The sequence below is a fragment of the Sorex fumeus genome, unplaced genomic scaffold, assembly GCF_029834395.1.
Source record: "Sorex fumeus unplaced genomic scaffold, SorFum_2.1 ptg000086l, whole genome shotgun sequence".
NCBI classification, from domain to species: Eukaryota; Metazoa; Chordata; class Mammalia; order Eulipotyphla; family Soricidae; genus Sorex; species Sorex fumeus.
Window position 1 is genome coordinate 16,701,563 of NW_026606143.1, and position 72,089 is coordinate 16,773,651.

Consider the following 72,089-nt stretch of genomic DNA (forward strand, 5'->3'; position numbering starts at 1 on the left):
AGGCCTTTGATTGTTGAGATGAAAGCGGTCATTGAAGGCCTAGCCAATCAGGGCATTCAAATTCAATACATCAGGATCCTCCATGAGCTGTATTACGGATTCACTACTAGGTTCTCACCATTCTACAAAGAAGTAATCATCGATGTCAAGAGAGGGGTTTGGCAGGGTGATACCATTTCACTGAAACTCTTCAGTGCCACCCTCGAGAACATCATGCGACAACTGGAATGAAAATAGATGGTTGGCAACTACACCACCTACGCTTTGCTGGTGACATTGTTTTAATAACACCAAACATTAGCCAAGCATTGAAATATTATTCATGTATAAAAAGGCACCTCTTGGCCATCCTCCTGAAGATGAAAGAAAGGAGGGATTTTGCAAAGTAAGTCAGAAGAGTAAAAAGACAAGTACTGAATAATTTCACCCATGTGTATGATATATTGTTATGAAGTTCATCAGTTACAACAAAATAAAAAGGCCAATACATATTCAGAGTAGACTTAAGGTTACTTGATTAGAAGAGATTAGAAAGGGGAGTAATTACTTGAGTAAAAAGGGGACACAGGTCCAGAGAGATAGATGGTACAGCACATAGGGCGTTTGCCTTGCACACGAATGACCCAGGTTTGATCTCCGGCATCCCATATGGTCCCCCAAGCACCGAAGGGAGTAATTTCTGAGTGCAGAACCAGGAGTAACCCCTGAGCATCGCTGAATGTGATCCAAAAAGACAAAAAAAAAGCTACAGGATATGGGATGGGGGCTTCACCAAAACAACAACTCCACTTATAATTTACTAAGGCAACTCAGACTGGTGCATTTATACTAATTTTGCAAATGACAGACTATGGGATGTATCATGAAAACAACCTGGCCAGATGTACCAGTTAGGGATCAGCTCTTTGAAGTCTCTCCTTGTCTGTTATAGTACATTGCTTTCCAGTAGCAATTTCCAGAAGAGAAAGTTCTTAAGATTAAAAATACTAATGGTGAAGGATGGAAAACTGCCCTGAAGACGCTTATTTCTTCCTTTTTTATTTTGTATCACCATGGCCAGTTAACTTCCAGCTGCTTTTTCCTGTTATTTTTGTTCCATACCAGGCACAGTTCTGTGATTTCCTTTCTCTCTCTTGAGGCAATCATCCTCTCTTGATTCCTGACTTCCAAAGTGTGCAGCTAAATAGCATACCATTTGGCTGTAAATCAAGTTAAATTTTCCTCCACTGGAAACCTTCCAATAGATATTAAAAGTTATTTTTGTATTTATTAATAAAAAGGATAGATTGTGGACATATACTAGTTTATGGCTTCTTAATCTGAATAAATATAGAACAAGAGAATATTGTCTAATATTAACAATAATGAAACACTGCTTTCAGATGCTTTCACTCAAGTTTTTAAAATAGGATCTGGTAAGAAACATTTTAAAAAGTCTTTATCTGAGGCTGGAGTGATAGTACAGTATGCAGGGCTATTGTTTGCATGTGGCTGACCCAGGTTTGATCCTTAGCACCCCATATGGTTGGTTTCCTGAACCCTGTCAGGAGTAAGTCTTGAGAACTGCCAGGTGTGGCCCACAAAACAAAACAAACAGTGAAATATATAAATCTTTTTAATGGATCAAATCAGTGTCCCAGTTATAATCACAGTTATTATTACAGTAATCAATTTCACAATTAAGTTTAACTTATTTCATAGTTTGGGAAGACGTAATTTCACTTCTTTCTTGTTTGCAGCATTTAAAGTTAGTTTAGAAATGTTTTTGATTTGTATTATTTGACCTTTTGCCACTAAAGTAATTAGCATCTTTTTTTAAACACAACTACTATAAGTTCATATTTAACAGTACAAAGTATTCTTACTGACTGTCCTTACATGCTTCATGTGGTGCTTATATTTTCATAAAATTAAGCATTCAAGAATAAAATTACTTAAAGCAATTTTTCATCTCACTTATTAATCAGCTAAATTCTGATTGAGAGATTTTAAGAAATACAGGAATTAGAACTGATGTATGAGTTGATAAAAATTCATGAGAGTTATGTATAGGCAAATCTAAAAGAGAAAGTATAAGCTAAAATTGAATGAAAGCCACATTCCAGGTGATGAGTAATTAAAAAAATTTGAATGTCATGAACAGTTCATGGTGGGTAAGCCCCAGGATATCAACATATGAACACTGAGCAAATGTGTTCTATTTGCTTGCCACTTTTACTTATAATGGATTTTTCTAAGTGCATCCTGAAGGCTTCCACTGAAGAACAAACTCAAAGAAACTTAAAATTTGTGATTGCTTGAGCAGAATAAAAAAAATCACATTGTAACTTCTGAAATGGAAGGTTAAGTAAATTTAAAGTGAGATCACTGCTTTATGCCGTGGGTCTGAACATGATTTGGGGGGATTGGAAATAAGTGAAGCCTAAGGCTGATTTAGATGAATGAATCTTTGGAAGCTGAGCCTGAAGAAGTCGAATGAAATACCTAAGCAATAAAACTATAAAACAGCCCTGTGAAGTTATTTTCTCTCCCTTCTAAACTATCAAATACTAAGAGAAAAAATATCTACTCAAGGTGCAGGGGATATAGTGTGCCTCTATAGGAAGTATATATAAATACATTGTCTCAGGGGCCTGAATGATAGTACAGCAGTAGGGTGCTTCCTTGTATGTGACTGACCCAGGTTCAGTTACCAGCAACCCACAAGGTCCCACGAGACCAGCAAGGAGTGATCCCTGAGTACAGAGCCAGTAGAAGAAACCCTGAGCACCACTGGTTGTACCCCAAAAACCTACACACACACACACACACACACACACACACACCACACAGAGTATCAAATCAACTTAGTTCTGAATGTATGAGACAATACATTTTCAGAATATTTCAAAACATCTTTATGCATTTGAGTATAAGGCTCAGCATTTTATAATATTTTAAAATAACATTTCAGGTATTTCTTGAAGTAATTTGTCTAGATAAAATATACCTTCGTGAGACTCAGCTGCAGTCCAACCTTTCCACATTCACGGTCAAAGTCAGGCAGCATTTGTGCTGCTTGGCTAATGTTTGGTGTTATTAGAACGATGTCATCAGCAAAGTGGAGGTGGTTTAGTTGCCGACCATCTATCCTCACTCCCATTCCTTCCCATTCCAGTCGTTGCATGACATTCTCGAGGGTGGCACTGAAGAGTTTTAGTGACATGGTATCACCCTGTTGAACCCTTCTCTTTTTTTCTTTAATTTTAATTTTATTGAATCACCATGAGATAGTTATAAGCTTTCATGTTTGGGTTACAATCACACAATGATCAAACACCCATCCCTCCACCAGTGCACATTCCCCACCACCAATATTCTTAGTATAACCCCCCTTTCCCACCATCCCTCTGCCTCCATGGAAGATATGATTCCCCATAATCTCTCTCCACTTTTGGGCATTATGGTTTTCAATACAGACCCTGAGAGGTTATCATATTTTGTCCTTTATCTAATTTCTCCACACATCTCCCATCCCGACCGATTCCTCCGGCCATCTTTTTCTTAGTGATCCATTATCTATTCCAGCTGCCTTCTCCCCTTTGCTCATGAGGCAGGCATCCAGCTATGGAGCAATCTATCTGTCCCATGTATCTACTTTCCTTAGGTGTCAGACTCAGGTTATATTGTTTTATACTTCACAAATGAGTGCAGTTCTTCTATGTCTGTTCCTCTCTTTCTGACTCATTTCACTTAGCATGATACTCTCCGTGTCTATCCATTGATAAGCAAATTTCATGACTTCATCTCTCCTGACAGCTGCATAGTATTCCATTGTGTAGATGTACCAGTTTCTTTAACCAGTCATCTATTCTAGGGCACTTGGGTTGTTTCCAGATTTTGGCTATTGTGAACAGTGCTACAATGAACATATAGGTACAGATATCATTTCTACTGTGCTTTTTTGCATCCTCAGGATATATTCCCAGAAGTGATATTGAGGGTCATATGGAAGCTCAATTTCTAGTTTTTGAAGGACTGTCCATATTGTTTTTCAAAAAGGCTGGACTAGTAGGCATTAACATCAACAGTGAAAGAGTGTCCCTTTTTCCCTACATCCATGCCAGCACTTGTTGCTTTTGTTCTTTCAATGTGTGCAGTCTCTGTGGTGTGAGATGATATCTCATTGTTGCTTTGATTTGCATCTCCTTGATGGCTAGCGTTTACATAATACCCATTTGATAAAGGATTAATATCCAGGATATACAAGACACTAGAATTGTACAAGAAAAAAACCTCCAACCCCATCAAAAAATGGGGAGAAGAAATGAACAGAAATTTCCTCAAAAAATAAAATGACCAAAAGGCATATGAAAAAATGAACCCTTCTCTTGATGTGATGATCACTTCCTTGTAGGATGGTGAGATCCTGGTAGTGAATCCATAATACAACTCACGGAGGATCCTGATGTATTGAGTTAGAACACCCTGTTTTACTAGGGCTTCAATGACCACTTCAGTCTCAACCATAACAAAGGCCTTTAAAGCAATGAACGTTAGACAGAGCGTCATCGTGTACTCCCGAGAAAACCTCAATGAGCTTGGTTATCGTGTGGATATGGTCAATCATACTGAATCCTTTTTGGAACCCGGCTTCCTCGCATGGTTGTCCTTCATCTAGTGTTCTGCCAATCCTATTCAGGATGACTCGATTGAACAGCTTGTAGACAACAGACAATAGGCAGATGGGGAAATGGTTGCCAATGTTGTGGATGTCTCCCTCATTATACGTAGAACGGTCCTGCTGGTTTTCCATTGGGATGGAACCTTGCATTTAGAAAGGTAGTGTGTGAAGAACTGAGCCAGTGTATTGATGAGTACTGACAGCAGATTCTTCAGGTGTTTGGATCTGACCTTGCGTGGGCCAGGTGCTCTTTGCTTCTTTACCTACAAAATGGTGTGTTGGATTTCGGAAGGAAGAACATTGGGAACGACATATCCATCCTGCAGAATTTGGTATGTGGGCAGGTGGATTTGGCTATCGAAGAGATCCAAGTAGAAGTCATGCATAAACTTTTCCATTTCCCTTCTGAAAGATGTGATAGATCCATCAGGACATCGGAGGGCAGTCATCTTGGTCTTGTAGTTGGTGAAGGACAGGCAGGCGTTGTGAATGCTTTTCCTGGCTTCTGCCACATTGGCCAGCACTGCTACTCTTTTCTCTTTGACATCTTCCTTTATTGCTTCTCTGCACTGCTTTGAGAACCAGGACATTCACTCATGAAAACAATGTTTATGAGAAACGGACTCATTTCTGACTGTCCATTTATTCTCAATGGAAAGAACATCTCTGAATGCAACAGTTGTGTGTACCTATATTGAGAAGTCAATATGACAAATGACATGGCACCTGAATTGTGCAGGAGGAAGAGAGCAGGTTGGAACTCCTTTAAGAGGGTCAAGGAAATAGCTAAGAGGACGAAGAACCTCCAGCTCTGGGCACTTCTCTTTGATTCTACTGTTCTTCCTGCGTTAACATATGCCTCAGAGATTTGGGCCCTACAAAAACAGTATGAGAATTCTCTTTGGTTATCCCAAAGAGGAATTGAAAGTGCTTTGCTTGGAGTATCTCACTTCACTCAAGTGAGAGAAAGAATCTGAAGTTCCAACCTCCATTGACGATCAAGAGCAGGGACGCTGTCTCATTTGCCAAGGCATCAAAAATCAGAAGGGCTGGACACTAATGTGATTTGGAAACGACTGCTGGACTAGAGCTGTTACCAACTGGATTCCACGGGACATCAAAAGATTGTGTGGCCACGCAACTATTATTGTCAAGACCCTAAATGGCTTCTCCTCTCTGGAAAGAAAGATGGCGGCCGCATAGGAGCCTGGTGGAGAGCAGGTCTGAGCCGGGGGTGGGGCGCGACTGAAACCTCATGGGACGGGGGATGCTCTGGCCCGTCCTTCACGCCCGACCGAGGTCACCAGTTGCCCCCCACGAGCGGCTCTCTGGCATGGCCATGGCCCCAGAAGCACAAAGACTTAATACAGAAATCCAGCAGCTTGGAGCAGAAAAGCGAATGGACTATGCATTAATCTGCACCATCTTGCCTGCCCGGATTGGAAAGGGTGTTGCTCCCTTCCGCCTTCTCCTCTCTGGAAAGAAAGATGGCGGCCGCATGGGAGCCTGGTGGAGAGCAGGTCTGAGCCGGGGGTGGGGCGCGACTGAAACCTCATGGGACGGGGGGGGGGGGGGGGTGGCGCTCCGGCCCGTCCTTCACGCCTGACCGAGGTCACCAGTTGCCCCTCATGAGCGGCTCTCTGGCATGGTCACAGCCCCAGAAGCACAGAGACCAATCTCTTAATTATCCAACTCTCAGTAGAAATACTTGCAGGGTTAATAAATAAAATAGCAGAAATCCAAAACCATGCGGCCACGCGACATCATTTAATTCTTGAACCCAGCAGTAGAAAGCAGATCATTCCACAATGCTTTTTCAGCATGGCTGAGTTTGGGGAGGGGGGTAAATTCTAAATAATAATGGTGCAACTTTTATCAAAACAATGAAGCTAGTCAAAGTAGACAGAGTGTTAACTAGAATTCATCTATCCCACAGACATTGGGGGGCGGTTAGGAGGTGGGGGTTTATTGGGGTTCTTCGTGGTGAAAAATAAGTATTGGTAAAGGGAATTGTGATTGATATTTGCATGACTGAGACCTAAACTTGAAAGCTTTGTAATTTTTCCCACAGCGATTCAATAAATAAATAAATAAATAAATAAAGACTCTGAATAATCTGTTTGAGGCTCTTTATTTTCCTGGAGTGAGAAGACGCCATTAGGCTACCCTAGTACGTGACAGGGATGAATGGAAACAATACTGTTGCCCTCTTGAGAAAACCGATGAGTAGTGGGATGTCGAGTGATCAAGTGAAAATGTACCTTAAAAATATTTTCAGACACCCTACCGAGGCCAGGAGTTGACCCCCTTGAGCGGCTCTCTGCACGGCCATGGCACCAGAGGCACACGAACCTAATCCAGAGCCCTGCAGCTTGCGGCAAAATGTGAATGGACTATGCGTTAAACTACAGTGCCATGCCCCCCGGGAGGGAAAGGGTGTTCGTCTCTTCCGCCTTTTTCTCCCCTGGCAGCATGGTGGCTACAGCCTCAGAGCTTATTGGAAAGTCAGGTATGAGCCGGTGGTGACAGGGCAACTGCAGCATCATGGGATGGGAGTGGCACCGGCTCATCCTTCACCACTTACCAAGGCTACGAGTTGCCCCCAACAAGCGGCTCTCCGGCATGGCCATGGCACCAGACGCACAGAAACCAATCTTGTAATTATCAGGTTCTTGGCAGAAATCCCTCCAGACTTAATTAGTAAAATATCAGAAATCCAAAATCGTGGCCACACGACATCATATGGTTTTCATAACCAGCAATAGAAAACAAATTATTTCACAATGACTTTTCAGCAGTTCTGATTTTTGGGGGAAAATTCCAAAAATAATGGTGCATCTTTTGTCGAAATAATGAATGTAATCAAAGTAGAGAGAGTTAAGTAGAAATAATCTGCCTCACAGGCATTAGGAGGGATGGGAAGGGGGGTATATTGGGGTTCTTGGTGGTGAAAAATAATTACTGGTGAAGGGAAGGGTATTTGATCATTGTATGTCCGAGACTTAAACCTGAAAGCTTTGTAACTTTTCTCATGGTGATTCAACAAATAAATTTAACCAAAAAAAATTTCAAACAAAAAAAAGATTTTCCTTTTTAGGATACACCACTTGTTTTTAGTGAAATAAAATAGTTTTTACTGAAAGTTACTTAGATGTAAGTAAGAAAGAGAGAAAGTATGTATTTAAGGGAGAATACATGTTTGAAGAGCAAGCCCTTTTCTAGAACTAGTAAGTTATACATAAAATTTTAAATTTTGCACATATAAAATGCATATTCCATATGTTTTCAATTAGTATAACCACAGGTCTGTTGGTCAGATACTAGTATGCTTCTTGTTTTAGTCATGCTAGATAACCAAGTTTTACACTCTTTAAGTAACAAAACCAAGATTACAGTCTAAACTTGCAAAGTTTGGGTGTGCTCCTCTTAAATGCTTTTGATGTCAAACTAGTGAGGATAGTTGAAGAAGATCAAAATTCATAACACAGGATGACAATTGAAAGTCTGGGTCTAATAAATGTAACTTTTAAATATGTTCTCATCAGTAGCAAAGAGTGAAAATAAATTTACCAAGCATTGACATTGAGTTTAGCAGGAAATTAGGTCTTTTCCATAAGTTTGCCTTTTCGTTAATTCAAAGGCAATTCAAGTTTACATTATACTCACTCACAGCTTCTCAAACACCATCTTATTCCTGCCTCACACAGACTAGTAAATGTGACTGCACTCTGCAGTGACTTCACATCTTGAGGATTACCCCATAAATTCCAGTTCTGTGCCCCTGCATTAAGGCCAGTCTTAACACTTAGATTCTAACCACAGTATTGAAACCTTAGCCTAGCCAAAACACAAGGATGAGACCCCTATCAAGCCTCTCATGCAGCATACCACCTTATCCCACAAATGCCTACCCTTTGTCACTAGAGCATCACTCTGTCAATTTTCTACAGTGTATGTAATTAATTATGCTAGAACTTAGTTATGTTCAGACGAAAGAGGCCCAGAACAATAACATCAGGACACATTGATGTCATGATTTTGTTCTATACATATAATATTCTGAAAAGTATATGGATTGAGGCATTTTTTTGCTTCTCTGTGTGTTTGGGGGCCATGGGACCATATGCAATGGTATTCAGGGTCTTCTCCCAGATCTATGCATGGGAGTCCCTTCTGGTAGTTCTCTGGAATTAATGTTTGCACTACAGTGAATTAAGCTATCTCTGGGCTATATGGTTCAGGTATTTTACATGGAATTACACAAAACAGAAAGGTGCAGGAGAAGCAGTGAGCAAATTTCCCTAGTGGGTCTCCACATCAAAGACGGTTCAGATATCCTGCACTGTATCTTGCAGTAAATCTCTTCTTAACAGCCATCACTGGCCTTTTTTACATTTGGGGATGGAAAATTAGTATCTTCACTAACAGATGCATTTAACTAAATTCCCTTCTCATTTATGGAAGGAGGATTATGGTCCTAATTCAGTTATTTTGTGGGTCTACCCAAGTCACATGGCAGAAAAGTTAAGTCAAAAGGCTTGAAAGTGAGAACCAGTCATTGGTATTTTTAAAGATTTCAAGGTTGTACGATTGTCTAGAAAAGTTTGTTAGCCATGGTCTTTATCACTCTTCCCCTAGTTTATGCATATAAAAATTTGTGAGTTCAGATGCTAACGATGTTTACTTATGTCTGACAATGAAATCTCCTGTCACTTTCTGTTATCTATGACATGTGTAAGATGGTCCTTTATTTTAACTATCAATAATGTTGAAGTGTTGTGTTTTGGGAAAATACTCTATTCAATTCATAAAGAACTGAAAGAACCCCTGAAGGAAATTCAACCTATTTATAATATCATTAAAGATTTCCTAAAGAAGATAGCAAGTCAGCTGATATTTGAACATGTCTGAGATTTTAATTTGATTAAATAAGTGAAGTTTATTTAATTTGGTTTACTTTTTGTTTATAGAATAATGTTTACATTAACATTTTACATATAGTTTCATAATCTAACTATTAGTGGAATAGATGCTAACAGATCTGCTAATATCCCATTTTTATAGGGCTAAGGATTCACTTTAAAATTGATGAATGCGCTGTGAAATGATATCTCATTGTTGTTTTGATCTGCATCACATTGATGATTAGTGATCAAGAGCAATTTTTCATGTGCCTTTTGACCATTTGAATTTCTTCTTTGAAAAAGTTTCAGTTCATTTCATCTCATCATTTTCTGATGGGATTGGATGTTTTCTTCTTGTAGAGTTCAACCAGTGCCTTGTATATCTTTGATATTAACCCCTTATCAGAAGAGTATTGGGTGAATATTCTTTCCTATTCTGTAGATTGTCTTTATATACTTTTTTTATATATAGAAGTACTACTATTTATTCAGCCATTGAGTAACTGATTGAATTGGGCATGAACTCCGCCTTACTTTTTTTTCATAATTTTGTTTATTTATTTACTTTTATCTTCTTATATTTATTTATTGAATCACTGTGGGAAAAGTTACAAAGCTTTCAGGTTTAAGTCTCAGTCATACAATGACCAAACACCTTTCCCTTCACCAGTACTCATTTTTCACCACCAAGAGCCCCAATATACCTCCCTCCCACCCCTCCCAATGCCTGTGAGTCAGATGATTTCTTTTATTCTTCTCTACATTGATTATTCACTTTAATCACTTAATCCCAGTTATTCATCGATTTACTCGAGTGGGTGCCAGTAACGTCTCCATTCATCCCGGTTGTGTGCTAGCGTAGCCCAATGGTATATGTTCGTTCTAGGAACATGCAGAGCCTCAAACCGATCATTCAGGGTCTTGACAAAGAAGTCTGACCATCTTGTAGGTGGGCGTCCACGTAATCTTTTGATGTCCCGTGGAATCCAGTCAGTAATGGCTCTAGTCCAGTGGTTGTCTGTAAACCTCATTACGTGTCCAGCCCATTTGATTTTTGATGTCTTGGCAAATGAGACAGCGTCCCTGATTCTTGAGCGTTGACAAAGATCAGAACTCCGGATTCTATCTCTCATTTGAGTGAATTGTGATATTCCAAGCATAGCTCTTTCGATTCCTCTTTGAGAGACCCGAATAGCGTTCTCATCCTGTTTTCGTAGGGTCCAGGTCTCTGAGGCATATGTTAATGCAGGAAGAACAGTGGAATCAAAGAGATGTGCTCGTAGCTGGAGGTTCTTTGTCCTTTTAGTTATGTCTTCAACATTCTTGAAGGCATTCCAAGCCGCTCTCTTCCTCCTGCGCAACTCAGGTGCCAGGTCATTCATAATGTTGATTTCTCGACATTGATTACATTCATTATTTCAACAAAGGATGCACCATTTTTGTTTAGAATTTTACCCCCAACAATCAGAACTGCTGAAAAGGCATTGTGAAATACTTTGTTTTCTATAGCTGGTTATGAGAATCATATAATGATTTTGGATTTCTGCCAAGAGCCAGATAATTACGAGTTTGGTTTCTGTGCTTCTGGTGTTATGGCTGTGCTAGAGAACCACTCGTGGGGGGCAACTTGTGACCTCAGTAGGGCGTGAAGGATGAGCCAGTTCCGCCCCCCTTCCCGTGAGACTGCAGTTGCCCTGTCACCGACAGCTCATACCTGGCTTTCCTATAAGCTCTGAGGCGATGGCCACCTTGATGCTGGGTTTGAAAAAGGCGGAATGGAGCAACACCCTTTTCCTCCTGGGGAGGCATGGTGCCATAGTTTAACACATGGTCCATTCACTTTTCTGCCACAAGCTGCTGGACTCTGGAGCCATGGCCATACCAGAACACTGCTCGTGGGGGGCAACTCGTGACCTTGGTAAGGTGTGAAGGACAAGCCGGTACTGTTCCCCTTCCCGTGAGACTGCAGTTGCCCTGTCACCGCTGGGTCATACCTGGCTTTCCAATAAGCTCTGAGGCAGCAGCCACCTTCTATGCATTTCTGCCAAAAGTCGCTCGGTTTCGAGATTTGTTTCTGAGTCTCTGGGATCATGGCCATTAAGCAGGTTGATCAGGAGCCAGAGAGGCCATTTGTAGGTGGTAACTCGGGGTCTCGTTGGGATTGGGAGGAAGGGGCCAGTTCCACCCCCATCTAGTGAGGACCCATGTGTCTCGTCACTGTAGGCCCAAACCTGACTGTCTTGTGGCCTCTGGAGGATGGCGGTCACCAGGCCAAGGCATGAAACCTATTCCCATCTGGAGTGGCCAAGCGCTAGTATCCTACTGCAGGAACAGGACACATTTCTTTCAAAAGCCTTTGGATTCCGAGATTCGTTTATGAGTCTCTGGGATCATGGCAATTAAGTAGTTTGATCAGGAACCAGAGAGGTCATGCCTCCAATTATATAGCTGAGCCCGAGGTGGTTTGTGGGTGTGTCTCCCTCATACCTAACTTTGGCCGTTTACTTTCTTGGTAAACTTTGCCCCAAGTTTTTGGGGTCTGGCCAAAGGCACAGCAGCAATTTTGGAGTATCTGATAGTCTGATGGTGCCATCAGGCTGCTAATGCACTCGCCTCACATGTATAGATTGACCTGCTGGTGGCACCATACCCCCATGTCTTTGTATTCTGGTTACTGTTTGTTTTGAGCTGCTCGCTAGGGATGGGAGATGCTTGCTGAAATTATACTATAGGCAAAACATGATGGCCACTTACTACCTATATCGCAAACCACAACACCCAAAATGAGAGAGTGAGGGAGAGAGAAAGAGAGAGAGAGAAAAAGAGAGAGAGAAAGAGAGAGAGATAGTAAAAAGTAAAAAGAAATGTGCCTGCCACAGGGGTGGCGGGGTGGGGTCGGAGTGGTGGGAGGGATACTTGGAACAATTGGTAGTGGAGAATGAGCACTGGTGTAGGGATGGGTACTTGATCATTGTGTGACTGAAATGTAATCACGAAAGTTTGTAAGTCTGTAACTGTATCTCAAAGTGATTCATTAAATATATATATAAAAACATTAAAAATAAATTGATAAATGCACACAAGCCCCCAGGTTCTCAAGTCAGCATAAAGGAGTATCTGCTTTAGGAGTTCATCTGGGAACAGGTGACCACAATAAATCGGGGGCAAAAGTTTTTCCTTCCAGAGAAGCAGTTATAACAAGAGCAAAATCAACATAGCCCAGCTTCCTCTTGAAACAGCAAACAGAAAATACACTATACCTATGGAAAATTCTATAGGTCAGATGGAAGATGCTTCATGGAATTTTCTAAGTAAATACATCTTTCTAAGGCACAAGATCAGTGTTCTTTTACCAACATATAGGTCATTGCCTTCTGTTACTTAACACGCAGTCAATAAATATTTGTTGATTTAAATGGAAATTCTCATAGAGATTTTCAGCAAGAGAAAAGGGGAGATGAATAGAGCAAAGAGTAGGAATGAGAGTAGGCACAGAGAAAGTTTTAGATAATATTTCTTTTTGGTACCCTTTCCTAGGTAAATTGAGGCAGTCACTGCCATTACTTGGTTCCCTGCCTCTAGCATAGTATCTGAAACAAAAAGTAGTAAAGAAATGCTTTTAGGAGAACAGACATTTCAATGATACTCTAATTCATGATTCATTAAACTATCATTGTCTACTCCTAAGAACATAGCACATATAAAGAATAACTTCATGAATGTCAAAAGCTTCAGGAATTTTAAAAATATTGTTGAAACAGTGGACAAAACCACAGGGTTCTCAGTTATATTAGTAGTTCACCTTTACCCTACCCAAGCCCTTACAAATTATTTTCTGTAGTAGAGGTTCTGTGTGTATAGATAAAATACTTGAAACTTTATTAAGGTCTTATATCTAGACATGTGTTAACATTTTATCAGTATTTCGTTGACCTGTGAAAAGTTTGCTTGAAAATTTTCTTTGAATTTAAGTTAATTTTGACTTAAACTAAAGCTGTTTAAATGACCTCATGGTCTCCATGAATTACCACCTGCCTACCTCAGATTTCCATACCTATGGAAAATTCTGTAGGTCAGATGTAAGACACCTCATGAAATTTTATGAGTAAATATAACTCTAAGGCACAAGACCAGTGTTCTATTTCCAACGTATAGGTCATTGCCACTGTTTTTTGAATGTCCTTGGGATTAAACACTTTTGAAAGAAGCAAGAAAATAAGATTTAACCAAGAGGAAAATTAAGTTCAAAAATATGCATGACAATTTAGCCTCTCCCATGGGAAAATTTACCCACCAGATTTGTCTTGTACTGAGCACAGATGACTTTTATAACCTTATGTTAACCTGTCATCAGAGATGGGGCCACCTTGGGAAGGTGCCACACTAGGTGAGACAGTTATCAGGGTGAGACAGACATCCAGAAGGAACTAAGGAATGAAGACTATCTTCTTGATGAAATCTTGCTTTTTTAAAACAAGAATTTTTGGGGTTTCTATTCAGTTTCTGTCTAAGGATTATTACTTTATATTGTATCACCCTTAACAGTTTAATCACAAATCTTATAGCAAACTTAAATCACTCTTTCATTCTTTGGCTATTTTATTTATTTGTTTATTTACCACATTACCTGGGTTCCATGGGACTTCACTCATGTGTGAGGCTTGGTCTGAGCATGTGGAAAGCAGCCTGAAGCACAGTGGTGGGTGGGTAGTGGAGGTCAGCTGCCAGGGCTGGGTCCCTGCCTGCTTCCCCCAGCTCTGGCGACCCAGGGGTCACACTCATAAGCCACTTCCTACCGGCACCAGATAATCTCCTCATCAGCCATCTTCCAGAAATCACGGCACCTTCTCCTGGAATGGAGAATAAAATGAGGGCCCCATAACCATGCCACCAGATTCTGCGCTCTGGGGTGCCCCAGAGGGAGACAGGTGAGAGCCCTCCTGGCCCCAAGGGACCCATCCCCATAGCCAACCTCCACTACCCAACCACCGCCATGCTCCAGGCTGCTTTCCACACGCTTGGACCAAGCCTCACATATGAGTGAACATATTTCTGGACACATCATAAGACACTCCCTACCTGTTTTCCATAATTACCACACTGTATTTGATTTTGATGGGGTTCAGACAGTAGGCAACAACTCATTATATATATATATATATATATATATATATATATATCAGAGATCCTGGGAAGCTACCGAGAGTATCCTGCTCACAAGGCAGAGCCTGATAAGCTACATGGCATATTCAATATGCCAAAAACAGTAACAATAATGGGTCTCATTCCCCTGACCCTGAAAGAGCCTCTAATGTGGCAGCATTGGGAAAGACGACTAAGGAGAAGCTGCTCAAATCTCAGGGCTGGGATGAATGGAGACGTTACTGGCACCTGCTCAAGTAAATTGATGAACAACGGGATGACAGTGATATAGTGATAGAGTGATTTGTTTGTGTTGAGGACATACCTGGCAATGCTAAGGGGATATTCCTGGCTCTGCCCTCAGGAATTACTCCTGGTGGTCCTAGGGAAATCACAAGGGATGCTGGGGATTGAACCTGGGTTGGCTGTATGCAAGGCAAATGCCCTACCCACTGCACTATTGCTCCAGCCCTTCCTTGATTATTTTCTGTCTTCATAATTTGAATTTATGCTTCATGAAGGCACTAATCTTGTTCATTTTAGCCACTGACTTTTCTCCAATTCTTCATAGTAGACAATATATTTAATTGAATGGCTGAATTGACATTCTTTTTGCATTCATATCTTTTCTAACATTTACATTCATAATCTTTTATATCTTTAAAATTTATAAACTTGATAAATTAAATTTTTGAGGAATATAATGAATGCTAAAACCACAATGGAGATTCATTGTTTCCTTGTGTATTTCACAAAATATCTTGTGTCCCATAAATGTTTATAACTATATCAGGTCCAGAGAGAGATAGCTCAACAGTCAGGGATGTACGATTCACATAGCAAGGACCCAAGTTCAAACCATGGCACCACATAGATCACCAAGCTCTGCAAAGCCCAGGCAGCTCCGCATCCTTAGGCCCTAATGTTGAACCATCTGTCCCACTTGGCCAAGTATCACTGGAAGAAGCACCTGAATGCTGCCTGGGAATCCCCAGAAAGTCTGTTACTATGACATGCAATTTGCATGGCATCTTTTAATGTTGCCAAGATAACTTTTTTGTCACATTTGTTAAATGTTTGTACTTGGGGTCGGTGGAAGAAAGAGATATTTTAATTGATATACCATTGATTTACAATATTATTGAATTTTAGGAGCATAGCTTCAAGCCTCAGTATGTGTCCGAGATTCACTATACCCACCATCAAACTTCAACCACTATACCATCTCCAAAAAGACTGCTTGTGTCATTCCTTTCATCTCCTTCCCCTTTCCCTCTAGTAATCACAATCACAAATCACAAATCATCCTGTTAATCGTCGATTGCCTCGAGCAGGCCCCAGTAATGTCTCCTTCATCCTAGCCCTGAGATTATATTCAAGGCTCTTTAGGAGAATGAGACCCATCATTGTTACTGGTATTTGGCATATTGGGTACGGCACAGGGAGTTTGCCAGACTCTGCCGTGTGGGCAGGCTACATTCGCGCGACATCCTATTATGACATCTTATTATCTCATCCCCTCTAGTAAACACCACACATTTCAAGTTTTAAGTACTCTTGTTATTTTGCTATTTCATTTGCTTTAGTCACTTAAATTACACATATGAATGAAGCCATCTGGTAATTGTCTTTTATTTTCTTACTTATTTCATTTAGCACAGTCACCTCAATTTGTCTTTGATTGTTAATTTTAGATTCTGGTCTCAGATTGTTGTAGCCATGTTCCTTTTAGGATTTTGTAATAACCTAGTCTATAGGAAAATTTTTAAGATTTATCTCAACTTCAGATTTGTGGAGTAACTAGAATTGGAAAACTTAAGTTTGCTTCAGTTTGAGAACACTTTTGTTATTTTAATCCTTTATACTTTTGACATATGCATTTTCAGCTATAAGAATGTTGATAGAAACACACATACAGACTTAGAGCAAATATTATGATCCATAAATTCTATAGTTATATAGATTGTCTTATTTACAAAAAAAAAACCTCAGATGTAGTTGTTTAGGAAGGAAATCATTTGTTTCTTTCCTGGCATAATTTCCCAAAGCCTTATCAGTTATCCAAATTAGAATTCTAAGGGAGAATGCAGGAATAGAAATACATAGCATTAAAGAAATGATGGGGCTGGCATTCTTGACATTACTAACAAAATTAAGAAGTTTATCACATTTTAGTAGAGAAGGTTGATATAATCACAAAAACAGTTTTTAAAATGAAAAGATATATTTTGTGACAGCAGTAAAAGTATAGGTTTGTGAGCTGCTCAGAGATCTTGGTTATTTGCTTATTGTCACTTGGATTGTGTGTGAACACATTCTCCCAATCAATTAAATGTGCTTTTCCATGACAGTTTATTTCACTTACAGAGAAGTTTTAGTTTGATGAAATTCTATTTGTTGATTTTTGCTTTTGCTTCTCATCTCACTCAAGTCAAGTCCCTAAACATATACAAAAGCCCATATCATTGAGCGTTTGGTCTTTGTATCTTATGGTCTGGTCTGATATAAAAATTTAATGACATGAAAGCTTATCTAACATCTATTTTTAATATATTTCTTGAGTTAACTTTCATGTATGCTGTAAAAAAGTGATCCTTTTTATCCCCTATGCAAGAGGCTCCTGTTTTCCCAGTGCCAGAGCAAATAGCCACGTGCTTCAGTTTCTTGTAGATGGCATAGGAGTCTTACAGATACCACCAGGGCCTTCTGTTTTACAACTCTTTATTTGAAATTCTCAAGTTAGTACATGCAAGGCAGGCAGCAAGGTCAGAAGAAGGGAGAGCAAAAGGTGGAAAAGTGAGCTTTTCTCGGAAGTGGTGATGCGGGGGGCTCCACCAGACCAATCCTCCGGCCTGCGGAGGTGGCCCTAGGGTTCGTAGGTGCAAGGAGGGACCAACCGAATGAACACAAGACACAAGAGACAGAGTGCAGTTTAGAAACAGAAAGAAAAAAGGACAGACTGTATTGAGGGCTACAGGCTGTTATGTAGGGTCCGGGGCGGCCCAGTCACGAGCAGAAGCAATTTAATCATATATGCTAAGGTCAGCAACAAGAACTTTACATAGCATTCAAGGTAAACATCTGTACATCAAAGGGTCCTATGGCAGCAGCTGCAACCTGGGGATATCTATAGATAAGTCCAGTTTTACGCAAGTATCTGCCTGCCTGTTCATGGTCACTGGACAAACATCTGTCAGGGTCAAAGGGTCCTGGGAGGCCTCTAAGGTGGAAGCTCTCAGGGTCTGTGTGGGCCCCGCAAAGGGGGCTCAGTAATTCAAGGTCTCACAGAGCAGTCTTGGCTCCTGACATGGTGATATAGTGGATTGGGCATTTGCATTGCATGTGGCCGACCCAGATTTGATCCCTGGCACTCCATATGGTCCTTTGATCACTGCCAGGAGTGATCGCTGAGCACAAAGCCAGGGGTAAGGCTTGAGCATCATTGAGTGTGGCTCCATAACAGATCAATAAAAGGAGCAGGTCTTTTCTATATTGTGATTTAAGTTTATATATGCTCGAGCGGGCCCAGTAACGTCTCCATTGGAGACTTTGTTGTTACTGTGTCTGGCATACTGAATACTCTCGGTAGCTTGCCGGGCTCTCCGAGAGGGGCGGAGGAATCGAACTCGGGTCGACCATGTTGGCTGCATGCAAGGCAGAAGCCCTACCCGCTGTGCTATTGCTCCCTCCCCTTAGATGTTGCTTCTGTCTGATTGTTCATACTTTATGAGATCATCATTGGCACACTAATCTTTTTTTATATGTAAGTGACGATGTGGGGTGATTGTGGGACAACAGTCAGACCTTACATGCCCTTGTATGGACATATAGGGTAATACCAAGTACCCTTATGCAGCAGAGGTCTGGAGGAAGATTAATTGGATCACCTATGTAAATGAGGTTAATGCCATGTACCAAAGGTCTGACTCTTCTTTTAAACAAATGTATTATATTTTTTGGTCTTTGGGCCACACCCAACATTTCTCCAGGTGTATTCTTGTTTCTGTGTTCAGGGATTACTCCTGGTGATGCACAGGGGACCACATGAGGTACCAGGCATCAAACCTGAGTTGACTGCATGCAAGATGTGCAGCACTATATCTCCAGCCCTCTGTCCTCCTTTTACTCTCTCTCTCTCTCTCTCTCTCTCTCTCTCTCTCTCTCTCTCTGCTCACTCAGATCCTCTGTAACACCAGTACTGCTTCTTTTTTTTAAGTTTTTTTTTTATTAAATGTATTTATTTATTTTGAATACCCATCCCTCCACCAGTAACCATTTCCCACCACCACGGATCCCAGTAACCCTCCCACGTCCCATTCCATCCCTATCCCACCCTGCCTCTGTGGCAGGGCATTCCCTTTTGTTCTCTCTTTCCTAGTCAGTGTTGTGGTTTGTAAAAGAGTTAAGCCTGATTTTCAGGGAGAAACGTTGGAGAATTTACTTTCCATTGACCACTTTATATATAAGAAGATGTCGCGCGGCCGTGTAAGCGACTGCGCGGCTTGGAGTAAGAGTCCTGGTTCCTGCATGAGCGAGCTATGCTTGTAGAGGCTCATGGTCACTGGGGTTCCCTCTGGAGGAGGTGGGATGAGGCACCTACCCCATCTGGGACTTCCCGGTGATCTCGGCTCTCTTCGGGACCGGGAGCATTCTCGGTAGCTGTGGAGGCCCCCTGCGGCCTTTCTTCTCTGTCAGTACTGCTTCTTTTTTTTTTTCTTGTTTTCTTCTTCTTGTAGGGTGAGGCCCACCTGATAGTGCTTAGAGCTATTCTCATTTTGGGGTTTGTGGGTTTCTCTTGGAGGTCCTCAAGAGACATGCAGTGAGACAGATCAAACCCACATTTCCTGTATGCAAAGCATGCAGTCCAGTGCATTGAGCTATCTCTGCGTCTTCTCTCAGCACTATTTCTGGAAGAAACTTTCCTGCCTCAATTTTCAGGTACTTGGCTCCATTGTTGCAAGTTAACTGTCCATATAAGTGAAAATATAGTTATTTCTTGGTTCTATTCCATTATCTGTATATCTACTTATATTTTAGTGGCAGGGCTGGAGCAATAGCACAGCAGGTAGAGCATTTGCCTTGCACGAGGCCAAACCGAGTTTGCTTCCTCCACCCCTCTCAGAGCCCGGCAAGGTACCGAGAGTATCTTGCCCACACGGCAAAGCCTGACAAGCTACCTGTGATGTATTCGATATGCCAAAAACAGTAACAACAAGTCTCACAATTGAGACATTACTAGGCCCGCTCAATCGATGAACAACGGGACAACAGTGCAACAATGCAGTGCTATTTTAGTAGCACACTATTTTACTTGTAATGACCTTGTAGTATAATTTGAAGTTTAGAGATACAGTTCCAGTATTTTAAATAAGCATGTCATTTTCCTAGAATATTTGGTGTCACTTTTTAATAAACTCCCGTCTGTTACTATCATGATTGTTACGATGATAGTGGGTGACACACATGCTTGTGGTGCTCACTAGGGCTCACCCATCTGGTTGTGGTGCCTATACATTCAACCATAGTCCACACCAGTGGTCCTAGATTTCAATGATAGTACTCATTCACATTTCCTTTATAGTGCTCACTGGATATAGCTGTAGTGCTCACACATGTACTCACATGGCTGCTGTGCTTGTACATCTATACTTCAACTTCAATGTCCAGTTGTTTGTAAAACAGAAGTCACTGATGACAGTTTTTCAATCTTTCTTAGCATGTTAAATATTGATCTTGCATATTCCATATATATATCCGATATTGAGTCTTGGTGCTTATTTTTCCTTTTTTATTATTTTACAATAATCTGTATTTAAATATTTGTTAATGAAATGCCAGCATTCTTAAACTATTAAATAGGATATGAAAGGCTGGGAATATAGTTCAACTGATGGAGCATATGCCTGTCATGTGCGAGATCCTGAGTTTTGACCCCTGATACCACATCATCTCAACTGTATGATCCCTATTGGAAAAACAAAAATAGAAAGTGATTACTGCTTTATGAATGCTATTCAAATTTCCTTTGATATTGTTGCAGTACATTGCTTTCTCTTTTCTAGTGTTTAACTTCATTTTTCCTTTTATTTTGAAACATATATGTGTTTTTTATAATGCATTTTGATGTTTGTTATATAAATAAGTCATAGTCTTTTTTAAAAATGTATAGGGATCTCAACCAGTCATGATTTGTTTTTATTTTTTTCTCTTTTTTCATTTATTTCTTGCCATTTTCTTTCTCTCTCCTTTTGCTCATGCATTTATTTATTGAAAACTGTATATTGGGTACTTTGAATAGTGATAAATGTATTCAAAAGTGAAAATCTGTCTATTCCTAAAACATGATAGAAAAATCTAACATACGTGATACTTCTGCCAAAACCGATTTTGTGATCATTTAACTTTGAAATATAGCCATTGAGTAATCATATAACTCTTTCCTTTAAAGATTTTGGCTCTTGGGGCCAAAGGGATATCACAGCAGGTAAGGTACATGTTTTGCATGCAGCTGACTGAGACTCAATCCTCAGTGCCCCATATGTTCCCTTGAACACCACCAAGAGTAATCCCTGAGCACTACCAGTATGACCCCCAAACAAACAACAACTAATATATATGTGTGTGTGCATATATATGCATGTTTGTATGTATATATGTTTTATCTCTTTATAATAATGTTTTAATAACATTTTCATGTATTCATATTTATAATTGCTATAATAATATTAAAGCCTGTACCATCCTCCAGATGATTTTTGAAGTTTCATGTTTCAACTGTTGGGAAAAAACTTAGATTTTCTCTTGTAGACAAAGTTCTAAAGTGTAGGGTCATAGAGATTGCACAAGGAGTAAAATTTTTAACCTTGAATAGGACCAACCTGGCTTCAATCCATGGTACAAAATTTGTTCCTTCAACACAGGTCAACACAGAGTGTTCAAAAACCCCAAAAGGATAAAAAGTATTACATTTCATCTTAGTACTAAAGGGAGGGGTTCCACAAGATGTTCAGAGCAGCCTTCTTAAGATCTGCCACTTTGTCTTGTCGACTATTTTGAATTGATGAGAATTGAGGGCTTGCAGTCTCATAAGAAACTTTTGCCTTCTCCTAACACTAGAAGAACGAAAGTTAGGGGACCTATATAGAACTGATGTATTACTAGAACTAAACTTTCTGTAAGAGAAAGCAAACATTCAGTTACAGAGCAACCAATCTACCTGATCTGAATCCCTTTTTCCTTATCATGTGACCCCCCCCTACTCACTCCATGAAACCCATGTCCCTTATTCTGTTCTCTAAATCATAATATCCACATTAATAATCCTTATCTCAGCGATTCCCCATATAATTATTTTTCCATCTAATCTGATATTAATTTTATGACAGCATGAGAAGAAACCAGGAAAAAGAAATATTCTGCTTTCTATGGAACATATTTCATCTATGCTTATAGTCCTTGGGCTGGAGCGATAGCACAGTGGGTAGGGCGTTTGCCTTGCACGCAGCCAACATGGCCAACCCAGGTTCTATTACTCCGCCCCTCTCGGAGAGCCAGGCAAGCTACCAAGAGTAGCTTGCCTGCACAGCAAAGCCTGGAAAGCTACCCATGATGTATTCGATATGCCAAATATAGTAACAACAAAGTCTCACATTGGAGACGTTACTGGGCCCGCTTGAGAAAATCGATGAGCAATGAGAGGACAGTGACAGTGAGAGTGACAGCTTATAGTCCTGTGCCACTGAAGAATGTTTTAGTTGTACATATGAATGCTAATTATAGCTTTGAGTGGGGAATCCCAAACAGTGATCAAGGGGCTAAGTACCATTGCTAGCAATTATCTGCAAACCAGGCTGTTCCTTTGAATACTGAAGATATGGTGTTATTTCAACCCTTTGGGACAAAGAAGATGATTGAGGCCACCAGAAGGATTACAACAAAGAAGACCAGTGGTGTGAGGCATGTGGTTTGAGGGATCCATCGAGGGTCAGAGTGTATCCTAACTTCAATGGCTCCTTTTAACCACAAACTGCAATGAATATTTTTTCATTGCTTAATGAATCCAGACTGAGATATTTGAGAATAAATTATTATAGAAGGAAAAGGGAGAATTTGCTCTTAGATATGATAGGGACTTTTATTTTATCTTTAAATTTCCAAAATGGCTGCACTGTGTTGATATGGCATGTGATTGAAATGCAAAATATTAAATTAGTTATATGTAGGAAGATCTGCAAGATAATCTAAGAAAAAGAATGAAAACTTAGTATGTTGCTTGATTTCTGTACGAATTATGGGGGTTAACCTCATTTTTCTAAGGTTTAATTATTTCTTGTTACAGTTGTTTTGAGTCTTGATTCCCTTGAATTTTTTTAAGAAAATCTATTGGATAACTTCAAATATTTCCCCTTGGGACTGGTATATAGTAGTCATGGCACGTACATTTTTTAAGGTTGGTTTACTGTAGCCAACCCTGGTATGAACCACAAGGTAGCCCTAATAATCATTCTCAGGCCCTTTTACTAAACCATTGGACAGTTTTGGGCTGAGCATCACTGAGAGTGGCTCCTGGACTCCCTGAGCACCAGTTGGGAGATCAGTCCCCCTCCCCCACAAAAAGATAAAAACAAAAATAAGAAAACATTCTCATCTATTAGCAAATAAAACCAACACAATGGAGCAGAAATATATTCTTCCCATATGGCTTCAGGGCAAGGGTTACTTCTATAAGATACTTGTTTCATTTTTCCAAACCTCTCATTAATGTGTCAGAGAGAGAGAATACAGGAAGTAAGTTAATTACTGCACATACTCCCAACCTCAGTTCTATCCCAGGCAAAATTGCATATGGTTTCCTGATCACTATCAGAGGTCACTCCTGAGACAGATCCAAAAATAGTCCTAGAGCACTATTGAATGTGGCCAACCACATTCATATTAATCTCTAATCCAGATACAAATTTTGATACAAACATTTCATTTTAAAATGCCCTATCCATCAAGTTATTTCAACTGAAAATAACCATTGTCAATTCTTGAGAGTATATAATACAGATTTTAGATTAAATCCTTCCTACATCCTTGCAATCCTGACTCAAGTAAAAATTCCTCTTAAAGGCTATCTCACTTGTAGGAATCTACTTTCAAAACATTTGTCACTGTCACTGCCACTGTCCTCCCATTGTTCATTGATTTGCTCGATTGGGCCCAGTAACATTGTGAGGCTTGTTACTGTATTTGGCATATCCCAGGCTTTGCCGTGCGGGTGAAATATATTTTCAAAACATAAAAATACTAAATCAGAAAAATATATGCACACCTATGCTCATTGCATCACTTAGTATAATTTTTAGGGTATGGAAACAGGCTTAATATTCAGCAAATGAGTCTTATAGATCTTTATAAGATTTTTTGGTATATATACTCAATGGAATACTAAGAAGACACAAGGAAAATTTAAAGCTATGCAATTCATGGCAACTTTGATGGAATTAGAGGCTATCATGTTGAGTGAAATAAACCCAAGAATAAATGATAAACACAGGATGATCTCATTAATCTGTAGTATATTGAGAAACTAAGTATATGGGAAATATTAATTGATAATAAATCCTCTGTCCTGGATTATATATCTGAGAATACCAGTTTGAGGGAAGTGATAGGGGGAATGTGGTTGACTGGAAGCAACATAAGAGCATCGGTGGAAAGTCAAGGTAACGCTGGTGGTGATAAATTGAGATTAAAATATACACCAGAACCATAACTATCAAACAACAAATAGTTGTAGTAGAGTCAGAGGAGAAGACCTAAACAGAAATGACATAGAGACACAGGTGGTGGTGTAAAAGCAATAACTTTTAAATCAATGCTATAAAGATAAATATTGTAACCTTATTTACTGGATCACTGGATCACTGTCATCCCATTTTGCATCAATTTCCTTGAGCAGGCACCAGTAATGTCTCCATTTGTCCTACCCCTAGATTTTAGCAAGTGCCACATTGGAGGCTCTTTCAGGGTCAGGGGAATGAGACCCATCATTATTACTCAGTTTTGGCATATTGAATATGCCACAGGGAGCTTGCCAGTCTCTTCTGTGTGGGCAGGATACTCTCGGAAGCCTGCCGGGTTCTCCGAGAGCAAGGATGAGACAATAAAAAGTCACGTGGCTGCTTGCGGTCGAGTGCTTCCAGGAGCTTGGTTTTATAGTCTCTGGGTCTTGGCAGTTGATGGGATTACATGGCGCTTGGGTCAGTTGGTGGGTGTAATGCCTAGCTACTGGAAGTTGGGGGATCTGGGTGGAGGAGGCCTAGTCCCTATCCAAACAGGCTCGGAGATCTCAGCCTGGGTCCGGCACTCCTGGGTTCCTCTGCAGGTTCCTTCATGCGTGAGGCTTGTCTGAGCATGTGGAGAATGGTCTTAAGCATGGCTGTGGCTAGTTCCGTAGGTCTTCAGCTGCCGGGGCACTGCTCGGGGTGGGGAGGGAAACTCAACCTTCCCCCCTCCAAGGGACCCCGGTGAGGACAGCCAGGCATGGGGGCAGAATACTCTGCGTTGTTCTCTTCCAGGAATTTGATTTTATAGTCTCTGGGTCTTGGCTGTTGATGGGATTACACAATGCTGAGATCTCCAAGGCTGCTCAGATTGGAACTGGGCCTCCTCCACCCAGACCCCCATCTTCCAGTAGCTAGGCGTTACACCCACCAACTGCCCCTGGTGGCGTGTAAACTTATTAGCTAAAATATAATTTTAAAAAATTACTGTTACCATCACTTGATCACTTGACATCCCATTACTCATCAATTTGCTTGAGCGGGCACCAGTAACGTCTCCATCCATCCCGTGCTAGTGTAGCCCAATGGCATTTGCTCGCTCCAGGAACACAAAGCACCTCAAACTGATCATTCAGGGTCTTGACGAAGAAGTCTGACCATCTCGTAGGTGGGCAGTCATGCGATATTTTGACATCCCATGGAATCCAGTAGGTAACAGCTCTAGTCAAGCAGTCATCACCAAATTACACTATGTGACCAGCCCATCTGATTTTTGACACCTTGGCAAATGAGACAGCATCCCTGATTCTCAATCGTTGATGGAGATCGGAACTTCAGATTCTTTCTCTCACTTGAGTGAAGCATGATACTCCAAGCATAGTTCTTTTGATTCCTCTTTGGGAGAACTGAACAGCATTCTCATCCTGTTTTTGTAGGGCCCAGGTCTCTGAGGCATAAGTTAATGTAAGAACAGTGGGATCAAAGAGATGTGTCCAGAGCCAGAGGTTCTTCATCTTCTTAGCTATTTCTTCGACACTCTTGAAGGCATTCCAAGCCACTCTCTTCCTCCTGCCCAACTCAGATGCCAGGTCATTTGTCATGTTGACCTCTCGACCTAGGTACACATAACTATTGCATTCAGAGATGTGCACTCCATTGAGAGAGAATGAAGCATCAGGAATGAGTCTGTTTCTAATAAACATTTTATTCGTGAGATTCAGCTGTAGTCCGACCTTTCCACACTCATGGTCGAAGTCGGCAGCATTTGTGCTGCTTGGCTAATGTTTGGTTTATTAGAACAATGTCATCAGCAAAGCGGAGGTGGTCTAGTTGCCAACCATCTATCTTCACTCCCATTTCTTCCCATTCCAATTGTTGCATAATGTTCTTGAGGGTGGCACTGAAGAGTTTTGGTGAAATGGTATCACCCTGCTGATCTCCTCTCTTGACATGGATGATCACTTTCTTGTAGAATGGTGAGATCCTGGTAGTAAATCCATAATACAGCTCACAGAGGATCCTGATGTATTGAGTTTGAACAACCTGTATGGCTAGGGCTTTGATGACCACTTCAGTCTCAACAGAATCAAAGGAAGGCCTTCTTTAAATCAATAAATGTTAGACAGAGCAGCATCTTGAACTCCAGAGAAACCTCAATGAGCTTGGTTACTGTGTGGATATGGTCAATAGTCCTGAATCCTTTTCGGAACCTGGTTTTCTCACATGGTTGTCCTTCATCTATTTTTCTGCTAATCCTACTCAGGTTGACTCAAGTGAACAGCTTGTAGATGACAGACAACAGGCAGATCGGGCTATAGTTGCCAATGTCATGGATGTTTCCCTTCTTGTACAGTAGAACGGTCCTGCTGGTTTTCCATTGGGACGGAAACTTGCATTCAGACAGCTACCATAAATCTTCCAAATTTCACTTTTACTTTAGCTCTCCTTTGTATAAAAATATACTCAGAATCCTGTTGGTAATTACCAGTTCCTACCCACAATCTGACTTCCTTTACTACCATGTATGTGATGAATGCAAGTGATTCCATGATAGCGCAAATATTATATTCATATAAATAACTGAATGTTTTTTCTGACTTTTATGGATGCCAAAAAACCCTCCAAAAAACCAGGAGTTGTATATATAGAGGCAGACTGATGTAATAGCTCCCTATTGTATTCTTTTATGGGGAATGGAGGAGTCGCTGTGCCAATTCTTGCCATGTTCCAGTGTTATCCTGACCTTTGCTCAGGTTTGACCCCTGAGAGTGTTGAGAGGACCATATATGGTTCCAAGAATCAGGGTCAACTGCATGCAGGACAAGCACCTTGCCTCTTGGTCAGCCTCTTTAATAAAACTGTGTTTACTTCAAAGTCCTTGATGATGCTAATGAGTGTTGCTTATAGATTATTGTGATTAGTCACTTATATTATCTTTCCCCAATATTCTTGTTTTGTCACTTGAAGTTGTAAGTATGTAAGCCATGAGCTGCTAGACATATTCTAGTTGATCAATAGTCCCTATTTCCTGTTGTTTTAAAAAGTCTGTCTTCATCAGTGATTTTTTTTTGTGTAGAACCCAAAATAAGTGTCACCTTAATTGACAAATAATAAGCTCACTTTCAGCAAAAGAATTTTATAAAAGTGTAAATATTTCAACATTATAGTATGTTTTGTTTATTTATACTCTAAAATGTTATTTTGCGTGTTTCTTTTCTTAGTCATGGTAAGTAATAGAGGGTTGCTTAAAAAGACTATAAATGAGTAAACTATTCAACTGTCTTGAATGAAGTCTATCTACTCACTTTCGACTCTTGTTTCTAATTTTCCAAGTATTAACATTGTTATTTATAGACTTTGTTACTAGGTCTGATGTTTTGAAAAAGAAATAAAAATAGTGTCATTGATTGAAACTCAAAATTAAAAAGAAATATAAAATCCTCTTGCTAATATGGGTCCCATTACTTATATGGTCTAAGTATTTTAATAACATTGTGAAAGCCTATGTTCTAAAATTTCCTCTCTATGGAAGTTGTTCTTAATACTATAATTTTATCTAAGTCTACCTTAAGTCCTTTTTGATGAAAAAGAAACTCAAGATTCTGTACCAATCTCCATGCTGAGAAAAATCAATGATACTTTCTGACTACTCAGAATTCCCATTTTCATTCTTTGAGTGAAACTAAACTTTAAATATATACTCTCCCTTATCTGCAATATTCTTTCTGCCCTATGTTTCAGAGGAAGGACAGAAAGCCTTGTAAGAAATCCCAGTGATTATAGCCAAGGACTGATGTTCATTCTTGCCAAGATAAATGGAAATCATGATTGGTGAGGCTATTTCACACTTAAGTGTTTATCCAAATGAACAAAAAATATGCATCTAGCATAGAAAATAAGCTAATTTCTAGAAGCAATGAAACAGAATTACTTACACATTAGCAGCAGATATTACAGAATGCATATTTCATCAGTGATTCTTTATAATAATATCAGATTATTACCAACCATACTTAACCATTGCTTCATGCAATGTTTGCATTTTTTTCTATGTCTACAAATTCTAGAAGCCAGTACAATGCAAGAGGCACATCTAATGTTTTGACGTGGAAATATGTTCCTTCTATTGGAAATATGTTCTTTTTCACTTTTAGTTTGAAGGTAAAGTCAAACAACACCTATATATATGCAACAGGAGTTTTCATGATTTTTTTTAGTAAATATCCATAATCTGGAACAACCAAACTACCAACTCATATATATTATGATTATAGACGGGTAGATACATAGAAATCTAGATCTATAATTACTTAAAGGATATTTCAAGATATATATAATTAACATGTATCTAAAATTTAAATATATAATTTCTCAAAGATTTCATCATTGCACTAAATAGAATTAATATTTTTATCAGGTAGATTCTAGGAAAGCAACTAAAGCAAATGAAAGTTCAAGTGTAAATATTTAAACCTGATGGGAGAGATGAAGTACAAACAACACTGGAACCAAAGAGATAGCACAAAGGCTGCGGCACTGGCCTTGCACATGGCAGATGGAGATTCGATTCCTGGCACTGCATGGTTCCCTGAATATCATCTGAAGCCAAGAGTTGGGAGTATCTCCCAAATTCCCACCCCCAAATGATAAAATGCAACCAAAATAATAAAGTGACCCAGAGATTTTTGTTTGGGGACCACACCCAGATGTGCTCAGGGCTTGATCATGACTGTGCTCAGAGATCAGTCCTGGCAATGCCTGAGGGTCCTATTCAGTGCCAGAGATGACACCAGTGTCAGCCACATGCAAGAGAATTTTAATGTCAGGCAGTCCTTACTGTTAGAAAATAAAAGAGATTAGACACTCAAAATGAATTTAAGGACTTAAATACAAGATGTGAAAGTAAGTCACCTAAAAGAAAACACGGGAGAAATTATCCTTAACACTGGTGTTGGCACTGATTATTTTGGATAGGATACCAAAAGCACAGTTAAGAAATGCAAAAATCAATAAATGGAACTTTATCAAACTTAACAGTTTTTGCCCAGCAAAAGAAACATTCAACTGAATTAAATGGCAACTTTTTCAATTGAAGGATATATTTGCAAACCATGGATCTACTCAGGAGCTACTCAAAATATAAAAGGAGTCTATACAGCCTTACCACAAAGAGCAGATTAATCCTCAGTGTCACCTGCAGTTTTTTAGACTTTAAGCTAGATAGTTGTATAGTAAAATTCATTCATTGAATAAAGAACAATATCATTTTTTTTAAAGTCAGCTGGGATTTTTTTTATCATCAATGTTATAAGGAACATTTATGAATAAAGCAGTGTTGCTCAAAGACCTTCTATAATCTGAGTTTAAAATGAGAAATGTACCGCATAAAGTTTTTACAAAGAACGTATGTATAAATGGTTAATAGGTACAAGGAAAAGTATACACCATCACTATTAATAATCAAGTCAATGCAAGTCAAATTCACAGTTAAGATACCACCTCTTACTATGCTAGAGGTCTTTTAGATCTGTTGGAATGACTAGTACCAAAAAAAAAAAAAAAAAGACAGGAGGTAATAAGTACTGGTGAAGGCCTGTAGGGGAGCCTGTGTACATTTTTGGTGGAACTGTAAATTTTTATAAAAGGCCCTCCCGTTGATCGTCGATTTGCTCGAGCGGGCCCAGTAACGTCTCCATTGGAGACTTTGTTGTTACTGTGTTTGGCATATCGAATACTCTCGGTAGCTTGCCGGGCTCTCCGAGAGGAGCGGAGGAATCGAACTCCATGTTGGCTGCTTGTAAGGCGAACGCCCTACCCGCTGTGCTATCGCTCCAGCTCAAATTTTTATAAGCAGTGTGGAATTTCTTTTTTAAAATAAAACTAGTATGTGATTCAGTTATATAGGATTTTCCAGTTGCATAAATGATAGAAATTAATTCACACTGTTGAAGAAATATTTACATCCCACCCCTGATGTGCAAATAATATAAATGTTCATTAATATATGAATGGATGGGGCTGCAGTGATAGTACAGCAGGCAGGACGTTTGCACTGCTAGCAAATGTCAATCCGCAGCATCCCGTGTGATCCCCTGAGCCGTGGCATGAGGGATCCCTGAGCAAAGAGCCATTGTAAGCCTTAAGTAAATCTAGGTGTAGCCCAAAATGTATTTATCTATTCATGTATATATGAATAGATAAATGCAACATTCACATCTACAAATAAATAAAATATTGGATATAAATGTACATAATTATATCTGTCACTGTCACTGTCTTCCCATTGTTCATCAATTTGCTTGAGCTGGTACCAGTAACGTATCCATTGTGAGACTTCTTGTTACTGTTTTTGGCATATCGAATACATCATGGGTAGCTTGTCAGGCTTTGCCTTGCAGGCAAGATACTCTCAGTAGCCTGCTAGAGGGGCGGAGGAATCGAATCTGGGTTGGCCACGTTCAAGGCAAACATCCTACCCGCTGTGCTATCGCTCCAGCCCATTTATATATTATCATAATTAAATATCACATAAATATGATAAATATAGTCATCCTTTGCCTCTTGACATGATGATAGATGAGTTAATTACAGAAGCGATATATTTTAAGACATGTTTATGTCAAATCACTGTGTTATATACCTTGAACTTATACAATTGTATATGTCACTTATATCTTAATAAAGCTCTAATATTTTTTAAATGAAAAATCAAAGTGGATGTAAGAATTAGTGTTAAATACAGCTAGTGCTCATAGGAATGTGCTCAAACCATAAATAAAAACTAAAATTATGGAATGACTATGATGCCAAAGCAACAACTTCATAGAGCCAATGTTTAATTAGAGTAAAAATAGAAATATGCCAACTTCTTACCTCCACTTTTCCAATTTCCAACTGCTACCTCTTACTGATCAAATCAAAGTAGGGAAATATTTTGGCCTTCGTGATCAATACCTGCCAATGCAAGACAGAATAGGAGTAAGACAGGAATGCATCTGGAGATAAAGAGATTTACTTGGTTCTTAAAAAAACATGGCAAGGCAACCCTTTGACAGGAAATCTCAGGAAATTATCAATAGAACCGACAGTTAACTTGAGATCAGGTCTTATAAACTTTATAGATGTTCAATAGACTACTAAAGGCAAAAGCTTATAATCACAATTTGATTTTTAATAATTTTAATAGAGAGGGATTTTTTTGTTTTGCTTTTGCTACTGGAAATTTCTTTTATGCAAAGATGGATGAGAGAAAGAAAAGGATGCTTTGCTGATAGCTTTGCTTGGAAAAGAGGCATTTTCCTACTCAAATGGTAAGTTTTCCTGTGGAGAAAAAGAATGGCTCCTGCTGAGACTCAGAATGAAAAGCAGAGAGTGACTGAAGCTTGGGCATAATTATGGATTGGCTAGAAGATGCATGAGAAAGGGGTAAGAAGCAGTGAATTTCATTTATAAGACTTGCATCTATGTCACATATTTCTGAAGTAGTTGTAGGGGGCTTCAAGCAAAAACTAGTAAACAAGAATATAGAGAAGGGCTGAAACAATACTACAGTGGGTAGGGCTTTAGCCTTGCATGTAGCTGACCAGGCTCAATTATTGGCATCTACACTGCCAGGAAATGTACACTGATGGAAATGGTGGGTATTGAAACAATGTATGACGAACCCAATCATAAAAGCTTATCTCATGGTGTATCTCATGGTGATTCAATGTAAAAAATGACCATCCATACTTAGAATAAAAATTACCATAATGGATGCCGGGAAAGGCTCAGTGAATGAGGCTGTGAGTTGAATCCCTTGAGCTGCCTACACGTGACTAGTGCAGTTCCTGTGGCTTTTCTGTCTGGGTGTCCTAGTGTCACAACAGAGTTTGCAATCTCAGTGTACAAACTCCTTAGTTAGCTACAACACTAAAGTGTGCAACCCACACAAGCTCCATAGCTCCATAGCTGAGTGTGCAAACATACCAAGAGTGAAAACCTCAGTGAGTACATGTGTGTAAGCACTGCAACAAAGTGTGTAATTTTCTCCTTCAGGAAGCACCATAACTGAATGTGTATACAAAGCCAGGTCATCTCAACAACAAAAGGAAAGAGAATAGAAGGGAGAAAAGGAATTAGCAAACTAATCAGTTCCTATGGGTCAAGTCAAAATACTCATCTCATCATAACCAAGAAGGTATATGTAACCATGGTGGTAATGTGGTAAAACTTATTTGAATCTTAGAAAATAAAAACAACTTCTGGTTTGGAAAACTCATGAACAATAATATAAACAACAGAAATATTCCATTACACAGCAAGGAAAGGCATCCATTTCACTGTCCGTAGAGAAGATGCATATTCATGAAAATCTAGGCAATTGAGTACTACCCTAGTATTTGACATATTTTTTTCCAAAATAAATTTACTTATTGAATCACTGTGAGAACAGTTACAAATCTTTCGGGTTTAAATTTCGGTCACACAATGATGAAATACCTGTCCCTTCACCAGTGCACGTTTTCCACCACCAAAAGCGTCAGTATACACCCCATCCAAAACCTCCGCTTACCTGTGGGACAGATGATTTCCACATTACTCTCTCTCTATTTTGATTACATTCAATATTTTGACACCAGATCCACCATTATTATTTGGGATTTTACCCCAACACCCAGATCTTCTGAAAAGGCGACATTAGACAATTTGTTTTCTATTGCTGGTTATGAATGGCATATGATTTGGGAATTCTGAAATTTTAATAATTAAATCTGGAGGGATTTCTGCCAAAAACTGCTGGGTTCCGAGATTTGTTTCTGAGTCTCTGGGATCATGGCTTAAGCAGCTTGTTGAGTAGCCAGAGGGCCCACTTGTGGGCGGTGACTCAGGGTCTTGTTAGGGTGGAGGAAGATAGGGCTCGCTCTACCCCCATCCCATCACGCCCCACGTTTCTCGAGTATTTGACTTATTTCTGATTATCACATAATGATGCCATAGGAGCAATATAAGGAAAGGTTTAGAAGCTCTTTTTGTTAACTAGCAAGAACATTATTCATGATAACATGGATCATCACATTGTAATCACTGTAATTCCTGGTGACCATCAACTTGGTCACATAAATTGAACTACAACTTGAAAAACTACCCAGCTCATGGGTGCTGTAAAAATTAACTAATAGGTTTATGAGGCTCTTATTAAAATTTTTTACTAATTATATGGGAAACACTTTAATAATGTGAGGTTATTGCGCTAGCCACTGAAGTGACAGATCTTGAAATGCACATTATTAAGGACATTAGACATGAAAGTATTTAATACGTGTTGTACATTTACCTGACTCCTTTTATTTCAAATTTGCTGTTGAGTAAACGCAAAGCACATTCAACCCTATGTGCACAGTGAAATTTTCAGCAGAGCTTTAAAATAAAAACATTACTGAGTTTAACATAAATCATTAAATTATAATCTCTAGAGTAGCACCAAGATATCAGTATTTATAAAAAGTCTCCCATATGATTTTAAACAGCAGCCAGGATGGGAAACTCTGAATTAATTGTGAAGAAAATTTCACAAGGAGTATAAAATGTGAAAGCTCTATTAAAAAATAGAGATGAAAAATAGAGATGAAAAAATATAGGAGAATATATAAAACAGAGAGGAACAGTTTCAGAGATGATTCAATACAAAAGTGATTGAATAATTGAGTAAATGTAAGAGGATAATCTCTGATATTAGCATAATTTAATAGGAGTTAGGCATTGTGATACTGTACTGGAAATCTAAAGCATCTTTACAATATAATTTCAGCATAAATAATCTGCAATACCATTTATCAAATGTTGATGCATAATTCAATCAGCCAAGGAAAATCATAACCTGATGCCCAACCAAATAAAGCAGTAATTCTGAATCTACTCTCTGTCATTTTAAGGTATTAGTAATTTAAATCCCTGAAAATTATTCCACTGTTTTGTACTTATTATTTATCAAATGTGAATGTCTGACTCCCACGGAACCTTTTGAAATGAAGATTCTAGAGGTCTGAGGTAGCACTCAGATTTCACATTCTCAGTATTTCTTGTTGCTGCTGTTTCTTTAAGAAATACACTATCTTATGAATTAGAGCACTGTCTCTCAAATTTGATACATATTAGAATTACTTGAGAAACTTTTAAAACAACTGATACTTTTTGCTTAACTCTGGACAGTTTGACAGATTTTTGATTATCACTATGCTATGAGACACTCATTCATATGCCTTTGATTTCATTTTCCCTCCCTTATAATTCTTTTCTTGTGTTTATTTCAAGATAATATTTTAAATCAGTTACCTGTATATGTGTCCTAGTGTCCAAGTTGACGTTTAGAAGATCTCATGTCTGGCAGAGGCTATAGTAGAACGGGTAGAGTGCTTGCCTTACATGTGGTTAACCCGGGTTGGATCCCCAACATCCCATATGAACGCCTGAATCTGCCAGGAGAGATCCCTGAGTGCAGAGCCACCACCAGTTGTGACCCCAAAACAAACAATCAAAAAAAGAGATCTCATGCTAAGACATATTTTGTAAAACAACTTATTTTAAATAGGATAGAGATGTACTATTTTCCTCTCCTTTCTCTAAGTTCACTTTTTCCATGACAATATTTGTTATGTCTCTGCCAATCTAATGCTCTTTCAGTTTGTCAGGAAAAAAATAGGAACTGAGACATTCTACTTATTTTTCGTCACCTCGCAATATTGCCCCAATGCACTCTCAATACATTAAACGGTGATTTTTATTCTAAGTCTTGTTCTGAAAATTATTCTAAAACCCTATATGTTAGTTTTAACAATATTTCTTTGAAAGCTCTAGTTCATTCTTAATTTATCTTTGATAGAATTATTCTTGAAATTCTAGTTCCTCTAGTTTGTATTCATTCCTAATCATTGTTTTAGAGTTCATTCTCCTGATATTCTTAACTTTCCGCAAGATTAGAGAATGGGTAAATAAGGAAGGGATGTCTCTGAGTAAAGGTCAAACAATCAGGACTTATTCATCCATGTGTTTAATTATTTAATCAATATTTACTCAGTATCCACTGCATACATGAAAGTATCTAAATATTGGGAAGTAGAGCAAGAAGGCCAATAAGCATTTTGCTAATGAAAATTTAGTGACAAGAAAGAATCAAAACTATGATCATTTTATAGTGTGCAAAATACTGTGGAAGAAATATAACTAGTGAGTGTGCTAAAAATGGGAGTGTATGTTTGGAGAGCAATTTTATAGATAATGCTCAGTGAAAACTACTGTGAGCCTACCTTGGGATTTGAGTTAAATCCCAAGGATCCAGCCACTCAATTCATTGAATGCTTTAGGAAATCACATCCAGTAAGTAAATACAATGCAGTTCTAACTGCTGAGATTCTTTGATTTACAAATCCAGAGTGTTTTAGAAACTGGAAATGAGTTCCTAGATATAGGTATGAATAAGTGACTTCTGGAAAATATGAATAATCTCTGTACATTGATGTAGAAAACTGTAGAGTCAGATTCAATAAATTACAATACAAAGTTATAGATATTAATCAAATTTGTGTTTAAAGTGTATATAGGTAAAGAGATTACAATGGATTAAAAATTTTCTACTATGGTGCTTACATGTTTTTAGCCTGTTACTTATTCTTTAAAAAAACACAAACTACCAAGCTGTCAACTACTAATTCATAAGAGCAATTCCTCCCTCTTTTGAAAAACATCTTTATGTAGTTATTACAACAGGCCATTCCTGAAAATGCTAAAGCTTGGACAGGAGAGATAATATAGCAGGTAAAATGTCTACGTTCCATGCAGGTGCCCTGGGTTTGATTCTCAGCACCACAGTAGTTCCCAGATTCCCCCCATGTGTGGCCCCTGAGCACCGTTGGCTTTGGCTCCAAAACAACAATAAAACGTTGATTCTATAAAAAGCTATCCTTCTCACAACATCCCCACAAAAACTTCAACAGCAGTCCTGTTAACTTTATTCCACAGATTGTTTCTATGATATGCCTAAATAAGTGCTCTGAATAGTATAATTTAATTACATGTACATATGAATAAATTTATAGGGTGTTTGCCTTGCATGCAGCTGACCTGGCCAACCTGATTTCGATTCCTCTGCCCCTCTCGGAGAGCCAAGCAAGATATCGAGAGTATCTCACCCGCAAGGCAAAACCTGGCAAGCTACCCGTGACATATTCAATATGCCAAACACAGTAACAATAAAGTCTCAGAATGGAGACATTACTGGGCCCGCTTGAGCAAATCAATGAACAATGGGAGGACAGTGCTACAATGCTACTATTAAATGATGATACAAGTGATAATATTATAGCACAAATTTATTATCTTGCAATCTGTAGGTCAGGGTCAGATGTTCTGATTAGGTCGGCTAGTTTCTTTGCTCTGGGTTGCATAAAGCTGAAAATCAAGGCATTGTCTGCCTAGACCCTTATCAAAGCCAGAAAAATCTTATCCATTGCAATTAACTATCCTATTCTCAATTCCCCTATTGCCTCCAATCAGTGGAAGGTCTCAGACTTTTAGATCTCATGTGTAAAAAGGAAAAAGAGAGAAAAAAAGAAATTTTAAAAGTAGCTTGTGTGATTTCTTTAGGCATATGTGAATAAATGATCATCCATTCTAAAGTCCATAATATTAAAATGTTATACGCAAAATCCCTTTTGCCATGTAAAATAGCAAAGTCACACAACAGAGGAGACAAATGATGGTAGTTTACAAATAAATATACATAAATTTGATAATCTCCTAGTTATCTAAATTTATAAATACACATATTAATTGAATATTTAAATATTGCTTTTAAAGGCGGAAATCAGGCAAAGAAAAGCTGCTTTAACATTGCTGTCAATTGATTGAATATTTAACCCCAATATTTCCGTATTTGGAACAATATTTCTTATCCTGTGATTTTTGAGACAGAAAAAAAATTAGAAAGAAAGAGATTAGCTATCCAAGAAGTGAGACATAATACTAATCCAGCACATGCCTTATAAGTCTCATTGGTAAGGAATTAGGTTTTAAAAGCATTATAAGTTCTATTATGTCTTATAAAGTATAAAGACATATTATACTATCACAAACAGCATAATCATCTTGTAAAATAAATCCTGATTAATTCTTTGTAGATATCAAGAAAATTCCTCATGCTTTATGACAAGGAAAACTAGAAAAGTAATAAAAACTAGAGCTCTTGACCTATACAATCATTTCTTTTTAAATCTTAAAGATATTTATCTATTTTTAGTACTGTATAGCTCTAGATTTTTTTTATCAGGGGTAAAAGAAGTGACAAAAATCACATAGAACAAGCATCTAAACTACCTATAATATTTGTAAATTAAAGCAATAAAAATCTCTCAATTTACATTTTTGAAGAAAATGTTTCTCTACATAATAGTTCGATCATATTGGTACTGTACATTTAACCTTTCTTACTGATAAAAAATAATTTTAGTTAATTCTAAAGCTACAAATTCAGATTAATTTGAAAAATAGTAATTTTCAAGATAGAAAATGTACGTGCTTTGGACAAAGGCCTTTGAAATATTTGTAGAATAATGTTTGAGATTTAAGTGCGCAGCTGAGTTTTTGACCCTGAAATTATTTAGTAGTCTATAAAAATAAACATCAAGCCAACATACCACTGTAAAAATGTAACTAAAATAAATATTGCCTAAAATAAAGTGATTTTAAAATCAGGCATATTTTAAAGGGAAAATGTATAGTTCTGCAGTAACTGTACATTTCCTGATTAAGCCTAATTTGGAAAAAATAGTCATCACATGTTGTTAAATAATTCTAGAAAAACTAAATCAAATCATGGTTATACATTTTACTGTAGACCAAAACTGTAATTAATTTAGACCTATTTAATATCATACATAGAAATAAATTCTAGATGGACTAAATTTAAAAATAATAGTTCATAAATATTAATTCCACATATGAGAAAAACCTTACTATGGAGGCATAAATGACAATATTATCATATTTTAATATATATCTATATAAATGATCTCAATATAAATATACAATAATACAAATTTTAAATCAATTTATAAGCAAGGATGAACATCCAAAACATGAGTCCCCACAAATGTCATAAAAACCCAACAAAAATGAAGACAAAGTACAGACAGACAAGCCAGAAAGTGCAAACAGTGAATAAACTTGAGAATGTAAGAATAAGGTCATTAAAATTTCCATCAAAATAATTAGAATATTGAAAAGTATGTATGTCTTCCTAATAATAAAAATGGGTTTCATATTAGATGTTTTTGGAAATGTGGATAACTGGTACATATATATGTATATATATGTACTATATATATACACACACACTTGGATAACTGGTACATATATATATGTACATATATATACACACACGCACTTTTGTTTGGATACAATAAATTTGTTAACCAATTTGTAAGGTAATTTATGGGGGAGTGTATCAAAATGTGCTAAAAATAAATCTATCAAGGAAGTTTACTTCTGGGCCCAGGAAGATAGTACAGTGGTGGCTTTGCATATGATGACCCAGGTTTGGTTCAGGCATCATGCCAGAAGTAAGCCCTGAGGACAGCTGGGTGTGGCCCCAAACACAATAACTAAATAAATAAATAAGAAAAAAAAGGAGAAAAGAAATTTAACTTCTAAAAATGTATTTGGTAGAAACCTTATGCTTTTGTCTGGGAATCAGTGTTCAGTATATTCACTCGGGCATTGACTGAATGGCCTAAAACAAATTCGAAACAGCCATCATAGGAGAATGGATAGATAAATTAGCTTGCACTTTCTCTGTGTTATTTCTATCTAGTAATTTATAATAATGATCAATACATTGTTATAAGTAAGATATTTATAATTTCTTATACCTTTATGTGTCTGTGCATTTCTGTGTCAATTTCGCCAAACCTCAGATATTGTATGTTTGGTTACATACCACCATTAAAAAGCACATATCATAATAAACCAAATCACATGACATTTAATTTCAGTATAATAAAAATATGTCATATAAACATTAGTTTATATAGTTTTATAGTCTATAAATATATAGACTATTAGTGTATAGTTTCACTATGACTAAAAATTATGAGCATCAGCAACTCATAAACTGTGCCGGTGGAGGTTCATGCCTGGATTTTAATGCTTTGTTACTGATCAGGTTGATGGTTAATAAATATTGGCATGGCTGTGACAGTTACTAAAAATAAGCAGTAGAACACTTGTTTTTTATGTATTAAGGTCCTGGGTTCTGTCCCTAGTGCCAAAAATAGTAATAATAATCTAAAGATATTTGACACATCATTTTACTATTCCTTTTATGAAAGTTTTCTCTGTTGCATGCAGTGGTGTTTGATTGCATTTTACCCATAGTAAGAATGATTTTGAAATCACAGTCAGTACTCTCAAATCATTCCACTGCCATATCAAATCGATTTATGTAATATTCCCAGTCCTTTGTTGTCATTTCAACATTATTCATAGCAACTTCACCAGGAGACTTTCCATCCTCAAGAACAATTTTCTTTGCTCATTCCTAAGAAGTAACTCCTGGGTGAGGCACTTGCTATGCATTCAGCCACCCCAGGTTCAATCCTCTAAACCTTATATAGTGCCCCTAGCATTTCCAGGAGTGATACCTGGGCATGGAGACAGGAGTGAGCCCTGAGTTCAGTTGGATCTGGACAATAAAACAGAATAAAGCAAGCAAGCCCACATCCATTTAAGTTTCATCATAAGAGTACTGTAATTTTGTCACACACATCTTCAGGCTCCACTTATAATTCTACATTTTTTGCTATTTCTACCCTATCTTCATTTACTTTCATTGTAGTCTTTTTTATCGAATCATCATGAGATACAGTTACAAAGTTGTTCATATTTGGGTTTCAGTCATACAATCTTCCAACACCCATCTCTTCACCATTATACATTTCCCTCCACCAATGTCCCCAGTTATTCTCGTGCCTTTCCACTAGTCTGTCTCTACTGCAGATACTTTTCTTCTATCTAGTCATTTAAACACTGTAGCATTGTAACACTGTTCTCCCGTTACTCACCAATTTTCCTGAGTGGGCACCAGCAATGTCTCCATTGTGAGACTACTTGTTACTGTTTTTGGCATATCAAATATGTCACCACTAGCTTGTCAGGCTTTTACATATTTTTTAATTGAATCAGCACGAGATACACAGTTACAAAGTTGCTCATGATCAGATTTCAAGCATGCAATGTTCCAACACCCAAACTTCCACAAACGTACATTTCATACACCAATGCTCTGAATCTCTCCCACCCCACCCCTACCCCAGCCTGACTCTATGGCAGTCTATAGCAGGCTCTCTCTCTCTCTCTCTCTCCCTCTCTACTTCCTTTCACCTTCCAACCTTTTGGGCATTGTGGTTTGCAATATAGATAATGAGAGACCATCATGTTTAATCCTTCACCCACTTTCAGCACACATCTCTCATCCATAGTGATCCCTATCAACCATTGTTGTCGTAGTGGTCCCTTCATTATTCCAAATGCCCTCTTCCCCATCACTTGAAGCATGCTTACAACCTTGGAACAATCCTCCTGACCCTTGTTTCTACAGTCCTTGGGTGATAGTCTCATCACTGTGAGTTAGAATTGCTTCTTCCAAACACCTGTTAATTTTATAATTTAAAATTACTTATAATTTTATCTCCTTTCACAAATGTATCTTTATTATTATATTTTAGATAACATTATTACAATATTGCCAAAGTTTATGGTATTTATGTACAAAGTTATTGCACCCCCAAAATCATTAATTTTCTTCATGGCTTCTATAATGGTGATCCTTTCCTAAATGTCTTCAATTTACTTTGCCCACATCAGTGAGAAGAATCACAATTTGTGGCAGTTATATTTTAGGAATTGTATTTCTTAACCAATGGATCAAGGAGTAAATATGACTTCCAAGTTTGATTAGTCTTATTTGACTTGGTAATCAAATTTATTCTTTGATTTATGGGCTACAGAATGGGTGTTGTATAATTAGCAAACAACATTCATATACTTGTATACATCCATCAAAGGTCTCAGATGACCAAGTGTTTAGTCAATGATTAGTCATATTTTTGAAAGGCATATTTTTTTCTGAGCAGTAGAACATGATGTCTCAATAATGAACTAGAAATATTCAATGAATCATGTAAATAGATGTGCTGTTTCCTGGGCTTAGCTGTTTCATTGATAGAGCATTAGTGGGGTTGATTTTCCATAATCATTAAGGGATCTAGTATTTTGAGAATAATAAATGAGCACTGGTCTCAACCTAAAGTTACTAGCTGCATTAGTCCTTATCAAGAAAGTCTATCTTTCAAAGCTTTGAAACTAGGAAATGATTTCTTTCTAGCTCTGAGTGCCCTGGAGAGCATGTTCTTCCCATTGAAGACTGATATGACCATATTGCCCGATATCTAAGGTCCTTCATGAGTGGCCTTAGCTCAATCTTCTAGATAACTGGCTGCAAGTTCATCATCGCTTATTGCTTCGTCTTGTACTTTGATGTTATGTAGATGTCCACTTACCTTAAGAGCCTGCTATTCTGGAACCTCCTGCAACTTTCTCACATCTTTTCCTTTATAGAATGGAAAAAAATTGTATTAGACTATTGGGTTAAGAGAATTTTGTGGTAAGTTTGATCTTTTGGTCAGGCCACTAAAATTTTCTTCATCTCAGCAGTAAGGCTGTTTTACATTCTTATCATTTGTGTGTTCACTGGAGTAACAGTTTTCATTTCTTCCAAGATCTTTTCCTTTGCATTCACAATTTAGCTAACTGGTACAAGAGGCCTAGCTTTTCACCTGTTTTGCCTTTAACATCCTTCCTCACTAAGGATAATCTTCTCTAGTTTTGGATTAAAAATAAAAACTAAGCAATGAGTCCTTTCACTTGAACATTTAGACGTCATGGTCAATCAAGTTGACCTATTTTCAACATTAACTCAGGGAATAGACTCAAGGAGAGCGTGCAAGATGGAGAAACAGGCAGTCATTGCTAGAACAGTGAGGTAACACATATTTCTAGATTAAATTTGTTGTCTAAAGGGACAAACTGATAGCAAGGAGGTAAGGTGCTTGCCTTGCATTCAGCCATTCCCAATTTAATCCTCACCTTGCATCTGCTCCCATGAGCTCTCCCAGGGGTCGCTCCTGAGCACAGAGTACCCCAGAGAATACAACTAGGTTTAGCAAAGAAAAAATAAGACTTTCTATATTATATGAGTATGATCTGTCTACCCTGAAGCAATTACAGTAATGATAGGAGAGAAAGAACTTATCACAGATTACCATAACAGATACAGTAACAATAAAAAGGCTTAAAATATTGTAAGAATTAGGTATTGATTTTATAACCTGCAACTTTACTATACGAGTCTATTGTTTCTAGGAGTTTTTTGGTGGAAGTTATTGGGTTCTCTAAGTAGAGTATCATATCATCTGCGAATAGTGAGAGCTTGATTTCTTCCTTTCCTACCTGAATGCCCTTAATATCTTTTTCCTGCCTAATCGCTATTGCAAGTACTTCCAGTACTATATTGAACAGCAGTGGAGAGAGTGGGCATCCCTGTCTCGTCCCTGCTCTTCGAGGGAAGGCTCTCAGTTTTTCCCCATTGAGGATGATGCTTTCTGTAGGCTTGTGGTAGATGACTTTAATTATGTTGAGGAAGGTCCCCTCTATACCCATTTTGGCTAGGGTTTTCATCATAAAGGGGTGCTGGATCTTATCAAATGCTTTCTCTGCATCTATTGATATGATCATATGCTTTTTATCTTTTCTTTTGTTGATATGGTGGATTATGTTGATTGATTTCCGAATGTTAAACCATCCTTGCATCCCTGGGATGAATCCTACTTGGTCATGGTGTATGATCTTTTTGATGAGTAGTTGGATTCTATTTGCTAGTAGTTTGTTGAGGATCTTTGCATCTGTGTTAAGCCTCTTTAATAAATTGTGTTGGCATCACTGGACGGCTACATGCAAAAAAATAGGATCAGAACGCTGCCTAACACCATGTACAAAAGTAAGATCAAAATGGATTAAAGACCTCAACATCAGACCAGAAACCATAAGATACGTTGAAGATAAAATTGGCAAAACCCTCCATGATATTGAAGCTAATGGTATCTTCAAAGATGCCACGCCACTGGCCGAGCAAGTGAAAACAGAGATAGATAAATGGGACTATCTTAAACTAAGAAGCTTCTGCACCTCCAAAGAAACAGTGACCAAAATACAAAGACAGTCTACAGAATGGGAAAGGATATTCGCCGAATACACATCTGACAAGGGGTTGATATCCAGGATATACAAAATACTGGTTAAACTCCACAAGGAGAAAACATCCAACCCCATCCAAAAATGGGGCAATGAAATGAACAGAAACTTTCTCAAAGAAGAAATCCGAATGGCAATAAAGCACATGAGAAAATGCTCTACATCATTAATCATCAGGGAGATGCAGATCAAAACCACAATGAGATACCATCTCACACCTCAGAGACTGGCCCACATTCAAAAGAACAAAAGCAACCGATGCTGGCGTGGATGTGGTGAGAAAGGGACACTCCTTCACTGTTGGCGGGAATGTCCACTGGTTCAGCCCTTCTGGAAAACAGTATGGACGATTCTCAAAAAATTAGAAATTGAGCTCCCATTTGACCCAGCAATACCACTCCTGGGAATATATCCCAGAGAGGCAAAAATGTATAGTCGAAGTGACATCTGCACTTGTTTGTTCATTGCAGCACTCTTTACAATAGCCAGAAACTGGAAGAAACCTGAATGCCCAAGAACAGATGACTGGTTAAAGAAACTTTGGTACATCTACACAATGGAGTACTATGTAGCTGTTAGAAAAGATGAAGTCATGAAATTTACATACAAGTGGTACAATATGGAAAGTATCATGCTAAGCGAAATGAGTCAGAAAGAGAGGGATAGACATAGAAAGATTGCATTCATCTGGGGGATATAAAGTAACAAAGTATGAGATTAATACCCAAGAATAGCTGAGATCAGCACCAGGACGATTACTCCATAACTTAGAGGCCAGCCGGGTATCCTAGAGGAAAGGGCAGTTCAGATAGAGAAGGGAGCACCAATTAAAGGATGTTTGGAGGATCCTCCCAGGAGGGAAGATGCATGTCGAGAGTAGACTATGGACTGAACATGTTTGCCACTCAATGCCTCTTTTGCAGACCACAACTCCCAAAAGGAGAGAGAGAACACAGGGGATTGCCCTGCCACAGAGACAGGGGGGATGGGGGGATGGGGGTGGGAGGGATATTATCCATGGTGGTGGAAAATGGGCACTGGTGGAGGGATGGGTATCTGATCATTGTATAATTGAAAGCAAAGCACAAAAAATTGCAAATTTACAACTGTAAAAAAAAAATAAAATAAAGGGAAAAAAATATTGTAAGAATTAGCAAATGTGTTGTAGAAATAGGAAATTTGCACAAGTGTTTGGAAAAGATGGTGAGGATAGACTTGTGTGAAGCAGGGTTGTAACAAAGCTTCAACTATTCAAAGAATTACTATTAGAAACACACAGTAAAACAGGACTTATTGCCTCTTAATGGATGAAAGTTTAAATGAACAGATATTCACCACTCTCTGGACAAACATGTATTCTAAGCAGTAGAATATAAGAAAGAGGGTGGAGAGATTTAATATTACACTTTTTCACTTATATCATTTAGGTCTTTTATATATATGCCAGGCTGTGGGGTGGGTGAGAGCCCTCCCACCCCAAGAGACCCAGCCCTGGCAGCGAACCTCCACTGCCCAACCACCGCTACTCTCCAGGCCACTTTCCGGACGCTCAGGCTGAGCCTCAGACATGAATAAATTTCCAGGGAACCCAGATAATGTGGAACTTCGTGATCTTGGACTCTGTACTCAATGGGACCCAGAACAGATATCCTCTGCCTGCTTCCCCCAGTCTCTGGTGACTCAGGGACCACATCCGGAAGTCACATCCTGCTGGCACCAAATAATCTTCACATTGGCCACACTCCAGAACTCATGGATGCTCCTCCCATACGGGAATATAAAAGAAGGCTCCCAGAACCATGCCACTAGACTCTGCACCAGGCTATGGGGTGGGTGAGAGTCCTCCCCACCCCAAGGGACCCAGCCCTGGCAGCAGACCTCCACTGCCCAACCACCGCCACACTCCATGCTGGTTTCCAGACTGCGTGGCTGTGTGACACATTATAAGATACTTTCTACCCATTTATGCCTCTCTGAGAGCCCGGCAAGCTACCAAGAGTATCCTACCCACATGGGCAGAGCCTGGCAAGCTCCCTGTGGTGTATTTGATATGCCAAATACAGTAATGACAATATGTCTCATTCCCCTGTCCCTAAAAGAGTCTCCAATAGTTGAAAAAAGACAAGTAAGAAGAGGCTGCTAAAATCTCAGGGCTGGGAGGAATAGAGACGTTACTGGCGCCTTCTCAAGTAATTGGATGATTAATGAGATGATACAGTGATACATATATGCAAAACTGTGGAATATATGGAAGGAAGAGGAAGAAGAAAAAGAAGTGTACATCTCTGCATTATTTAATTTAGCAAAAATTTGACAGAAAGGGAGAAAATGGAGGCAACGAGAAGAGATAAAAATAAAAGAAGTCTGGGTAGTCTGTCTTACAAACATGTATATTAAATGTATTGATCCTAGTGCATTGATATATTATAAGCATTCGATCACGGTCACAGTTCTCCCGTTGTTCATTGATTTGCTCAAGCGAGCCCAGTAACACCTCCATCTTGAGACTTCTTGTTACTATGTTTGGCATATCAAATACGTCACGGGGAGCTTGCCAGGCTCTGCTGTGCGGGCGAGATACTCTCGGTAGCTTGCCGGGTTCTCTGAGATGGGTGGAGGAATCAAACTCGGATCAGCCATGTTGGCTGCGGGCAAGGCAAATGCCCTACCACTGTGCTATCGCTCAAGCCCTATAAGCTTTAAAAACTAATTTTTAAAAAACTAGTGAAAGATAAGAAAGAATTTATTTTCATGAATCATCAGTGCTTAATGTACTGGCAGAGGGACAAAGTCATGCGGGTTCCGGGGCCGAGATCTCCAAGCCTACTCGAATTTGGGCCGAGCATCCTCTACCCAGATCCTCCAAATTCCAGTAGGCGGGGGTCACACCCAACAACTGGCCCCCTGGCGCCGTGTAATCCCATCAATGACCAAGACTCAGAAACTATAAAAATCAGCTCCTGGAACCGCGCAGCCACGACATCTTATTATGACATCTTATTATCTCATTCCTACTTTGGACAAACTGGCAGGTTACCGAATGTAGCCTGCCCACACGGCAGAGTCTGGCAAACTCCCCATGGCGTACCCAATATGCTAAATACCAGTAACAATGATGGGTCTCATTCTCCTAAAGAGCCTTGAATATAATCTCAGGGCTAGGGTGAAGGAGACATTACTGGGGCCTGCTTGAGGCAATCGACAATTAACAGGATGATTTGTGATTTGTGATTGTGATCAATGCTTAAAAATAGAAAAAGTAAGGTAAAAACATCTCTTGAGTTCTTGTTTTATCTGAAACCACTTAGTGGAATATGTTTCTACTATGCACTCCTGTTGATCAAATGTTTTAGAACAAAGAAATCTAAATACTTAAAACATTGGGATCTTATAACTCAGGCATAGAAACAATTTATCAACTCAATTTGAACAGTGCTTTAATATTCAGTGTTAGACTGTATTTACCTAAGAAAACTATTTGAAAATCAGGATTCCTTCTTTTAAGTATTTATTTTCTACCAACAGTGTGGTCTAAAATCATAATGCATTTTTCTTAGTTATAATGTTTATTAAACTAATTTTCAACTAAAATATGCATAAAAGAGGTAAAATAGAATTAGTAATCAGGAAATCACAGGGCATAAAACTAAGGTAAAATAATATGTGATTCATTAAAATTTATCTTTAATACAGTAGTCCCTATTGAGTTCTCTATTTCATACATTTCTTTCCAAGATTCATATCAATAATTCTAGTAAAACTAACATTGGGCTGTCACATCTTAAATTAATCATTGTTAAATATCATTTTATTTTAAGCCTCACATATTTTGGTCTTTAATGCTGATATTTGCTTTGGGATTCTAGACAAATGATGACAAAGTTTAGCTGTCATTGAGAAGATATAATTGAAGATTTTACTTTTAATTAAGTTTCTTTTGTTTATTTGCATTCTTTTTCCTTTTCCTTTATAATTATACATTTCTTCAATGTGAAATTCTGTGATTCTAATCATATAATTAGGATGTCTAATTTTATGCATGAATTAATTAATCCCACAAATATTTATATAGTGTTTTAAGTGCCTATTACCATTTTTGGCATTAGGAATCCAGTAGGGGGAAAGTGCTGTCCATCATAAAACTTCTAGTGGGAGATGATATACTACAAGCCTAATAAATTACCAACTCACATCAGACTGTAATAATTACTACAGGATAATGATAAGATGAAGAAAGCTCAAGGTGCATGAAGTGATAGCAAATGATGAAATGCATCAAATAGATATCTAAGTACAGAAAATTGGTTTTAAAAAATGAGGCAGAAACATGTTCAGTGAGATTCCTTGCAGAGTAAGGAGACCAGTGCACTAGAGAGGAGTGTGTAGGGGCAAAGAATTGGGGCTAGGTCATGAAAAATAGGAGTGAGGTTGAGATCATTCATGTACATCCTGGAAAGCCTTTGAAAGAAATTTAGATTTTATTCTATATGAGAGAAGAAACTACCGTAGACTAACAGAGAAATGACATACATTTAAGACATGTGATGGCTTGCTTTTCAGGCCCATATTCTCTCTTGAACATATATCTTGCTTGCTTGTCTCTAGGACTCTTTGCTTTTTCCACTCTGGATAATCCCATGTTCTCTTGAAGACCTACTACACTCTTTCCCTCCCCGCACATATTTATTTTCTTTTTCACGGTTTTTTTTTTTATTGAATCACTGTGAGATAAACCTTTACAAAGCTTTTCATGATTAAGTTTCAGTCATACAGTGTTCCAACACCTATTGCTCTACCAATAAAATTTCCCAGCATCAATGTCCCAGCATTAAAATGTGAAGATGCTGTCATTCACAACATTGATGAGGAATAGGATCAACTGGTTCAGTACCTCCATGACTGTGCAAGAAATGCGAGAGAGAGATAACCACAAAAAGATGACTGTCTTCAAAAACTCTCGAGCTCATTCGCCAACGTGGTTTGGCGCAAGCCTCAGGAAACCACAAGTGAATATCTGAGCTCGCAAAGCAGTGCAGAGAAGCGATAAAGGAAGACATCAAAGAGAGAAGAGCAGCAGTGCTGGCAAATGTGGCAGAAGCTGGGAAAAGCATTCACAACGCCCGCCTGTCCTTCGCCAACTACAAGAGCAAGATGACTGCCCTCCGACATCCTGATGGATCTATCACATCTTCCAGAAGGGCAATGGAGAAGATTATCCATGACTTCTACTCTGATCTCTTTGATAGCCACATCCACCTGCCCACATACCAAATTACGCAGGATGGATATATCATTCCCAACGTTCTCCCTTCCAAAATCTGACACACCTTTTCATCGGTAAAGAAGCAAACAGCACCCGGCCCAGACAAGGTCAGACCTGAACACCTGAAGAACCTGCTTTCAGTACTCATCAATACACTGGCTCGGCTCGTCACCCACTACCTGTCTGAATGCAAGTTTCTGTCCCAATGGAAAACCAGCAGGACTGTACTACTGTACAAGAAGGGAAACATCCAGGACATTGACAACTATCACCTGCTCTGCCTATTGTCTGTCATCTACAAGTAGTTCACTTGAGTCATCCTGAATAAGATTGGCAGAACACTAGATGAAGGACAACCATGCGAGCAAGCCGGGTTCTGGAAAGGATTCAGCACTATCGACCATATCCACACGATAACCAAGCTCATTGAGGTTTCTTGGGAGTTTAAGATGCCACTCTGTCTAACGTTCATTGATTTAAAGAAGGTATTTGATTCTGTTGAGACGGAAGCAGTCATCGAGGCCCTAGCCAAACAGGGCCTTCAAAGTCAATACATCATGATCCTTCATGAGCTGTATTACAGATTCACTACCAGGATCTCACCATTCTACAGGGAGGTGATCATTGACATCGAGAGGGGTTCAGAAGGGTGATACCCTTTCACCGAAACTCTTCAGTGCCACCCTCGAGAACATCATGCGACGACTGGAATGGGAAGGAACAGGAGTGAAGATAGATGGTCGGCAACTACACCACCTCAGCTTTGCTGATGACATCATTCTTATAACACCAAACATCAGCCAAGCAGCAAAAATGCTGGTTGACTTCAACTGTGAGTGTGGAAAGGCCGGACTACAGCTGAATCTCACAAAGACAATGTTTATGAGAAATGGTCTTGTTCCTGATGTTCCATTCACTCTCAATGGGACGAACATCTCCGAATGCAAGTTATATGTCAAGGAGTCAACATAATGAATGACCTGGCACCTAAGTTGTGCAGGAGAAAGAGAGTGGCTTGGAAGACCTTCAAGAACATCGAAAAAATAGCTAAGAGGTCAAAGAACCTCCAGCTTTTGGCACATCTCTTCGATTCTACTGTCCTTCTTGCATTAACATACGCCTCAGAGACCTGGGTCCTACGAAAACAGGATGAGAATGCTATTCGGATCCCCAAAGAGGAATCGAAAGAGCTATGCTTAGAGTGTCACGCTTCACTCAAATGAGAGAAAGAATCCGGAGTTCTGACCTTTGTCGACAGTCAACAATCAGGGACACTGTCCCGTTTGCCAAGGCATCAAAAATCAGATGGGCTGGACACGTAATGAGATTTGGAGACAACCGCTGGACTCGAGCCATTACCGACTAGATTCCATGGGATGTCAAAAGAACACGTGGCCGCCCACCTACGAGATGGTGGGCGTTTAAACTTAAGAGAAACATTTAAGTTTCTCTTAAATGTAAAACATAGAAAAAGAAGGATTTTTGAAATGAGGACAGCTCATACTAGGAGTTACTTGGTTAGAGTTTTTGTTTTTATATTTTTTCAGACTTCTTTGTCAAGACCCTGAACAATCGTTTGAGACTCTTTGTGTTCCTATAACAAGCAGATGCCATTGGGCTACACTCGCATGCAACAGGGATGAATGGAGATGTTACTGGCACCTGCTCGAGCAGATCGATGAGTAACGGGACGTCAAGTGATCAAGTGATCAAGTGTCCCTAGTTTCCTTCCCATCACTCCCTACCTTCCCAGCTTCCCTCTAAGCAGACAGTTGTCTATCTCTCTCTCTCTCTCTCTGTCTCTCTCTCTTACTCTCTCTCTACATATATATATTTAGTTAGTTATTCAAAGATGAAATGCCATTCACAAAGAGGAGCAAATATAAACAAATTGGACTTTATTAAACAAAGAAGCATCTGCACCTCAAAAGTAACAGTGATCAAGATACAAAAACATCCTACAGGATGGGAAAGTTTATTCACCCAATATCCATCTGGAAAGGGGTTAATATCAAAGATATACAGAGCAGTGGTTGAACTTTACAAGAATAGAACATCCAACCCCATCAAAAAGAGAGAAGAAATGGGGAGAAGAAATGAACGGAAACTTTCTCAAAGAAGAAATTCGAATGGCCAAAAGGCACATGAAAAAATGCTCTTTATCACTAATCATCTGGGAGATGCTGATCGAAGCAAGATATGATTTCATACCACAGAGAATGGCCCACATTCAAAAGAACAAGAGCAATCAGTGCTGACATGGATGTGGGAAGAAAGCGAACTCCTTCACTTATTTCTAAGTAAGATTCACTCAATAAAACAATCTTTCTTTTAAAAAAAAACTGAAAATAAGTGAAAAGCTTCCATGGGCTGCTATTGGAGAATAGACTGTACCTGGGCAAAGGCAGAAGCAGGGCAGCAAGGAGAAAGTATTGCCATCCAATGATATGAATGTGTTTGTACCACAGTGGTCATTTTTATGCTATGAGACAATTTCGGAGCTTATAAATATTTTGAAGGTTATTATTCGGTGTTGGTTATGGGAGAGAAGAATTACGACTGATATAACAAGAACTCATGCCATTTAATTCAGCAAAAAAAAATGAGCTAGTTCATCAACAAATATGATTCAACTTTGCTCTCGTTCCGCTCTTAGCTTCCCTGCTTCTTCTTGAGTGTTTTCCTATGTTGCTGGGTTTGTTATTTGGATTTGGAATGGGATGGGGAGTTGTAGCAATGAAGAGGTTTCTAAACTTTTGCTCCCTTGCTATTTCTAGTAGCAGCTAGCATAGTTCCTGTATCTCACACTACGTATTATGCCTCATAATCTTCTCATTCTACTAAATTACTCATATTTTAAAATATTATGAGATGACACTAATTGGGATTTCTGTTATTCTTGTCCTTGATGTGAGGATACATGTAATAAAATGTGTGACCCACCTAACGAGCATGGCAAGAGTAAGGTCTAACACACTTACTTTGGACAGTTTCTCTTAAATGTAAAACATAGAAAAAGAAGGATTTTTGAAATGAGGACAGCTCATACTAGGAGTTACTTGGTTAGAGTTTTTGTTTTTATATTTTTTCAGGACTTGATATTCTGTTGCTGAAAAATTTAATTTTAATATAGAACCATAGAGAATACTTGGAAAGAAAGATTGATTTGGGGAATAGGAAAATGAATGACAAACTTATGAAATTAAGTATAAATATTTAGAAAACAGGGAAAGAGCTGATAACAGAAAAAAATGAATTCACTAAAGGAATACTTTAATATCATAAATTCATGGAGCATAGCAGCTACATATAGCATTTTCATATTAAATGTTTTCATTCAACAACAAATGCATTTTCACAAAAAGTATACATTTTTAAAGAAAGTATATATATATGCATATATATGTATGTATATATAGTCTTAAATATCAGGTCACTTGTCTGATAATTTTTATTAAGTGAGATCTCTCAGAGATTTAAAATAGTAAACGCCACTTTTATAATATCCTTGAAATTAATATGGAAACTAATTGTGTTTCCTTTTTAACCTTAGAACAATATAAACACTATAAAAATGCTGAGTATATTAAAAACTGGAGGGCTAGGCCAGAATGATAGCCCAGAGGTTTAGATGCCTGCCTGGCATGCAGTCAATTTAGTTCAATTCTTAGGACTTCATTTGATCTCTGAGCACTGCCAGAAGTGACCACTGGGAACAGAGCCAAGAGTTACCCTTGAGTACCTTCAGGTGTGTCCAACTGCTCTCCAAAATTGGATGGTAGATATAATTTGTAGTGTAAGATATGAATTATATTGACAAGGACCAGAAGGATTGGTCCACAGTTGGAAGCCAACTTCAAGTGCTTGGGGATAGAGAAGGGACCACTATGACAAAGATAGTTGAAAATGATCAATCTGGATAAGAATTGCTTGCTGAAAGTAGGTAAAGGAACAAATATGATAACCTATCAGTATCTTTATTACAAATCATGATGCCCAAAAGGAAAGAGAGAGAAGAAAGAAGGAAGAGACAAGCTGAAAAAGAGAAAGAAAGAAACTGCCTACCATAGAGACAGGCTGGAGTGAGGGGATGGCAGGAGGGAAAAGGAGGATATTGGTGGTGGAGAATGTATAATAATTGGAAGAAGTAAAACAAAATTTTTAACTTTCCTTTGGAATATCTCTTCAAAATGTATTTACAGTAGAGAATCTTAAAATCCAAACATACTTTAGGAAAATTAAGTCTTTAAACAATATGATCAAAATGAGTTTCTTATAAATATGAAATGTTTTAAAGTCCAAAATTTCTTCAGTGATAAATGTCCTTAAATAATTCCTTCTTCTAGATTTCTACCAATAAAATATTTGATATTGCATTTTGATGTTCAACCAGAAAACAGAATTTGGGGCAATAGAGTGTTTGGGGGGGAATTATAACTTCAAAATAAGTGGAGTATTATTTGTACTAGTAAACCCCAGTTTTTTCAGTCCCCAGCTACATTTAAGGACCACTTTCTCCCAATCCAATCCTAGCATTCTTATTCTGGGGCCTCTTCTCCCTTTTCAATATAGTCTGAAAAAAGTATCTAAAATGAATTCACACTGAGGTGTTGATAACTGTATCAGTATGGTTTCTTCACTTGCATCTACTCTTTCTAACTGTGAGTTACTTAAAGACAGGAATCATGTTTTATTCATGCTATTTTTAGGACCTCTCATGGTTCTAAAGCTAGGTATAGTCATTCCCTCTATAGCTCAACCAAAAAAAAATTTCCTTATTATAATGCTGAACAACTTACCCCAATCTTAATATGAACCTCCTACCTATTTTCTAAGCTTTGCTCTAGCATAGAAATAAAATGAACAGGGAAGAATAAAATAGAAAAATCTGAGTCATTATGGGGGCAAAGGAATTGGGAATGGGTAGTTAAATTAATGTTGTATAAGGACAAAGCATATGAGAAGGCCTGAGAGATAGTACAGGGATTAGGTACTTGTCTTGCATATGATTAGCTCCAGTTTGATCTTCATACCTCAGATTGTCTTCCAAGAGTCATCCCTAAGACGTACCAGATGGGGGCAGGTGAGAGCCCTTCCTGCCCCAAGGGACCCAGCCCCGGCAGCCAAAAACCTCCAGAACCTAATCACCACCACACTCAAGGCCATTCCCCACATGCTCAGGTGGAGCCGCATGGACGACTGAACATATTCCTGGACCACACGGCCAATTGCGGCTGCATAACACATCATAAGACAGTTTTCCATAGCAGACAATACAAAATATATTATTTTGGTTGTGCTTTGGGACAGAACTTGGGGCTTGGGATGGAAACATTCCAAATTTGGTGGTGGAAAGGTGTAATGGTGGTGGGATTGGTGTTTGAATATTAACTGTAATCAAATATTGTGAAGCACCTTATAAAATTTAAAAAAAATTTTAAAAAGAGTGATCCCTGAGCAGAGATAAAGCCAGAAGTAAGTCCTACGTATAACTAGGACTTACCTCACCTCAAAACAGAAATGAAGGGATATTTGGGGTCTACCAGTTGTTCTTAATTAGTAGAAGCAGAGTATTTGAAAATGTTTCAAGGATATAAGTGATAGGTATTGAGGGCTTGCACTACTCTTGCAGGGAGAGAGTTTCACTAGATTATGTGTTTGGTGCTATTACTTCCTATTATGGGTTGGAGCAATAGCACAACAGGTAGGGTATTTGCCTTGCACGTGGCCAACGTGGCCGACCCAAGTTCAATTCCTCTGCCCCTTGTGGAGAGCCCGGCAGGCGACTGAGAGTATCTCGTCCGCATAGCAAAGCCTGGCAAGCTCCCCATGACATATTTGATATGCCAAACCCAGTAACAAGTGTCACAATGGAGACTGGGCTTGCTCGAGCAAATTGATGAACAACAGGACAGTGACAGTGACAGTGACTTTCTACTTTATCTGAGAAAACTGAGGCTCAGAGAATTGACCAAGATTATGGAGTATTAAGAGACAGAAGCAGGAAGACAACTTAAATCTTTGTAAAATCTGTCAAAAAGAAAAAAAAACACTATGATGGGAATGAGTTCTGAGACTGGGATTTCATTTTTATTTTATATTAACAGAATTGGGCTGGAGCGATAGCACAGCTGGTAGGGCATTCGCCTTACAAGCGGCCAACATGGCCGACCCGAGTTCGATTCCTCTGCCCCTCTCGGAGAGCCCGGCAAGCTACCGAGAGTATTCAATATGCCAGACACAGTAACAACAAAGTCTCCAATGGAGACGTTACTAGGCCCACTCGAGCAAATCGACGATCAACGGGAGGGCCTTTACCTTTACCTTATTAACAGAATTAATATTTTGCAAAAATTTTAGGACCACCGAAAAAATGAGCAGTTTAGACACACAATTCCCAGAAAACTTCTCCCTCATATTCTGCTATAGTCAGCATTTTGGGTTATCGAATTATTTGTTACAATTAACAAATCATTATTGGTACATTATTATTAAATACAAAACATTTTACATTAGAGTTGTAATGTCCAACATTTGTTGTATTCTAAAACTCTGTAAATTTTGATAGCATCATATTGAATAATTTGCCACTATATAAAAAACACTTTGCTTCACAAATTCCCATTTTCTATTCCCCAACTAACTAAATACATATTTACTATATAGTTTTAACTTTTCCAGACTTTATGTTCATGATCATAACGATCATATAGATACAGTCTGCCATCTTGGTATAAAGACATCTTCCACATCCTTCAGTTTTCCTACATGACTTTTTATGGATTAACATTTATTTTTTCTTTTTAGTGCTGAATAATATCCCACATTATGGATATATCACAATTATATTCATTCATCTATAGGAAACATTTGTATTAATTTCAGTGTGGGGTATTTATGAATAAAACTTCAATAAAAAGTCATGTGAAGGGCTAGAGCAGTGGCACAGCGGGTAGGGTGTTTGCCTTTCACGCAGCTGACCTGGGTTCAATTCCCAGTATCCCATATGGTCCCCCGAGCATCACCAGGAGTGATATCTGAGTGCATGAACCAGGAGTAACCCCTGTGCATCACCAGGTGTGACCCAAAAAGCAAAAAAAAAAGTCATGTCAAGATTTCTGTGTGGACATAAATTTTCAAATGATTTTGATAAGTACGGGCTGGAGCGATAGCACAGCAGGTAGGGCATTTGCCTTGCAAAGCAGCCAAAATAGCCGACTCGAGTTTGATTCCTCCACCCCTCTCGGAGAGCCCGGCAAGCTACCGAGAGTATCTCACCCGCATGGCAAAGACTGGCAAGCTACCCATGACGTATTCAATATGCCAAACACAGTAAGAACAAGTCTCACGATGGAGATGTTACTGGGCCCGCTCAAGCAAATTGATGAATAATGAAAGGACAGTGATCGTTTTGATAAGTACAAAGGAGTGTCTTTTTTAGATTGTATACTAAAACTATGTTTTGCTTCAAAAGAAACAGCCAGACTGTCTTCCAAAGTTAATGTAGATTTCCATAAATAATGAACAAAAGTGCTTCTTGCTCTACATCTTCAACAATTGGTATTAGCAAAGTTTTAATTTTTATCTTAGCCATTCAAATAAGTGTATTATGACATCTCATTGTTTTAACATATAATACTATTTAAGTATTAAAGAATAATGACAAGACACTATTTTTTCTGTATGTGTCTGTGGTTTTGTGGATCAAACCCAGGGCCAAACTTATGCAATGCGTTCATTCTACGACTTAATTTTACACATAATTTTTATTTTCATGTGAATTTTGCTGTTTAACTTTCTAGTGAATTGTCTGTTTAAATACTTTGACATTTTATTGTATATTTTTTTGTATATTTTGAATATAAGTCCTATATCAGATATGTTTTTCAAAGATTTTCTTCAAGTTAGAAACTAGTCCTTTGTTTCTTCTTATTTTTTTTAATAATGTAGGAGTACTGCTATTTGTTCAGCCATTGACTAAAATGATTGGATTGGGCATGAACTCCACATTATTTTATTTTATTGTATTGTATCACTGTGAGATAGAGTTTCAAAGATTTGATATTTGAGATTCAGTCATATAATGATGGAACACCCATCCCTCCACCAGTGCACATTTTCCACCACCAATATCTCCAGTATCCCGCCCCGCCCCCCCGCCCCAATCCCAGTTCTCACCCTGCCTCTATGGCAAGAAATTTCGCCAATACTCTCTCTCTAGTTTTGAGCATTAAGTTTTGATGGAATTTTCCCACCACCATTCAAGTCTACCTGCCAGGGGCAGACGCTAGATAATTTATTTTCCATTGCTCATTCTGAATATCATGAGAGCTCGTGTGGTCATGATTGTAAATGTAAATTTCTATATTGTAAATGGTTGGATTCCAGAGACATCTCTGTATGGCATTAATCCATTTGGGGATTCAATTGGGAGTATCTGCTCAATTGGGCCAGGGCTGTTGGAGCGCTAAGATGGCACCTGGAGGCAAATTGTGAGCTTGACAGCCAGTGTGCTGAGTGGGCAGGGACCCAGGAAGGGACAGCTCAGGTCCTCTGCTGCCATGCAACCTGGAGATTTAGTCCTGGAACCCACATTCCTGGGCCTTGCTTGTGGAAGCTTTTGGTCACCGGGGTTTCCATCTGGAGAAGGCGGGGAAACTGCGCCTGCTCTATCTAGGGTGCCCCAGTGAAATTGGCTCAGTGTGGGGCCCAGAGAGATCTCTGGCACTGTGGTGTCTTCCAGGACTTGCTGATGTGTCTCTGGGTCAGGGCTGTTGGTGCTCTAAGATCCACGTTACAAAATTTTCAGCTGATTATATCTTGGTGAGGACCATCCTGAGACTGGAGTCAGGCTGGGGGTATGGCAGCGATTTGGGATTGTGGATACAAGTGGATGCCAGGGATTCTGCTTAGACAGGCCCAGGCTAACCTGCTCCCCTCCAATTTGCCCCGGTCTGTTTGGCCATCCACGGGTCCGAGCTTAACTGTGGCTTTTCATCTCTTTTGAGATTTATTTAGGGGTCTCTGAATCAAGGCCAGTAGTAGAGCTTACAGAGTGGTGCTGGAGTTGGTAGTTGGTTTGTGGAGGTGACTGCCAGTGTTTCCATATTTACTGGGAAATGGGGAGAGATAACCCATCCCAACTCTGAAAAAACCTGGAGATTTCAGTCACAAAACCTGCATACCAGAATTTTCAGCAGATTATATCTTGATGAGGTCTGTCCTGAGATGGTGGAGTCAGGCTGGGTTTATGGTGGCAAGTTTGGATTGTGGAAGCAAGTGGCTGCTGGGGGCTCTGCTTGGGTGGGTCATCAGTCCAACTCTCCCCCGTCCGATTTACCCCAGTCTGTTCAGCCATGTGTGGATCTGAGTTTATCTGTGGCTTTTGATCTTGTTCAAGATTTATCTAGCGGTTTCTGAAATAAGATCTCTGAAATAAATGAGCTTGTATAGCTGAGCCGGAGGTGATTTGTGTGTGTGGCTCCCACATAAATTACTTTTCACCATTTAATTTCTTAATAAGCTTGATCCCAAGTTGTTGTGTGAAGGATAATATTGCTTTGTTCTTTCTCCATTGCCACAAGGAAGTTAGGTGTATTGGGTCACACCCATCAAAGTGCTCCCAAGTCAATCACATTCTTTTGTTTATCTGTAACCACTTCCCCATGCTCTCTTCCCCAAACATTTAATCAGTTTATTCCCCTAATCACTTGATCACTTGATCACTTGACTTCCCGTTACTCATCGATTTGCACAAGCGGGCGCCAGTAATATCTCCATTTGTCCCTGTTGCGTGCTAGTGTAGCCCAATGGTGTCTGTTCGGTTCATGATCTTGATAAAGAAGTCTGACCATCTGGTAGGTGGGCAGCCGCGAGGTCTTTTGACATCCTGTGGAATCCAGTCGGTAATGGCTCAAGTCCAGCGGTCGACTCTAACTCTCATTACGTGACCAGCCCATCTGATTTTTGATGCCTTGGCAAATGAGGCAGCATCCCTGATTCTTGATCATCGACGGAAGTTGAAACTCCGGATTCTTTCTCTCATTTGAGTGAAACATAATACTCCAAGCATAGCTCTTTCAATTCCTCTTTGGGAGACCTGAATAGCGTTCTCATCCTGTTTGCGTAGGGCCGAGGTCTCTGAGGCGTATGTTAATGCAGGAAGAACAGTGGAATCAAATTGATATGCTCGGAGCCGGAGGTTCTTCATCCTTTTAGCTATTTCTTCGACATTCTTGAAGGCGTTCCAAGTCGCTCTCTTCCTCCTGCACAGTTCAGGTGCCAGGTCATTTGTCATGTTGACTTCTCGACCTAGGTACACATAACTGTTGCATTCGGAGATGGTCATTCCGCTGAGAGAGAATGGAGCATCAGGAACGAGCCAGTTTCTCTTAAACATTGTCTTCGTAAGATTCAGCTGTAGTCCAACCTTTCCACACTCATGGTCAAAGTCAGCCTGCATTTATGCTGCTTGGCTAAGGTTTGGTGTTATTAAAACAATGTCATCAGCAAAAAAATAGGTGTTGTAGTTGCCGACCATCTATCTTCACTGCCATTCCTTCCTATTCCAGTCGTCACATGATGTTCTTGAGGGTGGCACTGAAGAGTTTCAGTGAAATGGTATCACCCTGCCGAACCCCTCTCTTGACATCAGTGATTACTTCTTTGTAGAATGATGAGATCCTGGTTGTGAATCCGTAATACAGCTCACGGAGGATCCTGATGTATTGAGTTTGAATGCCCTGATTGGCTAGGGCTTCAGTGACCACTTCCGTCTCAACAGAATCAAAGGCCTTTTTTTTAAATCAATGAACGTTAGACAGAGCAACATCTTGAACTCCTGAGAAACCTCAATGAGCTTGGTTATCATGTGGATATGGTCGATGGTGCTGAATCCTTTTCGGAACCCGGCTTGCTCGCATGGTTGTCCTTCATCTACTGTTCTGCTAATTCTATTCAGGAGAACTTGAGTGAACAACTTGTAGATGACAGACAATAGGCAGATCGGGCAATAGTTGCCAATGTTGTGGATGTCTCCCTTCTTGTACAGTAGTACGGTCCTGCTGGTTTTCCATTGGGACGGAACCTTGCATTCAGACAGGTAGCGAGTGAAGAGCCGAGCCAGTGTATTGATGAGTACTGACGGCAGGTTCTTCAGGTGTTCAGGTCTGACCTTGTCTGGGCCAGGTGCTGTTTGTTTCTTTACTGATGAAATGGCGTGTCGGATTTCGGAAGGGAGAATGTTGGGAACGACATATCCATCCTGTGGAATTTGGTATGTCGGCAAGTGGACATGGCTATCGAAGAGATCAGAGTAGAAGTCATGGATAATCTTCTCCATTGCCCTTCTGGAAAATGTGATAGATCCATCAGGACGTCGGAGGGCAGTCATCTTGCTCTTGTAGTTGGCGAAGGACAGGCAGGCGTTACGAATACTTTTCCCGGCTTCTGCCGCATCTACCAGCACTGCTGCTCTTCTCTCTTTGAGGTCTTCCTTGATCACATCTCTGCACTGCTTTGCGAGATCAGACATTTGCTTGCAGTTTCCTGAGGCATGTGCCAAACCACGTTGGTGAATAAGCTCAAGAGTTTTTGTAGACAGGCGTTTTTTTTGTGGTCATCTCTCTCTTGGCGTTCCTCGCACAATCATGGAGGTACTGAACCAGTTGATCGTATTCCTCATCAATGTTGTCAACAATGGCATCTTCCTATGTTGCAGCAATAGTGCCAAAGAGCTCTCTGTTCGATTCCTCTGCCTCTTTCAGAGATCCTGGCAAGCTACTGAGAGTATCTCACCTGCACGGCAAAGCCTGGCAAGCTCCCCATGATGTATTTGATATGCCAAACACAGTAACAAGTCTCACAATGTTACTGGGCCCGCTTGAGCAAATCGATGAACAATGCGGTGACCGTGACTGTGATCTCTCATCCTGAGAGGATCCTCCCAACACCCTTTATTTGGTGTTCCCCTCTGTATCTGAGCTGCCTTCTCTCTCAGCATGTGCAGCTGGCCTCCAAGCCATGGAGTGAACTTCTTGGTACCTATCTCGGCTATTCTTGGGTACTGGTCACTTGATTTGTTACTTTATATTCCCCAGAAGAATGCAGTCTTTCTATGTCTGTTCCTATTTTCCTGACTCATTTCGCTTAGCATGATATTTTCCATGTAGTACCACTTGTATGTAAATTTCATGACTTCATCTTTTCTAACAGCTGCATAGTACTCCATTGTGTAGATGTACCAAAGTTTCTTTAACCAGTCATCTCTTCTCAGGCACTCGGTTTTTTTTCCAGATTTGGGCTATTGTGAACAGTGCAGCAATGAACACAGAAGTGCAGATGTTATTTCGACTATACCTTTTGGCCTCTCTGGGATATATTCCCAAGAGTGGTATTGCTGGGTCAAATGGGAGCTCAATTTCTAATTTTTTGAGAATTGTCCATACTGTTTTCCAAAAGGGCTGAACCAGTCGATATTCCCACTAGCAGTGAAGGGGGGTCCCCTTCTCACTCATCCGCACCAATACCAATTGCCTTTGTTCTTTTGGATGTGGGCAAGTCTCTGTGGTGTGAGATGATATCTCATTGTTGTTTTGATCTGCATCTCCCTAATGATTAGTTATGTAGAGCATTTTCTCATGTGCCTTTTAGCCATTCGGATTTCTTCTTTGGGAAATTTTCTATTCATTTCATCACCCCATTTTTTTATGGAGTTAGATGTTTTCTTCTTGTAGAGTTTAACCAGTGCTTTGTATGTCCTTGATATTGACCCATTATTGGATTGGTATTGGGTAAAAATTCTTTCCAATTCTGTAGACTGTCTTTTTATTCTGGTTATTTGTATCTTTTGAGGTGCAGAGGCTTCTTAATTTAAGATAGTCCCATTTGTTTGTCTCTGTTTCCACTTGGTTGGTCAGTGGAGTGTCGTCTTTGAAGATATAACATTAGCCTCAATATCCTGGAGGATTTTGCCGACCTTGTCTTGAATGTATCCTAAGGATTTTGGCCTGATGTTGAGATCTTTAATCCATTTTGATCTGACTTTTGTGCATGGTATTATGTCGTGGTCTAAGCCCATTTTTTTGCATGTGGCTGTCCAGTTATGGCAGCAACATTTGTTGAAGAGGCTTTCCTTGTTCCACTTCACATTTCTTGGTCCCTTATCAGAGATTAGATGTTCATACATTTTGGGTTGTGTGTCTGGATATTCCAACCTGTTCCATTGCTCTGCAGCTCTGGCTTTGTTCCAGTACCATGCTGTTTTAATTATTACCGCTTTGTGGTAGAGTTTGAGGTTGGGGAAGCTAATGCCTCCCCATGTCTTTTTCCCAAGAATTGCTTTAGCTATTCGTGGGCGTTTGTTGTTCCATAGGAATTTCAGGAGTGCTTGATCTATTTCTTTGAAGAATTTCATGGGTATCCTTATAGGGATCGCTTTGAATCTGTATAATGCTTTCAGGAGTATTGCCATTTTGACGATGCTGATTCTTCCTATCAATGCGCAGGGGATGTGTTTCCATTTCCTCATGTCTTCTTTTATTTCATGGAGTAGTGTTTTGTTGTTTTCATTGTAGAGGTCCTTTACCTCTTTAGTTAGGTTGATCCCAAGGTATTTGATTTTCTGGGGCACAATTGTGAACGGGATAATTTTTTTCATTTCACTTTCCTCTCTCTCATTATTTGCATATGGGAAGGCCATGAATTTTTGGGCATTGATTTTATTGCCTGCAACTTTACTGTGCAAGGCTATTGTTTCTAGGAGTTTCTTGGGAGAGGCTTTAGGATTCTTGAGATATAGTATCACATCGTCTGCAAATAGTGAGAGCTTGATTTCTTCCTTTCCTATCTGGATACATTTAATGTCTTTTTCCTGCCTAATCGCTATTGCAAGTGCTTCCAGTACTATATTGAACAGAAGTGGTGATAGTGGGCATCCTTGTTTTGTTCCTGATCTTAGAGGAAAGGCCCTTAGTTTTTCCCCATTGAGGATAATGCTTGCCATGGATTTGTCATAGATGGCTTTGACTATCTTGAGGAAAGTTCCTTCAAAACCCATTTTGGTGAGAGTTTTCATCATAAACGGGTGCTGTATCTTGTCAAAAGCTTTCTCTGAGTGTATTCATATTATCATAGGTTTTTATCTTTACTTTTGTTGATATGATGGATTATGTTGATTGATTTCCAAATGTTAAACCATCCTTGCATCCCCAGGATAAATCCCACTTTGATAAATTCCACGCCCCCAGTCCGTCCTAGGGACACTCCCACCCAAGAACCTGGAATGGAGGGGCCCGAAGAGGTGGATAGGGAGTCCGCCGGTGCTCCAGCAGGTGTCCCCCAAACTGTCCTCTGGTTGCTTGGTGGAGGGGGCCCAGAGGGGGTCCGGGGCGGCGGGAAGAAGAAGTGTGTGGGGCGAGGGAAAGAGGAGCACTCCTGGCTCCCCCTACACACCTGGAATGGAGGGGTCCGAAGAGATGGATGGGGAGTCTGTCGGCACTCGAGCAGGTGTCCCCCAATGTGTCCTCTGGTTCCTCCGCGGAGAGGGTCCGGAGGGGATCCAGAGCAGTGGGAAGAAGAGACACACAGGGCGTGGGAAAGAGGAGCACTAACAGCTCCCCCTATGAACCTACTCTCGAAATTTTTTATAGTAGGGGTCTGGCCAAAGGCACAGCTGCAATTTTGGGGCATCAGGAAGGCTGAAGGCATCATCAAGATGCTGATGCACTTGTCCCACAGGTTTGGGTTAACCTGATGGTGGTACTGTGGTGGTGTTTTCTTCTTTTAATTGTTATTTTTTCAGAGATTTTTAGTTTTTGATGTTTTGGGGGTTGGGGTGCCACACCTGGAGATGCTCAGGGATTACTCCTGGCAGTACTTGGAGAACCATATGTAATACCAGGGATCAAACTAGGTTTCCCCACATGAAAGGCAAACTCCTTAACTCACTTTATGCCTGACACCAATGTTTTAATTTTAATTTAATCGAACTTATTTTTTTTTCACCCATGGACCATGCTTTTCTGGCTGTATCTATAAATGCATCACAGAATACAGAACAAAAGTCTTATGGGTCCCATGCTTGATACTAAAAATGTTCTATAGTTTTACATTTTATATAGGTTCATAAACCATTGCAAATAAATTCATGTGAAAGGTATAAAATCTGTATGTCTGTTTACTTTTTTGCATGTATGTGTCCCATTATTTCAGTAGCATTTATTGAAAAGACCTTCATTTCTCCATATAACTGCATTTGCTCTTTTGTCAAACACCAATTGGTTATATTTGTGGGTCTCTTTTTGTAATCTCTGATTTACTATGTTACATTTGTAACAATGCATTTTTATTCTTTACCTATATGACAGCATTTTTATTATTGTAGATTTAGTGTAGGTCTTAAAGTTGATTTGTGCCAGTCAAGTGTGTTCTTTAATATCTTGTCTGTTATTCAAGGTTATTTTTTTAACTTCTTGGTCAATAGAAATATAGTGAAGAACTACATTCATTTATAATAGTATACTTAATGAACCATACTACAAAGTTATTCAATGAATTATTCTTTAAGGAAAATGTTATTCACATTCTCTTGTGGTTTATTAATCAGGAAGTTTATATTTATACTCTAGATAATACAGAATAAATTAATGAGTTTATACTCAGTTTATGAAAGAAATTCTAACATTCATTTTCTGGAAACAGTCTTAGTTGCAATCATTCAGTTATGCCTCTCAAATTTCCCTTCAAAGGAGAACTTGAAAGGAAAAGAGTAATTACCTAAAAGCCTCCAGCTGACGCACTCTTTGGAATGATCTTCAAATTCTTGCCAAGGCTATATTCTCTTCAGGCAATTCCCAGCTAGTGACTGAACACAGTGGCTATACCAGAGCCAAAACATCCTTGCTCAACATGTGAATTCTGTATTGGGAACTTTGTCCTCGGGATGCACTATTCATCTGGTCAACACTTTTATAATGCAACATTGAGGTCTGAGTCTCTTTCTATTCAGTCCTCTTGGCTTCTTTATTCTTTTCACAGGGATCAGACCTGCAGTACAACTCAAAGTATCTACCCATCTAATTCTATTCCTGTTCTCTTTATTCATCAGAGTTATTTTCCTTTCAATAAATCTCATGTATCCATTGCAGCCTGAACATCTGCATCTTCTTTGAACTGGTATAGTCTTAGATGAGATGAAATTGTATTGCCAAGAGTTGATCAAATTTCATGGAGTCACATGGGAATTAACTTCACAGTCTATTGACTCCCAAACTAGAATATCTCAGTAAACCTAAAGTTATACAAAGAAACACAAACTCAAAGCCACCCAAATAATTCTTGCACAAGCTGGGTCACCCAGAGTATTATGTCAGTGTCACTGTCACTGTCCTCCCGTTGTTCATCGATTTGCTTGAGTGGGCCCAGTAACATCTCCATTGTGACACGTGTTACTGTGTTTAGCATATTGAATACATCACGGGTAGCTTGCCAAGCTTTGCCATGTGGGCAAGATACTCTCAGTATCTCACCGGACTCTCCAAGAGGGGCAGAAGAATCAAACCTGGGTTGGCCAGGTTGGCCGCATGCAAGGCAAATGCCCTACCTGCTGTGCCATCACTCCATGATAATATATATTTAGACAATTGACTTTGAGTTGATTAATCAGATTATCTGATTTAGTGTGTCTCTCTAGTTCATTATAAGACTATCATAAGATATAATCACACAGCTGTTATTCATACGGGATGAATTCACAAATTAAAAATGTAAATATAACTTTAATACAGTGTTACATGGTTTTCTCTAAGTTACAATCAAGAGAACATTGACACATAAAAAACTGGCTTAGTGAGAAAGCAAAATGAGGATCTAGCTATAACACAAAGGTGTAAGCGAAAATTCAAGAACAATAAAAGAGGGCCTATTTAGAGCATTAGGGGAAAAAATTTCAAAGAAGCCAGAATTCAATAGTAATGCATTTAGAAATAAAACCTATTCCATGCTCAGCACTTGACAAGATAAGATATATTAGGTTGCTAGTACAGGAAGTAAATAGAATCACTCTTTAATAGGAATTCTAAAAAGCTCTGATAGGCAAAGCCCAGCATTAGAAAAGCAGAGGGAGTAAATATTGTACACACAATGCCAACTATCAGCAGGAGGTTAATGGAAGGAAAAGGTACTAAATTTTTCTTTCTTTTTCATTAAAGTAAGCTTCCCTCTCTCTCTCTCTTTGTCTCTCTCAAATATAAGGAGAAGGTTGCTATATTCAAATAAACTGAAAAAGAGTAAGAAGGAGTCATTTGTTGTATTCACTGTGATCATACTCAGGTCATTTGAGCATTCTGGTTCAATATTAGCCTGTATATATAATGTGCATGCACTCTTCAAAATGGTTTGTGATTATTACAAATTTGGAAGAAACTTTCACATAAATGCATTTTCTAAGCTTAAATTTGTGGTGCAAAAATATCTATATCATAGGCCTGTTAAGCAAACTGTTGTGTGGGACTCGACCTAATAAAATGAAAGGAATGAAGGAAATTATATAGATATGTATAAAATGCAGACATAAAGAGCTCATTTGTCCTTAGAATAAGGAAAGACAAGTAGAGGGCGAGTAGAAGGGAATAACATGGTGATTTTCCTAGTGCTTAAATTATGAGACTAAAATGTTAGGAGAGAATTCTGGAAAGATGGCAAGGGATGAGGCTTTCAAGACCATGCATGAAATAATTTTGTCTTGTTTTGTTTTGGGGGGCCACATCCCACAGTGGTCAGAGCTTGCTACTGGCTCTGCACTCAGGGATCACTCCTGTTGGTGCTCAGGTAATCATCTGGTGTGCTGGGATCAAACTAGCTGGGCTGCATGCAAGGCAAGTACTCATTCCACTGAACGAGTGGCCCCATACATGCCCCATACATACAATGTTGAGGAAAGTAGACATTTATTCTGCTTTAGCTGACTAGAGGCCATTGCATGATATAACTCTATGTGTTGGGAAAGGTAGGAAGACAGTATATATAAAAAGTTTTAATTTGAGACATGTTTTCTAGGCTATCATATGGAGAACAGATAAGGAGTTTTTAACAATATTTCTCTTTAAAGGTACTTAGGGATCTCTCAGAGTTAAGACTAAAGATTGTTTTCAAAGATTTGGGTTGCAAATATACTTAATTTGTATTTGAGAAAAATTCATAGCACAGAACTAATGCTCTTTTAACATTTATATATGGAGCAAAATTCTGCTTAAAATATGTTCTGTTTGGAGAGGCATCTGAACATTCTGGAAATTTTTACTCTGGAGACTAATTAAAAAGATAGCTGAAGATAAGTTGCCAGTGAACATATTGCTCTCTAATTGACACACCTTACTATAGCTATAATTTAGAGAAAAATAAAAGAGAGATTCTGTACAATATAAAATACATTTTTTATAAAAATGAAGAATTTCCTTTACTGTTCATTGTTTTAAATTAATTTCTCCAGCATAATTATTTAACCAAAGGGAAGGTTAAATTTCTAAAGCCATATAAAGCAGTTTTGGAAATACTAAGTAGTGTAGAATGTTCATTTCAATTTATAAATATTTTATTTGTTTATAGTTTCATACATTTTACTTTTATTTATAAAAATAAAATTTGGATCGAAAAGATCTAATTTTGAGGGTTTGGTTTAGTTTTAGACTACATGTGGTGGTATTCCAGGGACCAGCAGCTTCTTGGGATTGAATCCACGGTTCTTTCATGCAAATATGCACTTTGAGCCCTTTGAACCTTTTCCCTCACAGTTAATTTTTCATGTTTTAAAATTTAACTAGTAAGGTGATGGTAAACTTCAGGAATTATTCTGCTCAGTGTGTATCCATTGAATTATTCATTTTTCACTCTTAACTCTTTACTATTTCACTATTCACTCTTCATTGGACTACTACAATTTTCATAGGGAACTCTAAGTTTTATGTATGTGAATCTAATTCTTTATCCCATGTATATGTTGTTTTACCTAGTTTCCCTATTTCTCTCTCGTATATTTACTTTAAGAAATAAGGTTACTTATATTGAAAAAGAGAAAGTTTAAAAACAAAAATTTGCCTCTGAATGATTTGCAACTTCCAGTCATTTTAAAACCTATGAAATATAATTTTTTTTAAAAATATTATTTTTAAGACTGCAAAAGCCTGATGCTGGGAATATAGTACAGGAGTTAAGGCACTTGCCTTGCATGCAGGCAGCCCTGGATTAATCCCTGGCACCACATCATATCCTCCAAACACTGCTAGGAGCAATTCTGAACATAGAAGCCAAGGAGTAAGCTCTGAGCATCACTAGGTATGCCCTTACACATGAAAAATATGATAAAGGCTAATGATTAATAAATGCAAAAGGAAAATCTTTGTAGTCCAAGAATTTAAGGCTAAGAATTTTATATGCACCTAAGCATGCACATCTTTCAATAACTTTGGTTTGGCAAATTATTACCTAGCATACATTTTAATTTCTATTTGGAATTTTATAATAACTTATTATTCTAAATAAATATAAATGTGGGTTGGCCACGTACACTGCAAGTGCCCTACCCACTGTACTATGGCTCTGGCTTCAGTAATAGAATCTTTTCATATCAGCACAATGCTGTAATAAAACTGTGATATTTCTTTTTGAACAATGCAGCTTATAGTTTTTCTTCATACTCAAAGAGCAGAATTAATATCACTGACAACGAGCAACTTTGTATATTTATTTATTTTTCTCCTCTGCTGAGAACGATGGATAAAATGTAGATGACAATGATGTCAGTGGGCCAAGGGTGGCTTATGTGAGGTGGGGAGGAGAGAGATGGTCACTTTCTGCCAACCTGCCTCTGCCACTCAGGACCCAGGGTTTTGGGGTTCTTATCTTGCCTCTCAGAAAAGAATTTCAGGAGTAGAGGAGCAGTGAAAAAAAAAACAGATTTTATTTGGAGGTTTTTGAAGGGGAGGAGGGAGAGAAACTGGGAAAGAGTGAAGAGTAATGAGCTCTCAAGAGCACAGGCTTTAGGGACTGGAGCGATAGCACAGTGGGTAGGGCGTTTGCCGTAAACGCAGCCTACCTGGCTTTGATTCCCAGCATCTCATATGGTGCCCCCCTACCCCGAGCACCGCCAGGAGTAATTCCTGAATGCATGAGCCAGGTGCAATGCCCGGTGTGACCCAAAAAGAAAAAATAAAGAAAAAAAAAGCGCAGGCATCCCCAAAGGCAAAGAAGCCCCTACATACACCCCAGAGTTAGATATGAAAGTACACATCTCTAGGGGGGAAGTTGTGGACGACACATGTGCCACATGTGCTTGATTACCACATATGCTCAGCCATGTGAACATAAGCAGCACATTGGCTCAGGCAATGTGCGCCCTTCCTTTTTTCCGAGGTGAAAGGTGGCTTTCATAGGAATTTTTCAACCTGCCCCCAGGTGGGGATTCTACTGAGGTAAAAGTCCCTTTGCTTGGGAGGTTGACAAGGGGGGTAGGGTTGGGAATGGCAATGGTCTTTGTAATTCTTTCCCCTGCCTTTTGTTTCTGCTGGTGCTTCTCTCAGATAGGGGTCCAGCCTTTTCTGGGTCTGTTCCTGGCCAGGTGAAAGTCTTAGCAGGCTTTTTAGTTCCTGTTTTCTGCAAAGTTGGTTTTTATGCAGCTTCAAGGCTACTGATATTATTATTTCCCAGGAAATCATTGTCATTGCCTTGAGGGAGGGGGCCTTCCCTATCTACTTGCCTGCCTCAATGCTAATGTGCTAAGTAGTAGCTGGCATATAATAGAGGTGAAAAATAATAATTCTTGCTTACTTCAATTGATTTGCATTTTTCCTACTTCTGTTTAGTAAATATTTGAGTTACAAACTCTGTGGTAGACCCAAGACATACACCTTTCAGGTCCCCCTTGAATCAAGAACATTCTGCTGACTATAAATATTGTGTTTGGTTGACATCATAGCTCTGTGTTAAAGCCAAGGTATTGATTTTCTAGGAAAGTTGATAAACATCTAGTAAGGCAGTGGTCCAGGGGTATAAGCCACTCTCCTCATAACTATATTTATTGAGTAATCTTTGCTCTAGTAATCCTTGCTCCAGTTGAGCTTTAAGAAATTTATCAGAACATAATCATATTTTGACAGACTCCTGTCAAGTCCTACTTCTTCCCTTTTCTTGTCCATCTGCTACTCTCTAGCATGTATTTTTACTTCTAAATCCATCTCAGCATCAAGTTCTCAGAAAACTTAACATGCAACAGGCATCTGATATTATTTAACATATATTTGAAGGACATGAGCACCATGAGGTTAGAAATAGTTGGTCTGGGGCTGGAGCGATAGCACAGCGGGTAGAGCGTTTGTCTTGCACGTGACCGACCCGGGTTCGATTCCCAGCATCCCATATGGTCCCCCGAGCACCACCAGTAGTAATTTCTGAGTACAGAGCCAGGACTAACCCCTGAGCATTGCAGGGTGTGGCCCCCAAAAAAAGCAAAAAAAAAAAAAAAAGAAATAGTTGGTCCGTCAAAGTAAAATTTATAAAATATACAATGAAAACTGAACAAGTCAAATCTTTATTTGTAGAACCACTAAAAGTGTCTGGTATAATTTGTGTGGAGAGGGAGAGTAACTACTTGATTCCTATAAACGATAGCCTTAATTATTTCCTGTCCAAATTGCTTTTTTAAAAAAAATTGGGGGACCACACCCAACTGTGGACTGAGTTTACTTCTGGTTCTGCACTCAGGGGCTACACCTGGTGGAGCTCAGTATTTTGAAGCCCTAACCCTCTGTAGTTCAGAATGAACTGTGTTTGAAAATAAGACCTTTACAGAAGTAATTAAGGTAAAATGAGGCCAATAGGGTCGGCCTAATACAATGTGATTAACATGCTTATGAGAAGAAAAATTTGAACACAAAGATACATGTGTGCAGAGGAAAGGGCACATGAGGACCCTAGCAAAAGGAGCAATCTATAGTCCAAAGTGTGACTTCAGAAGACTCAAAAGTTGTCAACACCTGGATTTTGGACTTACAGCTTCCAGACTGTGAGAAAATCAATTCAATATCTGTTCTGAACGGCAGCCAGACTGTGTTAATAATATCTTGGGCAAACTACTATACCACAATAATGTAAATAAATGTCTATCAAAACCTTACTGAATTTATTAAGGGGTCATTTAGAAAAATGCTAAAGCCTGGTTCAAAGAACATTCTAGGAACCTGGGCTTTACTGACACTGAAGAAAGACTTGTGAGATAACTTGCCAAATTAGGTGCAAAACTAGTTAATATCTTATAGGACAATAAAATCGCATTATTTTGTTTCTACCAAGCAGAATTTATTTGCATCTTTATCAGATAAAAATCTAAAAAATGACATTTAACTTCATAGCGTCTATGTACAATTAGTATGCTGAGAAATGTTCTTTTCCTCAGAGAATTAATAATTGGAGATTCCAGTTAGACATTGCTCTGTTAACTTATTGAAATGACACATACCCTTTTGTGTTATTTTAAAGTGGGATTATTGTCATTACTAATAAATATATGTAACTTACTATGCTCTCTGTCATTTATATGTATTCTTAGATTCCATACAGGCCTGGGGATTTTTGTATTGCGTTAGGCCTCACTTTAGTCAACCAATCCTAGTATGATGTATACTTTAATGACACAGCTCTGTACAATGTCATCAATATCCTCCTTTTAATCAATTCTCTGTTCTCATGTTATTCCACCTCTTAGTTAATAGTGCCACAATTTGAAATGTCTTCATAGCTAGCTAGTTAAGATATCTTCCTCTCTTAGCAATTTTACTACCACAATTATTTATAAATTAATGTCCAGCTTTATTCTATATCCCTTTTATCTCTTGTATTCAAATTCAAATTACTGAAAATATTCCAAGGATGTTCTCTAACTTATATTCTCTAGCTTCTATCTTAAACTGTGTTATCTTATACAAACAAGTGTTTTATTTTTAGCACTGTAGCACTGT